Here is a 68375-nt window from a genome sequence, read left to right as displayed (position 1 = left end):
TAAATGTCTCTATAATTTTTCTGGTTAAAGCACTATATGATTCTTCTAAATTTTCTAAGAACAACATGTCTGAATATCTTCTCTTTTCATGAACAAGTTTTTCAAAAACATCACCAGCAAGGTTTTTTACACCTATCACAAAAAGTGTTCTTACTTCAACAGGCGGATTTTTTGCCCAAGTTTCTCTTATCACATTTCTAACATGTTCATGACTTGGGGCTGAAATTACCACAACTAAGAGATTCGTTGAAAACAGAACACTTTCCTTCCGTTCTTGTATAATATTCACTCCTATATCATCATCACTTGGATGTTGCAGGTTACAGCCCTCTTGTTTAGTTGGGCATAATGTCATCACAATCAACATTATGGCGCAAATTGCAAGTCCTGTTATCAAGACATGTGTCAACCTTCTTCTTAATCTTAACAGCATTGCAGAAAGGAGGAAACTTCAGGTCCAGGTTATCTTCAAAGATCATACCATCATCTGAAAAGATATAATTAAAATCTGTAGATATCAAATAAACTCCTACTTATTTAAAAGCATATCAAATAATAAGCCAATGTACTTTCTAAGTATGAAACAGGTACATGTTCACAAAATGTTATTGTATAAAGATTTTGTTTGTTAGTGATACAAAACATTTATATCTTTGAGAACATTCTGTTCATTGGTCATGGTGTCCCTCAAATAGTCTGAACTCTATATACTTGAACTTTCCCATAGTACCCTTGTAAAAAGGCACCTGTACTCACGCTCAAAATAGTAAAACTGATCAAATAATAGTAAACTAGAGCTGTCACAGGAGTGACGAATACCCCCAAATGCCGCCTGGACACAGGAATGGCAAACCATTCCTTTGAAAAGAGGCCATAACTCCAAGGTTACTGCACACTGCATCTTCTTTTATCATGCATGTATTGTTTTATTTAAATCTGTTGGGGAATTTAGAAGTTACACTGCTGAGAAGAAAAACTAGCCCTTCATGAGTTATCGTCCAGAAACCGTTTTTCTATTTTTAGTAACAGTGACCTTGACCTTGGCCCCACCAGCCCCAATATTGAACTTGACCTGTATCTTCTGATGTTACACCTGTGTCCCAAAAATTGTTCAAATCTGTCTAGCCTTTCATGAGTTATCGTCCGTAAACCGTTTTTCTATTTTTAGTAACAGTGACCTTGACCTTGGCCCCACCAGCCCCAATATCGAACTTGCCCTGTATCTTCTGATGTTACACCTGTGTACCAAAAATTGTTCAAATCTGTCAAGCCTTTCATGATTTATCGTCTGGAAACCTTTTTTCTATTTTTAGTAACAGTGACCTTGACTTTGGCCCCACCAGCCCCAATATCGAACTTGACCTGTATCTTCTGATGTTACACCTGTGTACCAAAAAATTTTCAAATCTGTCTAGCCTTTCATGAGTTATCGTCCAGAAACCGTTTTTCTATTTTTAGTAACAGTGACCTTGACCTTAGCCCCACCAGCCCCAATATCGAACTTGACCTGTTTCTTCTGATGTTACCCTTGTGTACCAAAAAGTGTTCAAATCTGTCTAGCCTTTCATGAGTTATCGTCCAGAAACCGTTTTTCTATTTTTAGTTACAGTGACCTTGACCTTGGCCCCACCAGCACCAATATTGAACTTGACCTGTATCTTCTGATGTTACACCTGTGTACCAAAATTTTTTCAAATCTGTCTAGCCTTTCACGAGTTATCGCCTGGAAACCGTTTTTCTATTTTTAGTAATAGTGGCCTTGACCTTGGCCCCACCAGCCCCAATATCGAACTTGACCTGTATCTTCTGATGTTACACCTGTGTACAAAAAATTGTCCAAATCTGTCAAGCCTTTCATGAGTTATCGTCCGGAAACTGTTTTTCTATTTTTAGTAACAGTGACCTTGACCTTGGCCCCACCAGCCCCAATATTGAACTTGACCTGTATCTTCTGATGTTACACCTGTGTACCAAAACTTTTTCAAATCTGTCAAGCCTTTCATGAGTTATCGTCCGGAAACCGTTTTTCTATTTTTAGTAACAGTGACCTTGACCTTGGCCCAACCAGCCCCAATATCGAACTTGACCTGTATCTTCTGATGTTACACCTGTGTACCAAAAAATTTTCAAATCTGTCTAGCCTTTCATGAGTTATCGTCCGGAAACCATGAAAACCGACAGACCGACAGACCGACCGACCGACCGACCGACAAGCTCACTCCTATATACCCCCTCAAACTTTGTTTGTGGGAGTATAATAAGCAAATAAAAACAATCATCTAATTGATCTTGGTCTCAGGCATGCCGTTGCCAGAATGAGCTTGCCTGAAGACACTATAACTACCCTAAAAACATAAATAACTTGACAACTATTCCCCCATTTTATTTGTGACTAGATCTGATTTCAGTATGCATTGTTGTAGTGTCCAGCCTGTCAAACATTTGATAGAAACAATAATTTAATTAATTATAGTAGTGCAAAAAAATGTTAAATTCCACCAAAAATGTCCAATAAGGCAACTACACATTAATTACTATATATATATTATCATCTCTGCCCACCCCCTCTTTTTCTGCTGCCCCTTAAATTTTAGAAAATATTGAACTAGGATCTGTGTTTGTGTATCAATACAGTACTGTCCTGGAATGAAGTTAATTCATATTCATACCTATGGTGTTGATGTGTTAGGATAGTGTTCGTGGTTTGTCTAAAACACATGTATATAGTCCCTTATGCAATAAGAAAGATCACTCCCACATATTTAACAGTGAAAATTAAATCTAAGAAAAACAATCAATCCCACATTAAAAATTGCATGTAAATCTAGCAATTAATTTATATTGGACTAAGTTGTGGACATTGCTCAGGGAAGTTACATATAACTTAATTATCATTTAAATCCTTTGTTCATTTACCAAAAAGTCTCTTATAAAACCACATGCCACGGAGATAACATAGATTATGAATTATAAATAAAACATGATAATGATTGAACATTTAATTATGTTATAACTTCTCATAAGCAACGCTCTTGATAATGGGAATATTGTGTACAAAAATGCATTCAAATTGTTTCTTTACACCTCATCTCTAGGTACAACCCTTATTGATAGTGTTACATGTTTCCGATGAATAATGATTGATTTGTAACTGCCAAATACATAAATTTACATACATAAATAACTTCTGTGCCTAAAGAAAATTAACCAAAAACATTGGCTCACTAGATAACATATTAACATAAATCCATACTCTAAATCAAAAGCGTAAGATGGTATGGTCACCAGTCTGCTTTCAGTACCAATTATTGCTCTTTTCAACTTTAGGTATTAGACAGGATACATTTTATGTGTCTTAAAGCTGCACTCTCACATATTTACCATTTTTACCTTTTCTTTACCTTTTAACTTTTTTTTTTTTTGTCTTGGAAAGATCAAATTTTTGCGTAAATATCTGCAAACCAATGATAAAAGATTGCTGGCAAAAAATCAGATCGTAGATTTTCATATTTCTGTTCGAAAATTAAAGTTTTATGGTTAACTACTAACGGTTTAAGAAAAATGCATAAAACATCAATTTTTGAACTTAAATATAAAATTCTGCGATCTAATTTTTTGTCAGCAGTCTTATATAATTGGTTTCCATGAGTTTTCCCAAAATTGGCTCGTTCCAAGACAAAAAATAAAAAAGTTGTCAAAACGTTCAATCTGTGAGAGTGCAGCTTTAAATGGGAATTTTATCATTTTGGGGACATTTTATGCAACAAACAAAAAACGCAAAAATGCTTATGAATTATTCTAATTATAAAAAGATTGATGGATCCACAATAAGTCCAGATAAAGGACAGTGATTTATTTTTGGAAATATATGTCTTGCAATTTGCGAAAAAAGTCCACATTGGGAAAAAATACAAAATCAGATCAAAATAGTGAATATAATGGCCAAATTACATGTTTACACCTCCTTATGCATACGTTATGCTGTGAAAGAGTTAGTCTTGTCAAGATTGTGTTTACTTTTCAGGTAATTCATTGCTTTTTTATTCACTAACATAATCTGCATTTATCAAATTGGGAAAAAAATATGAATTACTGGGAAGAATGGACATTTTTTGCAAGGGGAAACAGCCTTTAGAAGGCAGTAAATTGCACACAAAAAATCACTGAAGGGTTACATGTATACCTGTACCAGAACTCAAACAATTTTTGAAATAAGTATATTTAAAAAAGAAAAGAAACTGTACACATTTGTTCATTTCTTATTTATAGCAATGCAAGGAGTTGGGTTGAAAAGGCCTAGTACATGAAGAAATACCCAGTCAAAAAAGGCCCACTTTGAAATAAAAGAAAACACCTATATTATTTTGGAATGGAGTGGGTTGGACTTAGATAGAATTAGTATAAATAAAATACTTCTGGATGAAGAAAGTGGCAAAATGATGCTTGTGCAGTAGCAATTAATGTTGATTTATCAAAATCCCTTATGTATAGGGAAAGTTGAAAGTCTAATGTCAAAATACCCTGGAATTCTGAAAAAAAGTTAAAATCCCCTGGAATACTCTCAAGAAACATAAATTGTACAGTGGTCAAAATTAACACAAGGCAGCAAGCCCTGCAATGGTAAAATCTCTTCCGGGCTTGCTCAAATTCTGACTTTTATATAGCAGGGCTTGTTCTAAAATTTGAGTCCAAGCAAAAGTATAAGAATTTGGGCTTGTTCATCCAAATGTCTATTTTTGATGACCGATTTATGTTAAATAATTCTTCAAACTGAGTGAAGTGTATTATAGCATACCAGTAGGCATGTGGTTCTTGCACGGCAGTTGTTTTCAGACATTCAAGATATTTACCTTATTCAAAGTTACATATTTGCTTAGTAATTATCAATTATGTGCTGGCAATGTCTCAGCATGTATTGACACTTTTCATCAGGTAAGGAATATAAAAAGTTAAATTCCAAAAATTTACACATCACAGGAGTGAAGTTCAGGATAGGATTCCAAGTTTACCTCATTCTGAGCCTATTAAAAAGGATAAAAGTTACTTAATTTCACTTTATTTTGCATTATTTCATCAGAAGAAGAGCTGAAGTTTATGAAATAAATAAATTATTCTGTTATTTCAAGTACAGTCGAAACTCGTTATGTCAACTTTGTCGGGACCTAGAGAAAAAAGTCGAGATAACGAACATTCGACACAAACGAATAACAAAAAAATCACCAATACCAACACATTTGAGTTTGAATTATGTTCGACATCCGACTTCTGCTATTGAACGGTCTTGTTACCGTCGTTAAAATAGTAAACGTTTTATTCGAAAATGAAGTGAAAAATATGAATTATTTGTGTCACATTAATTTAATTCACTTTTATGGATTACACCAAACAGATATAAAACCACAATTAAATACACTTGTACAGTGTAAGAAAACATTATAGCACATACGACAACAACTTAAAATAGTCGTTATGCCCGTTTGATTTCTACATGCAGTATAGAGAAATTTCTTTGTCACTAACTCTCAGTGTTGTCGAATTTTCTGATTATGTCATCGGCTTTTCCTTGTGCGTTTCAATGAATATATAGCTTGAGCAATAAATGTCTCTTTAATCAGACAAAGATACAAACAACTTTAAGTATTCACACTTTAAAACCAATTATGACAGTTTGTTATTTTGACGCGCACAGTAATTTAGCGACATGCCGTAAACCATCATGAATATATTCACACCTACATCTCGATTATACAGTTCGACATAAGAAACAAGGAAAATGTGTGAAATTTGACCACCGGGACTTAAAAAGGATGCCGACATAGCGAAAAAATCGAGATAGAAAAATCAACTCAAGCAGATTTATATTATATAGAATAAGAAGGAATAAATTAGGAACCGGAGAAAAAAGTTGAGACAACCGGAAAGTCGAGGTATCCTACGCTGACATAGCGAGTTTGGACTATATCATCAAAAATCATGGGATACAGAACACTCAACAAGTTAGACCCACTTCCCTCGATCACTCCGAGAGATTATATCGATGATCGCAGATTTCCTCTGGCGGTTAAACTGTTTCCCTCGCTAAAATCCCCCCTGAATTCCTCCGAGTTGCTGGTTTACTACGGAGTCGTATATGAACTGTAGCGATGGAAATCATCCAATTTTATGACCCCGGGGTGAAACTCGTGTCTAATCAGATAAGCAAGAAATAATTCTTCCTTGTTCAGGAGTTATTTGTTTGTACGCTTGTGTATATTGTTAATTGTAAAAGTTTCTTACCAGCTTTTAAATTGAATTTGTGTCAGTAAATGCCATTTGAATATTGGCTTGACATGTAAATAATAAACATCATTGATGTGCTTCTAATTGTATTGCATTGTTAAAAAGCCGACATTTTACACGATTCTGAACCATGACCCCTGACATCACGCGCATGACCTAGTGATTTACCGACAATGTGTAATTAGTAACCTAACCTTTTTCGGGTGAAATGTGTTTATCAATGTACATGTACACTGTATTCAGTCATAAGCAAAATCATATTATAAGATTCTTGTGCAAATAATGAAATACGACTGCATTCTTGCAGTGAACTAACTCCATGCAAATTGGACAGAGGAAAAAAGAACCATAACAATTTCCTGTAGCCATCATAATCGGTTGAAACCTTCAATAAAAACAAATATCTTATCAAGTGTATGCAGAGATTCGCAAAGTTATCCCCTCCAAGGAACGCTGCATTCATAATTCTTTGGTCGACTGGTTGAGTGTACTGTCATCTCCAATAAACCTCAAAAACAGTCTGTTAACTACTCTTCTAATGGTAATAGTGTTTAACTAAAATGTAATGGAAGGGCGGCCCGCCCTGTCCTTTTTTGACCCCGCCCCGTTGCCCCTTTTTACACGCCGTCATATTTTTCCTGCCCCCTTGCGCCCTCTGGCCATTCAGATCATTGTTTATCACAAAGTTACGCCCTAAAAGTATTTCATTGGTCAATGTCGCCGTTTCCTAATCTGTCACAGATCAGTGCGTGCTACGGCACACGACCGTCATCACCGCGGGTCGGATTAACGGTAATTCACACTTATAATCAGGGTGCTAATTGCTGTTCATTATGACACATTATTCCTTGTCTGAGACATCAAAGTTGTACCTCTAAATGTCGATCTTTGATGCCAATGTTGTTACAAATTTTATTAATTTAGCCATTTATAATCGGCAATCTCCTAATCACATAATTGGGTCGTCTTTCATCCAATTATCGAAACGTCCCATGTTAACCAATCAGAGAAGACACTGGTCAAATTATTAAAAGTTTGTTAAATTGCGATAGAAAAAGCGAAGAATTGATGAAAAATGTTGTCAAGTATTAGTAAACAATTGATACTTGCAGTGTAAAAACAAGGCACACTTTTTAGAACATTGTTTCGTTTGAAGCAGACAGTCATTGAAAAACAGACGGTGGCGCTAAGAAAATCAAATACTCAAAACTTCATGACCAATATTTGATAGTTTTTGTGTTGAATGTTCATAATGAAAATTTGTTTTGTAATCCCAAAACTTTTTTATTTGCTTTATATAGCGTTTACTTACAGTATTTTCCTCATTTGTACGATGTTTAAAAGTAGAAGATTCGGCGAGTCACCGCCATTTTGTCATAACATTTTTCGGAGTTTATTTCTCGATTTTCTAGTTCTATTATTAAGTGTTAGTGAGTTTTTCATGAAGGATAGAGATTTTAAATGTCATTTTGTTTTAAAATGTCAGCATATTGAAATTCATTTAACCAAAAAGAAGTAAACAACAACAAAGCTGAATGTGACATTCGTACCTAGTTCTGGCTTCCATAACTTTAATGTTGATATTTATTTTTTTGATGTTTACAACGCATTAAAGTTATGGCGTAACCCCCATAGTAAAGTCAACCAGAATCAATTGAGTGTGATGATGCAATGCAATCACATGACCATGATGACGTCGATGGATTCTATTTATAGCATCGGATTCACATTGTTCATTTAGTTGAATCCAATTGCAGTAAGGCTGTAAATACCTTTTGATAAGTAAAAACAATTTATTTATTCCAAATTTGTTATTAGTTATTTATTAATTATTTGAAATAGAAAAAATAACAGCAAAATAAACACTAGGTCACATGGGTATTTTCTGAAAATCTTGGTGTCACGTGATTAAATTTGAACACAACTATGACCTAGATAAGGAATGCTTGTAATAGGATTTATTAAAAAGCTAAATCAACTATCTTTAAAGCGTTTTTTTGGTTTTGAAAATGAGTTTGTGAATTACATTTTACTTCATTAACCTAAGGATACAGCTATTTTGTCTGTACAATGCATACAAGTGAAATAACAGGGTGACATAAAAATGTCACGAATTCTTGTAGGGTTTGGATACGGCGTTCTCTTCAGCGAACACATCCAAAAAGGTAATATATAACGTGTTCGCTGAAGTTCTTTAGCTAATTTGTACCCTATCCTGATCGTACCAAAACAAGATTCGCCCCCTGCACTTAAATGTTTTTAACAACTCATATAAAACAAAAAGGCCATTCTGATTGTTTCAAATGGTATTTTTTTAAATGTCTTTGTTTTTATTTTAGACGTTTTTGGAGGTAAATTATACATTGCAAAAAGGAGACTCTAGACAAGTACACTTTTGAAAGGCCAAAAAAGAACACTTTTATTTAAACATTCCATCTAGTAAAAGCAATCAAAGTAAATGTGAATTTAAAGTTTTGTGGCATGGCACAATATTTATCTCAGGTTTTACGATAAGTATCTCTTCTCCTTAAAGTCTCCCCATCTCTCCCTAATTTGACTGGTGGGAGAAGTGACTTCTCCCCAAAAAATCAGCATTGTGAGAGCCCTGGTGACAACAAACCAAGATGTTAAAGAAAGTGTCTGAAGTGAAAATGAAAAAGAAAGAAGAATTAAGAGTATTCTGTAGGGATACTACAATGTGTGCATGAACATGCATGTACTTTGATAAGGTACATGGTCATTTTACAACAATACAAAGCTAATAATGTGCGCATTGTTTTCCCATTTAAGAAAGCACCATGCCCCTATTTTGGCCCACCCTGCCCTTTTTTTTGGCCCACCCTGCCCTTTTTAATTCCTGGCTAAAACACTAGGTAAATAATTTGTATTCTTAAAAATCAAGTCTATGGGTTAAACTTCTTATTTAAAATAACTTCGCAATCTGCATGCAGCAGTGTTAAATTTTAAGAATTCTGACAATGCAAACCGTCCATTAACATCCGATTTTGTTTTCGATAAAACAGGACGGGCAAAACAAATTGGGCAATATACAAGTTAATTTAAGTTGTATCCGAAAAACATTGTCCGAAATAATATCATTTCAATCAATGCTGTTTTTCATTTTGAAAATAGCACAACAGTAGTCAATATTTTTGCTTACTGTAGATATGGTCTATTTACCTGTAATGGTACTTTGTCCATTAGATATCCACGTAAAATAGTCCAAAACACGGATTGTTTTTCAATACGGCAGTATAAAGTAGCAGACAACAGGTATCACAATAAGGTGGCAGACTACAGGTTTCACACAGTATTGATCCAAACTTTAACGCAGTGATCTCCCATGTTGCTTACACCGCGTAGATGTTCGGCCCAATTCAACTGCATACTTCATTTGTTTTCATAACAAGCTTTATTTACAGTCACTAAAGTGAACGCAGTTGTTCTTAACGGTCATGTGTAACACTTGTTTACGTCGCACTTTCACAAGAACCTAAATGTCACTATGCTGTCTTATTTTGGCTTTGATAAGGTTCTAGATGACACATTCTCCCTGAACTGTGTCAGGGAGAGCTCGAGTGTTGATTTATAAGGCACTTTTAATGCCGTGTCTGTTTGAGTTTAGAGGATAAACTAAATGGTGATGTGTGACGCCATGTATTGAAATTTGATGTATAGAATCGTTGATTAATGGTGATGATTTTAAGGTTTTTACCATGGAATTTACGATTCAGGGGGTATTTAACCCTTTTGACTTTAAAGTGTTCCCATGTGAGTAAATGAGTATGGCACACACCGTATCTGTACAGGTCAATATAATCTGAGTCTTTAACCTCCTATCAATAATATTGCTGTTACATAAAGTCAAGGGAGTGCCCATTTGTAACAATGTACCGAGATAGATATGCATTAAGAGTCTTAAAACTTAAACCACTCAAGTAATTTTTTTCCTATTTTCAGCAAGAACAGAATGGTACGTCATCGCATGAGCAGGCCACATACGAAGATCTATCATAATAAACGCGTTTGTTATTTTTAATCTGAATAAGATTATAATTAGAAGTTATTTACCGACTTTCTTTTATTTATTTGGAAACAACGACCTTGTCCATACATAATTCAAATGCAAGTCCAGGTGTCACCATTAGTATACGCCATTCCTAACGGAAGTTTATCCGACTAACGCTGTTGTTAGCGCACACGCTTCCCACCTATACGACCCAGGTTTAATTCCCGGCCTGGGCGCATGTAAGTTTGGTTTGCGGTCATCAAGCCGGAAAAGTGGGTTAGATGTACCTCCGGGTTCTCCGATTTCTCCCACAACACAATACCACATTCTCGTGTAACATTGTGCCAACGATAGTGATTAATATAATGTTGTAATAACATGTTTCGCACTAGTTAAATACATAACTTTAAACAAGATGCCCATAATTAACCTGACACTTTTATTCAAAATTAATACAAACACGTGTTTAACAAATTTAAATTTTGAATGATTAACTTTTAATTACTTATAAATTTTGCATTTATTGAAAATATCAATTAATGATAACCAGATTGTAACCGTGTGTGCAATATCTGAAAACGCAAAAATATAAATGATTGATGAGTGCTACATGATTTACTGCGATCAGTTATCGTCGCATAAGGTAGAAATGCCGTGTTTTATGCACCTTTCTTTCAAATCAAACTCGGTATCCTTCATAAGAACCATTGTTTTTGACATTTATTCATCCTTTTAATATATCAAAACAATTGTATAAATTGTGGTAAGTCTTATTTGGGAGTAAGAGTGCATCTTTAAGGATTTGACGGTCATAATCGGCTCGAGGAAGATACTCGCATAACAGCGAGCTGCAGCCAATCGTTTAGGCTTTCTGTGACTCCTTTTCATTCATGTTGAGCTATTTTATGTTAACTTTGTTAACTTTGTTTTTATTACAATTACTTATAATTTTTATATCAGCCCGATCAATAAAATACCTTTTGATCCCCGAACATACGCAATGATTTTGTTTAGTGGTCACTGACAATTCAAACCATAGATGCCTATAGGGGAGGCGATGGGTGGTATCCATCGCAAAAGGTCAAATTGCAAACTAACATACATCAGATTGTCAGCCGAGCCGCTTATGCAAATTTGGAGGTTTGTCCAACAGACTTTCGAATACAACCTAACAAAACGTTAATTTGTAGCAAAATGGTGGTGTTTCAACTTTATAATCAGTATTGTATGTTTTCAGAGATGTTTTCAGTGTACGCCTTATAGACATAATTTTACACTTACCAGTTCAAAACTGTGACATTCTAACATTTGACTACTATCTTTAACCGTTTTAAATACAAATGCGCAAATGAAGTCCAGGAGGTAGATGCTGTGCGGATAGCCGTGACCGACTCTACTGACTTATGGTCTAGGTGGTATATGTTGGGTCGATTGCCGGGACCGACTCTCTAGACTTGAGGTCTAGATGGTAGATGCTGCGTTGAATGCCGGGACCGACTCTCTAGACTTGTAGTCTAGCTGGTAAATGCTGCGTCGAGTGCCGGGACCGGCTCTCTAGACTTGAAGTCTAGGTGGTAGATGCTGTGTTGAGTGCCGGGACCGGCTCTCTAGACTTGTAGTTTAGGTGGTAAATGCTGCGTGGAGTGCCGGGACCGACTCTCCAGATTTGAAGTCTAGGTTGTAGATGCTGTGTGGAGTGCCGGGACCGGCTCTCTAAACTTGAAGTCTAGGTGGTTGATGCTGCGTGGAGTGCCGAGACCGATTCTCTAGACTTGTAGTCTAGGTGGTAGATGCTGCGTGGAGTGCCGAGACCGACTCTCTAGACTTGAAGTATAGCTGGTAAATGCTGCGTCAAGTGCCGGGACCGGCTCTCTAGACTTGAAGTCTAGGTGGTAGATGCTGTGTGGAGTGCCGGGACTGGCTCTCTAGACTTGTAGTTTAGGTGGTAAATGCTGCGTGGAGTGCCGGGACCGACTCTCTAGACATGAAGTCTAGGTTGTAGATGCTGTGTGGAGTGCCGGGACCGGCTCTCTAGACTTGAAGTCTAGGTGGTAGATGCTGCGTGGAGTGCCGAGACCGATTCTCTAGACTTGAAGTCTAGGTGGTAAATGCTGCGTCGAGTGCCAGGATAAACTCTCTAGACTTGTAGTCTAGGTGGTGAAAGCTGTTTGGAGTGCCGGGACCGGCTCTCTAGACTTGTAGTCTAGGTGGTAAATGCTGCGTCGAGTGCCGTGACCGGCTCTCTAGACTTGAAGTCTAGGTGGTAAATGCTGTGTCGAGTGCCGGGACCGGCTCTCTAGACTTGAAGTCTAGGTAGTGGATGCTGCGTGGAGTACATGGATCGACTTTCTAGACTTGTAGTCTAGGTGGTAAATGCTGCGTCGAGTGCCGGGACCGGCTCTCTAGACTTGAAGTCTAGGTGGTAAATGCTGTGTCGAGTGCCGGGACCGGCTCTCTAGACTTGAAGTCTAGGTAGTGGATGCTGCGTGGAGTACATGGATCGACTTTCTAGACTTGTAGTCTAGGTGGTAAATGCTGCGTCGAGTGCCGGGACCGGCTCTCTAGACTTGAAGTCTAGGTGGTAAATACTGTATGGAGTCCCGGAACTGACTCTCTAGACTTGAAGTCTAGGTAGTAGATGCTGCGTGGAGTGCCGAGACCGACTCTCTAGACTTGATGTCTAGGTGGTAAATGCTGCGTCGAGTGCCAGGATAAACTCTCTAGACTTGTAGTCTAGGTGGTGAAAGCTGTTTGGAGTGGCGGGACCGGCTCTCTAGACTTGTAGTCTAGGTGGTAAATGCTGCGTCGAGTGCCGGGACCGGCTCTCTAGACTTGAAGTCTAGGTGGTAAATGCTGTGTCGAGTGCCGGGACCGGCTCTCTAGACTTGAAGTCTAGGTAGTGGATGCTGCGTGGAGTACATGGATCGACTTTCTAGACTTGTAGTCTAGGTGGTAAATGCTTCGTCGAGTGCCGGGACCGGCTCTCTAGACTTGAAGTCTAGGTGGTAAATGCTGTGTCGAGTGCCGGGACCGGCTCTCTAGACTTGAAGTCTAGGTAGTGGATGCTGCGTGGAGTACATGGATCGACTTTCTAGACTTGTAGTCTAGGTGGTAAATGCTGCGTCGAGTGCCGGGACCGGCTCTCTTGACTTGAAGTCTAGGTGGTAAATACTGTATGGAGTCCCGGAACTGACTCTCTAGACTTGAAGTCTAGGTAGTAGATGCTGCGTGGAGTGCCGAGACCGACTCTAAAGACTTGAAGTCTAGGTGGTAGATGCTGTGTGGAGTACAGGGATCGACTTTCTAGACTTGAGTTCTTGGTGGTATTTGATGTGTGTAGTACCGTTACCAACTCTCTAGACTTAGAGTCTAGGTGGTAGATACTATATGTAGTGCCAGGACCGACCCTAGACTTGGAGTTTAGGTGGTAGATGCTATGTGTAGTGCCAGGACCGACCCTAGACTTGGAATTTAGGTGGTAGATGCTATGTGTAGTGCCAGGACCGACCCTAGACTTGGAGTTTAGGTGGTAGATGCTATGTGTAGTGCCAGGACCGACCCTAGACTTGGAGTTTAGGTGGTAGATGCTATGTGTAGTGCCAGGACCGACCCTAGACTTGGAGTTTAGGTGGTAGATGCTATGTGTAGTGCCTGGACCGACTCTATAGACTTCTGGACTTCTTGTAGCACATTTGCTGACTTCTTTGAATATTCCATAGCTAAAGGCAAAGAGAAGTTATGTCCCTGATATTATTTTCTCGACTTTTAGAACATCTGGAGTTGATTTAATTGGATAGTGTTTATTCGGGTATAACTTTAGATGACATATGTGTAATACTTTATTTACTTTTGTTTATTTGCATATGACATGTTAACAATGGGGCATTCCACAATCCTCTAAAACCAAGTACGATGTATCAATTATTGTACGCATTTGTATCATCAGACTATTTATGGGTTTGGAAAAAGTAAAGAGAATGCAGGGGTTCATTTGATTTTTTTTTGTAAATCATTATAACACATAGAACAGCCATATACATCAATATATGATAACTTGGTAGATGCCCATTGTTTATAACAAGGTGTATAGTAATAATAACATGTTGGTGTAAAGCAATAAATAACGATTATATTATAGTCAGCACATTGTATAAGGATATTTTAGCCCACAGTAAGAAAAGAAAGTCTAACTGGGCTAGCAATGTAGAAATGTTGCTGGACTTGTCTTTCAAATGTTTGGATTGATCCAAGCTCCGTCGATATGAAATTGTTTTATAAAAGTTTTAAAGAACGCATTATTGATCAGTTTAAACAATTGGTGCAGTGATGAATAACAGCCCCGTTCTGAGTACTTATACACTTTTAAAAACTTATTTCGAACGCTCTGAGTATCACGATGAAGTTGCTTCAAAGTATCGAATTCTTTTTGTTAAATTGAGACTTTCGTTTCATCACTAACATATTGAAACTAGGCGTTATGGTAGCAACATAATTGCTCATAATCAACGCTCGTAATATATATATATATATATATATATATATATATATATATATATATATATATATATATATATATATATATATATATATATATATATATATATATATATATATGTAATAGTGGTGATATTAAAGATGAGTTTCACTTTGTTTGTATTTGCAATGTATATGATTATTTAAGTAGAGCATTTTCAAAACACAATTCTTTGTTAGGCATGATATGATTAAATTCATTGACCTTATGCACATCACGTACCATTTCAATCCACTTAATATGTGCAAAATTATTACTAAATGATTCAAACGTCGTCATAAAATTGTTAATATTGTTTCGCAACCATTTTCACATTGTTTAGTGTTAACTTTTAAAAATAAATTATTTTTATCATATTTATCTTTCGTATGTGATAGGTCTCTGTTCGTGGAAAATATAATTAAAATAGTTTATTCAACGCTCTTTTGTCCATCCTGAATATTAATGTAAATCAATATGTAATACACATTGAATGTTTAAAAGACTTATTATTTAATAGTGATCATGTTATATTTTTCTTGTCTCACATTCAACCCGAGTGTGTTATCGTTGTATTTATGTATATTTGTAGTAATCTTTCGATACTGTAACGAGGAACACGCTTATGCACTGAATAACTGTGTTAATTGTTCAATCATGCATTGACGAATATCATATCATAACCTGAAAATATGTCATTAACGATTTTGAAAACACCCACCTGAAATGATGAGATCCAATTTGGTCCAAACAAAACAAGTGTGAAAAGGCACTGTTTCTGACTCTGGGGAATATATATATATATAGTATCTATCTAGTGAAATTATTGCTCAGTATTGTAATTTCTAGTACAGAATATCAACACATTAGTGATTAGTGTTTATTGACGTGTTGACCAGAAAAATAATATCGAGTTCCGGTGTATTTTGTGTATGTTTTTAGCCATAATTCGAATATGAAATGCACGTGAATGAAACGTACCAAATATGCCATTTATCACGACATAAAGTCTTGATCTTGATCAGCAATGATGATAACATATGTCAATATAAGTGCATATAACATATATTGTATAGGTACATTGTCTTGTGTGTTTTTTTTCGAAAGTTGATACAAATACATAGAAACTACATATATACTTTATTAATGAAAACATACACCAGATTATTAATTGATTTTGTAAAGTGTTTCCAAAAAGCAATGCACTCGTACAGGCATACACAACGTGTTCATGAAACATCGATTTCAGTTCTCTAGTGCTCTATTGGGTGAAATGCGATACACATAGGCGGCCAACTTCTTCACCGACCACTGACATCTAGAAGCGCTGCCTTCGCCGAGTACTTCCCATATTGAAGGCAAAAGAAAGGAAGTGGTGGGGCAAACAAATGACACGGTTGGACAACATAAATAAAGCGCTGGGACAAAAAGAACAAAACGGTTGGACAACATGAATAAAGCGGTTTAGAAAAAAAGAATGAAACGGTTCGACAACATGAATAAAGCGGTTGGACAAAATAAATGAAACGGTTGGACAACATGAATAAAGCGGTTTAGTCAAAACGAATGAAATGGTTCGACAACATGAATAAAGCGGTTTAGTCAAAACGAATGAAATGGTTCGACAACTTGAATAAAGCGGTTTAGACAAAATAAATGAAACGGTTGGACATCATAAATAAAGCGGTTGGACAAGTGATATAAAACGGAGGGATAAAACAAATGAAACGTTGAGACAAAATGAATATAACCTATGGTCAGATTAATGAAACTATGGGACAAGACGGTGACTTGGTACTCATTCAACGAGTACCTGGATGGAGCAAACATGTAGTGACAGTGTGGATTTCTCTTGCATTTATTCTTGGTGTACCCGGAAATGCAATTGTTATACATATCCATCGCATGTTACAGGAGAGGACGACTGTCGACTGGATGATATTTTACTTGACATTTTGTGATATGTGTTCTTTATTTGTCTGCGCGCCGATTTTTATTACTCATATATGGGATATATACATGCCTTCAATATTTTGTCCCATACACTTTTTGTTTTTGAATACATGTTATCTAGCCTCTAGTAATATTATGGCCATCGTTACTGTCGAGCGATATAGAAAGATGTCAGGAAAACGAGACATAACATTGGCCCATCAGGCAAAATTCCTTGGAGGAGGAGTAATTGTTATAAGTCTAGCATTAGCTAGTCCTTCATTTGTCGCAAATGCAAACAGCTCGGATGGGTATTGCCGTTTTAAAGAGAGTACCAAGATAGTTCAATTTGTAGCTTACATAGTTCATGTATGTAATGTTATGTCGTGTAGCATTGTAACATGTGTGTGCTACGGAAAAGTAGCTTTGATATTGAGAAAGAACAGAAAAGAATTATCATCTCTTTCAAACAAATGCAGGGATACAGCGTTTCAAACCAATGAATTAAATTATTATTAACCAATGTAGTGACTGACTATAGGGGTTGTCCATGTAGCTTTCATTGTTTTACTGGTACGCGTGGCATACAAAACAGGAACACGTCTGCCAAAGTAGGAAATGGGAAATGTCCTTGAATCATTATGTTTTCGTTATGAGGACAGCAGGTTATATATTACTTTATTGTGAAGTATTTGTATCGTGCATATAAGGCCTTCATTTCCTTATATGTTTTGTAAAATATAAATCGGTTGTTTTGTATAGTTTGTGTTTTACTTTTATATTCAATACGTTTAATAACATTCTTGCTTGTACTGTCACAATTTTCATATACACAAGCCCAACTTATATTTGTAACGGTAATTTGATGTTCTCTGTACATGCATTCTGTGTTGTATTTTTTCCTTGAGCCGTTAGAATAGTTCATTGTTAAATTTAACTTATGCGTTTGTCATGTGCATATATATATATATATATATATATATATATATATATATATATATATATATATATATATATATATATGTGTGTGTGTGTGTGTGTGTGTATTGTTAAAAAAAATTAAGCGTCAAGCTGATATGGAGGACACGAGTAAAACATGCGCTCGAGTCACACATGTTTGGTTGGGTAACCAAAGTGGTAAGCGCACACGCTTCTCTTCAAGGCGAACCAGGTTTTATTCCTGGGCGCCTGTAGTTTGGTTGGTGGTCACCACGCCAGACAAAGTTGGTTTACTCCTGGCTCTCCGGTTCCCCCAACAACACAAGACTCATGCGCAATATCGTAGTATAAGTAATATTACTTTCTTCACAATCGTTGAAAATCAATAAAGTTTAAACTAAGCCAAGTTGATAGTTGGTTTATGTAACATTATAAAGGTCTAATGTTCAGAACTTTGTTAAAAGTTAAATACAGTTTATAACAGCATTGTTATTAAATTTTATAGATGAACTGTTTTTATTTACTCATATATTTGAATAAAAATTATGTAATTATTTATATAATTATTTTTGGTATAAAATTTTAATTTTTGTTGCTTGTTTTCACATTTTTTCAACCACTTCACTTTGACGAATCTTGTCAAATTAAAAGGTTTAAGGTGGACCGTTTAGGACACTTGAGTATATATGAGATCCTTGCCTACAATCTCTGGCCAGTTACCCTAAAACCTAGTTGGCTAGTTTTCCATAAATATTGAACCTTGTGTCTTTAGGATGCCAAGGGAGGTAAGGACGAAAAAGAGGAAAAACATGATAAAACCAAGGGCAAAAAGGACAAGGAAGAGAAACCAGCAGCAAAGAAAGGTAGTTTTCTCCCTTTGTTTGAAATTTACCATTGATTTTTGACTTGCAAATTCCAATGTTCCAGTAAGTTAGATTGATTTTAAAGACATTCTGAGACTTGATATTTTGGTTTCAATGGCAATAAACTTCATTTTTAGAAGTGTCTGAAAGCAAAATAAATAGTTTTACAAAATTACGAATGGAACCCTTTTAAAACTTATCAGAAGTATTAAATCAAGTCATATCAATGGCTACCATCTTTAACAATGGAACTTGCATGTTATTGAAAAAATGCACTTGATTTGGTTCAGTAGATCTAGTATATTGTGAGCTATTTTTGCAGTGATTGAATTTTGCATGCATGGTTATTGCAATCATAGTTTCTGTATTGTAAGCATTGAGTTTTAAAAGTTGCTCTGATTTTTTTCTTGTTATTGCATTTAAAAACTTATTTTATCAAAGTTGAACAACATATATTATTTTATTTTGCTACTTTTATTGATATTAAAGCTCCACCAGGTAATAACTAGCTGTTTACTTGCAAATTCTGGAGTGAAAAGCTTTAGTTTTGACTTGTATTGTTTTTTAGTTATTGTTAAATAATTATGTTATTTGAAGCTGTAATTTCAACATGATTTTGAATCTGTTGTTTTGATATTTGGTTGTCTTTATCACATTTTGTTATTGTCAACTTCATTTGCCTCATCATGATCATTACAGTCATCATTATCATCATCATCAATCATCGTAATCATCATCACCACCATCATCATCATCATTGTCTACACCATCATCATCATCATCATCATTGTCATTGTCTTTGTCATCGCTACCACCACCACCATCATATTCATCAACATCAGCATCAGTATTAAGGACATCATCGATGTTGATGAATAACATTTTTCTTACAATTTTATGGTGAATATTCTAGACATCAATATAATTATTTTTCCGTTTTACTAATGGAATGTTTTTGTTTTCACTAGAAAGCAAAGGAAAAGGTTAATATTATTAATCAAAATAGTATAAAGCTTCCATAGTGATGGTCTTTATATTAATCCACTTAACTATCAAAGTAATCAGCCAGCCTGTGTAGTTCAGGCCATCCCTAAAAAATTGCATTTGTTTACAGTAGCCTCAGTAGAAGGGGAATTTTAGGCTTGTCTGTGTTTTTTATGAAGAAAACAAATTGGGCTGTGATAACATTGATGTCTTTGGTTGCGATGTTGACGTGAAAAACATTAATCTGGGTCATATCTAAAAGCTATAAAAGATATTGAAATGAAACTTGGTACAAATGTTGCTGGAGGCAATATGAAGATCCATAGCAAGGCATATTAACAATCATTGAGTTATGTCCCTTACTTGACTGATGAATGCTGGGAATTCGTTCAACAGCACTATTTTTTATTTTTACGTCACAGCAATTACGTTATATCAAGCAAAACAGCAACTTGATGCAGGAAAACGATTTGTCTTTGTAAAAAATAATTGGGCATTTTATTTAGTCCCTCGTGCCACTCAAAACAAACAATTTTTTTGTGGATGGCCTTGCTGAATTCATAGCATCTAGTTTGCATATGTTTCAGAAGTGGCTTTGTAGATTTAAAGATTAAGTTTAATTATATAATAAAATGCTCTTTTGTGATAGATGTGTAAAAGAGCTATTATATGTAGTTATTTTTGTTAAAAAACAACAAACAGAAACTTTTTTATTTTGAGGAATATTGTTACAGAAGGAAAATGTGTAAAAATAATTAAATACCCAAAATGTCTTGCAGCCTCTCCATGAGCATTTTTCTGATGTTGTGAGTAACTTGTTGCATGGTTAGAAACAAAAAGTTCATGTGAAGCCAATTATAATGACATAAAGTATAAATATACTTTACTTCACTTTAAGAAACACACAATCAAAGTAGGATGCTTTTATTGCTTATACTTTTACACATGCTTATGATAACCAGTCTACTTACACTAAAAATAACTGCAGAGTTTGAAAACAAAATTATACTTTCATGCCATCGTTGATATTCTCATTTTCTATGTAATCTCTATCTTGCAACATATATCACTTACATAATTCATTATGCACCAGTCAATTGTAACCACGCCCCCCCCCCCCCCCAGATCCGGGGAATAGCTGGGACTTTGACTTTTGGTCCAGCCAACCCCGGGTAGAATCCCCGCCCTGCGGGGACGAACTGATGGTTAAACCCCGGCCAAATGCCCCCGCACCCCAGAGACTCTATATAATATCTCCGCTAAATTTGGCGCTATGACATAACCACCGCGGTCCCCCGGCCCTGCGGGGGCACCTGGGAAGTAAAATAACGGCCCTTTTCCCCGGCTATCCCCGGTATACCCCCAGACCTGGGTGGGCCGTGGTTACAATTGACTGGTGCATTACTATTTAGGAAAATCTACAATCATGCTCAAAAATCAATAATGCTTATACATGTATCTTCATTCAATAATATACCATCACTGTTAATGCATTCGACTACACTATATTTCAATTGTATTTGATATTCATCACCTTATGCTCTATCAAAACATCATTGTAAGTAATACCATGGACCTATAAACCATGGATTGGCAACTCTCATCTGTGTTAATGCGATAATCTCAAATTCACGCGTGCAGCGGGATTTCATTCCGAGATCTTACCGTGTGGTCATTTTCGAGACGTCCAACATCTGCCGAATATATACATGTAGGAAAACATTAATTAAAATTTACTCAAATGCGCGGTACTTTCATTTGAGTTGATAATAGTCCAATTGAATCTCATTAAAATCACAGTTATTAATTATAATTAAATCTATAACGAACAATGCATTATAAGCACAGTTGGCGGAAATAACCGAAGATTGCCGTTAATCACCGATCGGAGATTCGGCGGAATTTTCCTATATTTGCCGAGCGCGCGCTAAGGATTGTGGGTAAATTATTATTTCTTATCGTTTCACTGACAGTTGCAAGTCCATGGTTTATAGGTCCGCGGTAATACTTAGCATTTATTTTTGGTCTGCAATACAATTAAGACAACAGGTTGTCACCATTCTTGAGCCTGGCACGGACTTATAAATGTTAAGAAGGCAAAAAATAAATGCTAAATTTTAAGTGTTGAGCACAAAATGCCTCTAAACAAGCAAGCTTCTAAATAACCCACTTAATTAAACTAATTAATGACAAAATTTTAGCAGTTTGGTAACAATATATTATAAAATTTAGAGCAATTAAGAAAAACAACCAAAATGTACTAAAATACTGTTATTTCATGTTGCATTAGCATTTAATCATTTAGGCATAATGTTTGCTAGAAGTACTAGATCACATTAAATAGGGTTAATACCATATGGTTCCAAAATAGCAACATCAAATTATAATGGCTTTGGTACCTTCTACAAAAACGGTTTATTCAGGAAAAAGCTGCACTCTCTCAGAATTTTTTAACCTTTTGACATTTTTTATTTTTTATCTTTGAATAAGCCAAATTTTGCATAGATATCTGATATAACACATCTGATTAAAGATCAGATCGCAGTGTTTAATATTTACATTCAAAAATTGATGTTTCATGGTTAAAAGTCTTTCTTACGCTTACAGAAAATCTTAATTTACGTCAGTTTTCAAAACAATTTAAATCACTGCTCTATTGTGAGATATCTTTAAGCTATAAGAATTGATCAATGCTAAAACAAGCGTATTCTGAGACAAAATTTAAAAATGTTACCAAATCAGTCACTGTAGGAGTGCAGCATTAACACTATAAATATTATTTAATGTTGTAAGTATTTATGTAGTCAGCATTGTTTGCTATCGTAGATCATAAATTGTGGGGTTACACAATGCCAGAGGCCGGGGCAGATCCAGAATTTGACGCTAGAGGGGACGTTACTTAGGGGCGTAACCTTTTGACTTGCGCCCTTCCCACAAAACCGAAATTTATTTGGTTTAAAATGTTGGCAGGCGGGTTCTAGTCTAAAATGGTGATTTTAGTGGAGGCGTGCACTGGATGCCTCCCTCTTAATCCCCTAGTTAACTCTAGACATGTTATGTTTATGCACCAGTCAATTGTAACCATGGCCCCCCTTGGTCAGGGGAATAGTGGGGATTTTGACTTTTGGTCCAGCCTGAACCCCTGTTAAAATCTCCGCTGTGCGGAGATAAATTGCTGGTAAAATTCCAGCCAAAAGCTCCCGCACCCCTGAGGTGCATCCTAGCTAATTGGCCTATTCCCCAGTATTTTTGGCGCGAAAACAAAACCACCGCAGTCACTTGGCACTGCGGGGCCACCTGGACGCTAAAAACAAGACCAATTTCCCCTGCTATCCCTGATATACCCCCAGACCTGAGGGGCTGTGATTACAATAGACTTAAGGTGCATTATGTTGTATGACTATTTGTAGTCATTGTTTGGTGTCTTAGATCATTTAAAGGTCAGCCAAGGTCACTCACATGGTCAGGTAGTCCAAAACATGACCATAGTAAGTTTTGCATGTTAAAAAATACAAGTCTGAATATAGATTATACTTACTGTATATAATGCATGAAATATAGTCACCTTAACCTGATGCATAAACAAATATTGTTTGGTTCTGGTTTCCAAAAGTTGTTTATGCCCTGACCCGAAAACTTTTTTATTGCCATGAGAAATATTTTATCATTTTTTTAGAAAGAAATAAAAATAAAACATTTATACCAGTGATGCTTAAAGTGATTGTTCTGATGTTCTTAAAAAAATAAAGCATATAATTTTATTTTTTTGGTAACAGAAAAATCTCAAGAAACAATTTTTGCCTGATAAAAAAAATGACCTTCCTACTCTACTTTTGGGCTAGAAACCAGAAACAATCATGTTATTTTTATGCCTTATCATATAGTTAGATAAATTTAATGAATTTTGATTTGCTAATGTTTTTTCTAGGATCATATATAAATAATTGGAAATTCATACTCCCTTTTGCTATTTTCTTCAGCAAATAATTTCATGTTTTGGCAAATGGAAACTGGAGCTTTCAATATGTTTTGGCAAATGGAAACTGGAGCTTTCAATATGTTTTGGCAAATGGATATTGGAGCTCTCAATATGTTTTGGCAAATGGATATTGGAGTTCTCAATATGTTTTGGCAAATGGATATTGGAGTTCTCAATATGTTTTGGCAAATAGTTATTGGAGTTCTCAATATGTTTTGGCAAATGGATATTGGAGTTCTCAATATGTTTTGGCAAATGGATATTGGAGTTCTCAATATGTTTTGGCAAATGGTTATTGGAGTTCTCAATATGTTTTGGCAAATGGATATTGGAGATTTTAATACATTTTGGCAAATAGGTATTGTTTTTTGGCAAAACTCTTTGCAAAATATCTTTCGCAGGTAACCCAACCAATTTTGGCATATGTATTGATATTTCAATTTGGCAATACTTTTTGGCCAACACAATTCAATAGTAGGATTTGCATTATATTTTGACAAATGTAGAGAGCAGATTAACAATATGTATGACAAATTTCAGCTATCCAATGCAATTTGCTAAATAGATATTCCAGTAGTAATGCAGTTCGCCAAAAACGTATTGCTTATAATGTTGCAAAGAAAAAAAGTCGAGGTATTGTCATAGCCTTAGGTCGATTTTGTTTGAGTCCTCATGCATCTAGTTATAATAGTGTAAATACTTTCAAATTGGCCATAACTCTTGTTCAAGATATTCAACTGAAACTTGGTACACTTGTTGCAAGAGACACACATGTAATAAGCATGGGGCATAAGTTATGCCCCTTTTATGAATGAAAGAACAGACAGGTATTGTCGTTCAAGATATTCAAATAAAACTTGGTACACATGTTTCAAGAGACAGTTTGCACATGTAAAGCATGGTGCATAAGTTATCCCCATTTTATGACTGATAGAACAGACAGGTGTTGTTGCTTGCTCTGTGGTGCTTTCTTTCCTGTTATGGTTTAAATTAATGCTTCTAGTGACTAGATAGGCCAAAAAATGGTTTAGTTAGGATTACATCCATTTCAAAAACAGGGTAGGTACATTAATGTTTCATTTTTTTATGCTTTATGTAAGAATGTTCTTATCATCATTTGGAAATGGCATTTAAGTTATTTATTTTTATTCATTTTTCTTTTTTTACCAATGGACTACCAAAACAGTAGAATCGGCGCCTATTTTCATAGGTACATGTAGTGTCAGGTAACTTGAACCAAACTTTTTTTAGGCCTTATAAGGAGGTACAAGACTTGGGATATAATTTTGTTAGCTCCTGGACCAGTTAAAGAACCATCACAGCATGCATTTTGTACCACAATCAGATGGCATATAATCAAACAGTGAACACTTATATATATCCCATCTCTGCTGCAAACAATTTCAGGATCTTTTGCAAAGCCAGGCGAACCTCATATGTGTTAGTATAACTCATGAGCAATTTCATTGGTTTGTAAAATAACCCCTACCCTCATTCTTACATGCAGTTTTGTGGGTCAAACCAGAATGTGCTACAAACAGTTTTTTATGCCTAAATACATTTATTCTGAAAACTATCATTATTATGTTGCTGTTTATTAACCCTTTCCTTCATTGCGGAGGCCCTTGCCACCTCAGCTGCTTCTAATTGTTAAATACTCCCGTTGTTATATAATTTGAAAGTAAAAAGCGAATCAATGAGGTCAAGGATTGAAGAGTAAAAATGCATATTTATGAGTCTATGGATAGAGATATCTATGAGGTGATGGATAGAGAAGTGAAAAGGCACATCTATGAGGCTATGAACAGGGGTATCTATGAGGTAATGGATAGAGAAGTGAAAAGGCACATCTATGAGGCTATGAACAGGGGTATCTATGAGGTAATGGATAGATAAGTGAAAAGGTGTATCTATGAGGCTATGGTTAGAGGAGTAAAAGACATATCTATGAGGCTTTATGATGGAAAGAGTTGAAAAGGCATATCTATAAGGCTATGGTTAGAGTAGTAAAAGGCGTGTCTGTGAGGCTATGGAAAGAGTGGGAAAAGCATATCTTTGAAGCTATGATTAGAGGAGCAAAAGGTGTATCTATTAGGCTATGGAAAGAGTGTCAAAGGCATATCTATGAGGCTATGAAAAGAGTTTAAAGATATATCTATGAGGCTATGATTAAAGAGTAAAAGGCATATCTATGAAGCTATGGTTAGAGGAGTAAAGGCATATCTATCCAGGGTCTATGATTAGAGGAGTAAAAGGTGTATCTATGCAGTGTCGCGTAATGCCAACGCTCACTTAACTTTCGTGATAGTTCGTTCAGTAACCAACCATTAACTGTTCAAGTGTTCTAAGTCTTTATTGTTCCACGTTCTTTCTAAGTAGAATAATCAGTATATAATACAGCATGACATTTAAGGTAATCCCACATCCTAACTGCCGTCCATTAAGGACCCAAGGCCGGTCTCCTTGCCGTGCCTAACCTCACTCCAACTCTCTCTACATTAAAACATGCGTTCATATATACTGCTGATTTCGTCTAGTTTGTGACAGGTGTGCATATCTAATTTCTTGTTATATACAAAAAGATGTATTCTACAGTCATGAACTGTCACGCTAATTGGTCTAATAGCCAGCGGCTATCACGAACTGTCAGCATCTAAGTAAATCTACATTTGATCACCATGATGAAGTATTTGCTTTTTTGTTACAAATAAACTTTGAATTCTACTATTGATTTTAGTTATTACTTTAAAGTGTTTCATACGTAAGTTTTATGTTACGTGACACTTTAAAGTGTTTATACTACGTTACGCGACAGCAGCTATGAAAAGAGTGTAAAAGGCGTATACATGAGGCTATGAAAATAGTGTCAAAGCGTATCTATGAGGCTATGAAAAGAGTGTAAAAGGCGTATCTATGTAGCGATGGAAAGAGTGTAAAAGGCTTATCTATGTGGCGATGGAAAGAGTGGAAAAGGCGTATCTATGTGGCTATGGAAAGAGTGGAAAAGGCGTATCTATGTAGCGATGGAAAGAGTGGAAAAGGCGTATCTGTGTAGCGATGGAAAGAGTGGAAAAGGTGTATCTATGTAGCGATGGAAAGAGTGGAAAAGGCGTATCTATGTAGCGATGGAAAGAGTGGAAAAGGTTTATCTATGTAGCGATGGAAAGAGTGTAAAAGGCTTATCTATGTGGCTATGGAAAGAGTGTAAAAGGCTTATCTATGTGGCGATGGAAAGAGTGGAAAAGGTGTATCTATGTAGTGATGGAAAGAGTGGAAAAGGTGTATCTATGTAGCGATGGAAAGAGTGGAAAAGGCGTATCTATGTAGCGATGGAAAGAGTGTAAAAGGTTTATCTATGTAGCGATAGAAAGAGTGGAAAAAGCGTATCTATGTAGCGATGGAAAGAGTGGAAAAGGTGTATCTATGTAGCGATGGAAAGAGTGGAAAAGGTGTATCTATGTAGCGATGGAAAGAGTGTAAAAGGTGTGTCTATTTAGCGATGGAAAGAGTGTAAAAGGCGTATCTATGTAGCGATGAAAGAGTGTAAAAGGTGTGTCTATTTAGCGATGGAAAGAGTGTAAAAGGCGTATCTATGTAGCGATGAAAGAGTGTAAAAGGTGTATCTATGTAGCGATGGAAAGAGTGGAAAAGCTGTATCTATGTAGCGATGGAAAGAGTGAAAAAGGTTTATCTATGTAGCGATGGAAAGAGTGAAAAAGGCGTATCTATGTAGCGATGGAAAGAGTGTAAAAGGCGTATCTATGCAGCGATGGAAAGAGTGGAAAAGGCTTATCTATGTAGCGATGGAAAGAGTGGAAAAGGCTTATCTATGTAGCGATGGAAAGAATGGAAAAGGCTTATCTATGTGGCGATGGAAAGAGTGTAAAAGGCGTATACATGAGGCTATGAAAATAGTGTCAAAGCGTATCTATGAGGCTATGAAAAGAGTGTAAAAGGCGTATCTATGTAGCGATGGAAAGAGTGTAAAAGGTGTATCTATGTAGCGATGGAAAGAGTTGAAAAGGTGTATCTATGCAGCGAGTGAAAGAGTGTAAAAGGCGTATCTATGTAGCGATGGAAAGAGTGGAAAAGGTGTATCTATGTAGCGAGTGAAAGAGTGTAAAAGGCGTATCTATGTAGTGATGGAAAGAGTGGAAAAGGTGTATCTATGTAGCGATGGAAAGAGTGTAAAAGGCGTATCTATGTAGTGATGGAAAGAGTAGAAAAGGCGTATCTATGTAGCGATGGAAAGAGTGTAAAAGGCGTATCTATGTAGTGATGGAAAGAGTGTAAAAGGCGTATCTATGTAGTGATGGAAAGAGTGGAAAAGGCGTATCTATGTAGCGATGGAAAGAGTGTAAAAGGCGTATCTATGTAGTGATGGAAAGAGTGGAAAAGGAGTATCTATGTAGCGATTGAAAGAGTGTAAAAGGCGTATCTATGTAGTGATGGAAAGAGTGGAAAAGGCGTATCTATGTAGCGATGGAAAGAGTGGAAAAGGTGTATCTATGTAGCGATGGAAAGAGTGGAAAAGGTGTATCTATGTAGTGATGGAAAGAGTGGAAAAGGTCTATCTATGTAGCGATGGAAAGTGTGGAAAGAGTGTAAAAGGCGTATCTATGTAGCGATGGAAAGAGTGGAAAAGGTGTATCTATGAGGCAATGGTTAGAGGAGTAAAAGGAAAGGATAAAATAAAACAGAAGTGTCTCAGTGAATGTGTGTTTGACATTCAAGGTAATTTTTATAATGGACATAGTCATTCAAATTTAGAGAAACTTTATAGATACCAATTCCTTTCGATTTGAAAAAAAGTCAAATCTTAATTTCAAAAAAGGCTTGAAAGGTTTCAAGAATTTGTGATCTAACCTTTATGTGTATGGATAATTATATAAAGTTTAATTTTTTTACCATGTATTACATTCTGGTTTAGCACATACAAGCCCCTGAGAGACCACACGGACCCTGATTACAAACCATCAAGTATGCCTTGAAAATGAAACAAGAAATTAATATTCACTGTTTTTATAGCATGGGTAGGCATGATGCAAATAGCAGGAATGTTAACAGGTAGGGAAAACACATGTTTAATATCAAAACAACAAAATGTAATATCCACGCACGCTTTTAAAAAATCCCTTTGACTCCCATAATGCCCCCTGACCTTTGAAAGCCAAGACGTCCAGTTTGTATTTTACTGCAATCCATTTCATTCATATATCAATGTTTTGGAACTGATATGACATTGCATTCCTTCATCTTTCATGTCTGTCAGAGAGTAAAATGACACCAACTGTTTATACATTAAACATTGTTGTGTTTGCGTCACGTCTATAACCTTGCCCAAATGCTCAATCGCTAAAAAACGAAACTGTTCATCTTACCATTGTTATTGTCTGGGTTTTTTAATCTGTTACCGTATTTTTTTTATATCCATTGAATGTGTTTCCTTTTGTTAAAGACAAAATTCTGTGTGATGTGGTTTCCTTCTGGATCTTATGAAAACAGTGCATGACCCAGTAAAAATATTCTTGGATTTCCAGTGGTATACCATAACATTCCAGTGGTAAACATAAATCATTGGTAATCCAGTGGAATACCACATGATACCAGTGGAATACCAGTGCATTTCAGTGGTAAACATAAATAAATTGGTATTCTAGTGAATTACTAACCACGTAATACAAGTGGAATACCACTGCATTTCAGTGGTAAACATGAATACACAGGTATTCCAATGAAATATCACATAATAAAAGTGGAATACCACTGCATTTCAGTGGTAAACATGAATACACTGGTATTCCAATGAAATATCACATAATAAAAGTGGAATACCACTGCATTTCAGTGATAAACATGAATACACTGGTATTCCAATGAAATATCACATAATAAAAGTGGAATACCACTGCATTTCAGTGGTAAACATGCATACACTGGTATTCCAATGAAATACTACATAATACCAGTGGAATACCACTGCATTTCAGTAGTAAAACACAATTACACTGGTAATCCAGTGAAAAACCTATGGTAACCAATAATCAAAAGTGGTATATTCCACTGGTCATATTTATACAAGTGGTATACCACTGGATTTCCAGTGAACATAGTGACGATAGAGATTGGAATAAGGCCGATTCGAAGTACACTGAATTTTAGCCAATGGCATACCTTTTTGAAAAAAGGTTCCATCAAAATTGATTTGATGATATTTGTTATGTGTGAATCATAGGTTTTTTATATTTGAGGTTAGATAATGAATTTCTAGGGCATGCATTAAGTTTTCAATGTTAGATGCAAAAGGACTCCACGGAGATAATTGCGGGGAAACTTTGTGACGCCCTAATTAAACATATTTGTATATTTACTTTACCTTTTGTCACGATGAAAACAGTTTAAACAAACCAAAGACTAGCTTAATCGTTAAATGTCCATAGTGATTTTAATTTTAAACAGGGGGTAGTCAATTTGTCTTGAATAGATTTGTCTTGAATAGAATTTGTATATTTTCAATTTCAATCTTTTGAAGATTGGTATTATGATTGGACAAGATGTGACTTCAACAGAATCTGTTCCTGCTAGTTAATTTTAAATCATTATGGACATGAAGCACTGTTAAGTTACCCATTAACATTATTTTGTTTCTCCCATTTTCGTATTTCTTTTTCATTCTTTTCATTATTGTACTATAATACTATAAATTAAAAAAAATTTTTTTTCTAAATTTCATAATTATTTTTGTTTGACCAAAAAACATGTTTATATTTTAGTGATTTTGTAATGATATATAACGTAATAATACTCATTCCGTAAGAGCTGAGTTTTTCGCCATACATCTTATCATGCAATTTCATGAAGAAACCATCCATTCTGTGTCTTAAAAATACCCTTGCTAATTGTTGTTTTATTTGCTAATTAGCGTTTGCTAAACTGTTGTTTACGTTAACTCTGGTTGACACCGTTTTACCAATAAAAAGTAATATTTCGTTTCTATGGCACATTTTTTGGAACGGCTGTGGAGTACACTACTCTCATAATCGCATTTAAAAAAACTCATCACATATTATGTATACCACTGACACTTGTTTAGAAGATGAAAAATAAACGCTAAATTTCTTAGTGCTCAGTGCAAAATGCCTATCAAATGCCCCTATACTCAGTCTCAGCGCATGCCCCAGCTCCTGTATAACTCACTCCATGAAATAAATAATGACTAAATGAGAAATTGGCAGTTGTTTACATACTTTATGAAAATTTGCCAGTTGTAATCTGCAAAATGGATTTCTAGCTGTCAGAACTCTTCAAAATGATTAAATATGAATCGGTCCAGTGATCTCGTTGGTAGAGGCATGAGTCTGAACACTGTTTCCTTCTAGGACAATATTTTGTGGTATTTAACTCTGGAAAAAAGTTTATTTTGGGAATGACTGCAATAAAATGGGATCTAAAAAAAGAATTAAATGTAGCGGTGCCTGAGAATCAAAATATTATTTTTCCTTGGCCTAAGTGTGCTGTGCTATTCACCAATGGCTTGTTGTTTTATTTTTGTCCCGTCGTGTCTAGGCGGTGGAGCAAACGTAGGTGGTAGAAGCTCGGGAGGTAAGTTGTCTTGTTACAAGCATGTAATCAGAGTTTATTATATGTTTTTATGTGCTTTATATTTATCATATATTCATTCTTTTTTATATATATGAGAGGGTTTTTTTTTATAATTATTGTTTATTTTATACCTGTTGAATTTCCATTTATATTATTCAGGTGTTCTTAAGTTCAGGACTTCAATCCTGAAAACAGGATTAACAGCATTTAACTTCAGAGTATTGTTTAGTTTTAAATCTGTCATTTGCATTAAAAACAGTATAAAGAAATTTTGAAAATTACTTTTGACTTTTGAAACAATTTCACAAGAGATGTATAAGCCTTAACGCTGCTTTGGTCATGAATAACTCTACTGTAAAAAGACTCCAGGCTATAAGTGAGGGTTGAGATCTTTTTAGCTGCTAAAACCCTTGACTATTGTAAGATTAAAACATAAATTATAGAAACCAGAAAGAACCTGTATATCACGCTGTGTTTTATGGTTCCGTATCACACAGTTATTGATAAGTTTTGTGAGTGTACGCCAATCAATTTCCGCTTTATTTTAATGGGAAAGAAAAACGACGGTCTGTTATCAAAATTTTAAGGCTTTTGTAAACCAATCCATGCATCTTCATTATTATAATGAAAAATACTTAAAAGGTATGAAATTAAAGAAATGCTTTGTTTGCTGTTGATCTGTCGGATTGTATCACTTCACGTTGATAGCGTAAATACGCATTGTACTCAATGCCCTTTGGTCTCATGCAATATGGTCTTTGCCCAAGCAGCCCAAAGTGATACATTCCCACAGATTATCCAACTATCATGATATGCCTTATTTATTGCCTTAATTGTTTCTGAACAGAAGTTTTTAAAGGGACTTGACACTTGGCAGATTTCGTTATGCTGACCATCTTGGGTTTTTTTGTCCTGAAGTCTGTGTTATGAATTTATTTTCTAGAATAAGGAACAGGTTTGATAAAACATATTTTTAACCAGGTTTTCGCAAAGTGAAGCCTTGTTATTAGAATGACGTATGTCGTTGTTCAGACTTGATGGCTTGCAGCTGGCAAGCTGAGTTTAGCGTCTTTAACTCACCTATGGTTTGGAAAAACTTATGTCAAGGTTGACTTATTGTGAGCAAATTTGGTATGTTGGAAGGGTTTATGGAAACCATTCATAGGATTAGATTTGAGGCCCTTTATATAATGCCTAGGTCAATAATAGAAAAATGGTTTAAAATCAATATCTTGATTCTTCAGTTATGGTTGTCTTTTATCATCACCAAACTTGGTATGTAGGAAGAGTTTATGGAGACCTTTCATGGGATCGAGTTAACAAGCAAAAAATCAGCTTACCGGTACTTATATCATTCTCAAAACACAGGCTGAAGTTTTTCTGTCTATAATTAAAGCCTGATTATGACTCGCATTGCGGCGGTTCTTGTTAATAATTCAAGTGTAAATTCTGCCATGTTTGTGAATATTTTATCTTTTAACAATTGGTACATGCTTTATCATTGTACATGTTTTAGTTTTATATTTAATTTACACTCTTGATAAAAATTTTGCTTTCTAGATCTCTGTCCAATAAAATGAGAGAATTAAGTCCCTTTAAAAAACACTGTTTTCTGAAATAATAGCATGTCATATTGATAGTTTTATTTCTTTTGATTTTTAATTTCATACCAAAATATTTGAGATATTGATATCATTTTCTTTTAGCAGCATAAAAGTGCTTTGTTAGTCTAAGTTTGCTTTTATTTAATTTTTTGGCAACATTTTATCTGCTTGTAGGAAATATTTTTGCATCCCAATTTTATCTGCACAAATCTTTACCTTTTATTTTATGCTGAATAGGTCATTTATGAAGATTTATCAGTGAAATGAAAAATTATATTTCACTGTATCATTTAGCAGTGAAATAACAATTTGATATTTTTCACTCTTTTTTTTCCGGCACTTCCAAATCAAATTTATTAATACCAGCGTGCACATTGGCAAGGACACAATTTTAATGATGTCATATCCTGAATAACAATTATATTCACATACCCTTTGGTGCGTTTTTCTGAAAAACTACAATTAACTGTCTTTTTATATCCTTTTAAGGCATATAATTAAAAGAAAATTGATTTGTTTCCATGTAAGATTGCAATATATTTCACATTGTTAACACTAAGCCAGCGCAACGTATTTACGCATGTGGGTTACATTAATTTGAAAAATTATGGCCAAAAATGCCATCAAAGTCGAGGTCTTAACTTAGCTAAAAAATGATATCAGAATAAAAGAAAGAGCAGCTAAAGTAAGCATAATGCTTCTCTGTGCTAGATAGGTTACTGAGTCTAAATAGGTTACCGAGTCTAAATCAATCACTTGATAACTACAAAGTCGGCAGCCTCGAATCTATAAATCCCTCCAAATACACCTCAGACCTCAACATCATGGTAGTTCCATTTTCCTATTTTTTCCTGGGGAGGCCCCCAAACTCCTAAGCGGCTACAGGGATATTCCCGCTCCCACACCCGCCCCCTTTTGTGCAATAAAGCCTGGCTACGCCCTGATAAGTAAATAATTCACTTATGTCTTATAATAAACCAATGGTGAAATATAGAATGTGGTGCTCACTTCGTGAAATATATTGTGATCTCATATACTGTACTGAAACAAACCAATAATCCTGTATACCATAAATGCACTAAAAATTCAAGTATATTTTGAACCCATACTTGGTGTTGATAATATTGCTCATTTTCATCCTGGCTCATTTCTGTTTACATGTTTGTGTTCTGTTTTTTGTTCTTTTATCATCCAATTATTTGTTTGGGAAAAAATATCATTTTACACAACAGGGCTGAAGTGGAAATTTTAATTATTTTCTGAAGTGTTTGGCTTGTTTTAAAAAAAGAAATTCAGACGTTGACAGACTGCCAAAGGCCTCCAATTCTGCACTCAAATTGGGCCCGTTTCAATAAGATATTATAGCCAAAACCTTATTCCGCTTAAGAGTGCTCAGGTACAACTGTGCAGTGCTCCGCTTGTGCTCAGGTACAACTATGCTCTGTCCGATACACCCGCACAGTTACAGGCAGAATCTATACGATAAATGTCCTTAAAGCTGCACTCTCACAGATTGACGTTCTCACAGACTGTTGTCTTAACTTTTGTCTCAAAATCAGCTGATATTGGCATCGATAAAATATGAATTTTCCAACTTAAATATGACAAACTGTGATTTGATCTTCTCTCAGCTGCCTTTTATCACTGGTTTCCAGACATTTCGAATGCCAAAATAGGCTCAGTCCAAGATGAAAAATTAAAAATTTGTCAATACAGTCAATCTTTGAGACTTAAAGCTATCTTTATTGAAACGCAGTTAGTCTGTTTACCCCAAATTCAATGCAACACCTGGAATTTTACGATCTTAAGCCTCGCGATCTCTATTGAAACGGGACCCAGTTCTTAATGGTTTAGAATATTTTTCTTGTTTTTTTCACTGTAACATTATCTTCACTAGGTCATGTAATTGGAGTACTAATTCGAACAGGTTTGAAATGACTTAATGCTAATCCCTATACAGTGATAATTTTATCATGTATTGCTGTACAGATTCCTTACTAAGTGTGCCTAATGGTGGCTCGGGTGGTCGAAGGGGTATGTGTAATCTCCAATGGAAAGAGAGTTAATTCCTTTTAGAATTTAACTTCTTCATGAATTACCTCCCTTTGAAGACAGTTTTTCTCCCCTTGCTTGGGCTGACATGATGTACTCTTACCTTCTACATTAAACAACTTTCTTCTCTTAGATAAAGATATTCTTAGACAAAAATGTTATACTTGTATGTATATATAAACATTTTTTACATTCTCTATAAACTTATCCTACCCACTCGATCAAATGTTTGAAAATTAAAATAGAATTATGAAAAAGATAAAAAGAAGTTATTGAATGTTAGTAATTGAATGGTATTTTGAAACCCTTGCAGCAGCATGTTCCCAAAGAGTAGTGTTTGCTGTAGCTTTTAGAATGAAGACAATTACAAAGGAATGTTTTACAAATTAAAATGAGTTTATATTTATTGCATGAGATCATGTTTTCCATTTCAGTTCGTAATAAATCAAGAGGTTAAACAAATCAAATATACATGTACATCTATACATTCAAATATTGAACTATTTGTATATGATATAAATTTCATTAACTTACAATTTACTGACTCGTTTTTAAGCTTTTATTGTTACTTACAATTGTCAAAAGAATTAGGTAGCCAAAACATTAAAGAATTGTAATAATGAACAACTAATTTGTGTTTCGATTTCTTCAACAAATCACTATATTTTGGCTTTTCTATAAGTTCAAACTTCAAGTAACAACGAAATGTATCAACTAATGTTTTATATTGTTAATACGTTCTATCTCAATTACCATGATTATCAAAATTACTACATGTTTTACAACTGATGCTTACTTATTATATGTTGGGCCGATCGTTAGGAACTTTGTTAAAATTAACAATGTGATTTACGAGATCGTTGTTAACTTTTGAACATGAACTACTTGCTCACATATTTAAATATAAACAAGTACATCAGTCTCAAATTTTGTTAGAAATACAGCAGATCACAAGTGTAACCATAAAGCTCCCAGAGCAGTTACGATTTAAAAGTTAACAACGACGGCGTTAACTTTGTTGTTAACTTTAACAAAGTTCTCAATTATTGGGCCATAGTATCTTTTCCTTAACTGCTGAGTTTGCAGATATACATGTATCAATAAACAGTTTAACATTCTTATTGGCCTAAACTATATATTAAATTCAAAGACACATGAATGTTTTTTTCTGAAAAATTATTTTTAAGACCCATGTAGATAACATATATACTTTAAAATTTTCATCATATTGTTTATTACTATCTATTCCAATCTCATTAGTGACAGAAATAATAGTAAATGTGCAAATTAATTTTGACATAAATAATTTTTAATTGTAATATAACTTTGAAGTTGAATAATGGATGTTAAATTACAAATGTTATATTTACACAGCTTCAATAGCGGCAGACTCGAAAAAGAAGGGTGGTAAACCAGCCAAGGGCCAGGGTAAACCAGCTACCCAGGAAACAGAGGTATGTTACATAACTATCCATATATGGTGGTTTTAGTTATCCATAAGCAGCCAATGCCAATGGTTTGAAACTTGGTTAAGTTGTTCACAGCTAGGTTATCTTTTGCTCAGTTTGCACATTAATTAAAATGATTTCATTGGTTAATATGATTTTTGGATAAATGTATTGACCAATCAATAAACTTTTTGGCTAACTTTGATTAAAACCAAGGAATTAACCACTTTTATCAATTGGGCTGAAGATATTTAATTATACTTATATTTTCAAAAAGCAGAATGGCTAAAATATTCACTGTTCAACCAAATCACAGAAGCGCTTCACAGTGCTGCGCGTCGTTTGCCGGTCAGTAAGTTTAACAAGAGGGCTAAACCCTACTGGTGCAAGGAGGTTAAGGTCGCACATACCATCGCGAGGCGCCTGCGTAGAATGTGGATGGCGGCAGGGCGCCCAAGGGGGAATGACCATGTGTCATACCGACAGTACAAACAGGCCAAAGCAAACTTTCGAAACATACAAAAGAAAAAGCAACATGAGAGCGAAACTAATTACTTTGATGAGCTTAACAAAACCGCTGAACTTGACTACAAGTTATTTTGGAAAACACTAAAGCGTAAAAGTGGGAAGCGTCCTGATATTTGCAGTGATTTAATTATTGATGGCACCAAGTACAGTGACGATAAAGTGGTAGACGGCTTCCAGGATTACTTCAAAAGTGTATTTGATCAGGAATACCCGCTTTCATCAAACGATATTGAAACACTAAACTGCGTAAATATTTTTGCCGCAAATGATAATTTAAACAACCCAAACTTGTTAGCAAACATTGAAATCAAGGAAATAGACCACGTTATACATACTCTTAAGAAACAGAAATCGCCAGGAATAGACAATGTTCTCAACGAACACATTATACATGGTGGCGTGATTATTCGAAATGCGCTTATCAAGCTTTTTAACTCTGTGTTACGTAACGAGAAAGTCCCAGATATATGGAAATCTAGCATAATTATTCCCATATACAAAGGAAAGGGTAAAACTAAAAGCGACCCTAACAGCTATAGACCTGTCTCGTTACTTCCGTGTACCTATAAAATATTTGAACGGATACTGCTGACAAGAATTAACAACCATGTGACCACCTCTAATTTACCATTCCCGTCGGCACAGCAACAAGGTTTCCAGAAAGGACTTAGCTGCATTACAACTGCATTCAACCTCCAGGAAACAGTTTATACACAGATTGAGAGTGGCAGTAATGCATACACCGCTTGTCTCGACCAGAAAGCTGCGTTCGATTCGGTGTGGCACGGTGGTCTATTTTACAAACTTGGACAGTTGGGAATATGTGGAAAACTTTTGCGCTTAATAATACAATCATACAGCAGTCTTAAAAAATGCGTAGTTCGCACAAACGGGAGTACATCAAAGGCCATTAACGTTAAACGCTCAGTTCGGCAGGGAGGAGTTTTGTCAACTTTTTTCTATTTAGTATACATCAATGAACTACTCGTCACACTCGAGAACAGTAACTACGGAAGCAGTGTCATGTCAGTCAAGGCAGGTAACCCATCATTCGCAGACGATATAGCACTGATTGCAGTTACCCCCCTTTACCTCCAGAAGTTAATAGACATTGTGTACTTTTATTGCAAAGACTGGAAAATGGATATAAGCGTAGCCAAATCAAGCGTTGTGGCCTTTACAAGTAAAAGGACGATACCAGTTGTAGGAATCCTTTATGGAGATATATGTATAGATCAAGCAGTCAATGTAAACCACTTAGGAATTAGACAGGATTCCAATTTAAAGTTTTCGTTAAGAATTCAGGAAAGACTGCAAAAGGCTAAAAATGCATTTTTTTCTATGGCTGCACAGGGTGTCCACCCTTTCGGAGTGAACCCTTTGGTAAGCGCCGATCTTTACAAGAAAATAATCAAGCCTATAGCTCTTTATGGTTGTGAATTATGGTGTAACCTTACTGCGCATAACATGTATACTATTGACAAATTTCAGCATTTCATTGTTAAAAAAATACAGGGTTTTCATAATTCGACAAGATCAGATATGTGTGAAGCAATGGTTGGACTGCAAAAGCTTACCTGCGATGTGATTATTAGGAAACTTGTGTTTTTACACAAGATATTAAGCCTTGATTGTAAAAGTACATGTCGAAATATTTTTATACGCAGATATTTGTCATTCATATCTTGTAACACTATCATAGAGTATGGTTTTATTCCAGATATTTGTAACACACTCTGTAAATACGATCTTTATTCTGTTATTAACAATGTTTTAGTAGATCCGACAACATTGCCGAGTAAGTATGTATGGAAAATAACTGTCAAGCAATTAATGTATAGATACGAGACTGAAATGTGGAGATACAGAATTATGACAGACTCTGACTTTGCTCGCTTCAGAATTTTACAACCAACTATCTCTCCGTCAATTGTGTAAAGGACGTGTTGTCGTGCTGCTCAGAGAAACATTATGCACGAGGTTGCAAAACAATGGTGTCGCAGCTGTCGACTTGACTCTCTAACACTTTGTCAAATCTGTAATGTCCAAACCACGGACAAAATTGTTCACCTAGTCAGCGAATGTGCAGCAACAACTGAATTGCGAACTAAATATGTGTGCGCTATTTCATGTTTCGGCATTGAGTTTGTATCAGAAATACTTCAATTGGACGAATCCATGTTTACTATGAAACTGATGGGTGCACCTTTTGCGCCACTGCTTGACAATAATGACAATAAGGACTTTCTTCTGATATCGTTCCAATTTATTAGTGACTGTCTGTCATGTGTGTAAATTGTTACGAACATATTGTATTGCTGTATGATGACGATGCCCACTAATTGGGATTATGTATGGTCACACGTTATTTGTAATAGTTATTATTATTATTTATTTGTTATTACACATTGCTGATATGTTTCTTTGAAATGCTTTAGAAATTAGATATATATATTTGTACATATCTATGCATATCTCCTTTTAGGAGGAAATAAAGATTTTGATTTGATTTGAGGCACTGTTCTTGAATGTTTCATCCGACTGGGTAACAAAAGTGTAGCTTTGATTTGCTCGAGAATCGGCAAATTAAGTGATACTCTTTTATCCACTATAATGTTGAACTTATGAATTAATATTTTATTATCTTCCACTATAACGAAGTGTTTACACTGTTTCAGACGTCTGACAGTCCCGAGTTTATAAACCCACTTCTAGAAGGAGGTGACTTGATTGATGGGCAGTTGTGGGTGGCAGGAAACAGGGTGCTCATTAACCTAAACCTTACCCGTAAGTCTATATTTAGAAACTCGGATACACTACTGCGCTAAGCTTCGTTATAATGTACCCTAGGCGATTTGGGTAGGAAAATCTCATAATCATGAATTATTACTGAGGCAGTTTCATTGGTCCCACAAGGAAACCTCTCTGGAAATCTACATATGCACAGACACTCGTAGTAATGTTTTCCTGTAGAAATGTGCTCTGGCTAAAGCTTTAATTGAACTCAGTTCGCCGGATTTCTACAAATTTTAAATCAGCTACTTAAACCACTCGCCTGCGGGGACCAAAGACAGTAAAGGGCTATTGAAGAGTATTTATTTATGACATGCTGTTTCATTGGAAGAAGAGTTGTCACCCCTGCCTCATTCATATTCATGTAAACAAGATTTTGTCAAGTTAACTTTCTCTGGGTATGTTATAATGAAGTGTAACAGAAGAAAGTACCGTGGTTACCGATGATTATTTTTAGTATGTTTGATTATCAATGATAATAATAGTTGGGGTAAGTTTGATATAGATAGTTTAAATATGGAGTCATGAATGATAGGAATAGATTTGGTAGGTTTTAAATATATATTATATTGAATATGGAGACTTGATTGACAGAAAGCTAGAGTGCCAGGAAACATGTCAATTATTAACCTGAAATTCACACATAAGTTTTTACTTTACTATTTTCAATGATATTCCATATTTAACTGGAGGGATAAGATTGAAATATTTTGTATGAAAACTTATGTTGCCCTACTTTCTCCAGGTAATCCAATTGGGGAGAGTGGCCTTGAAGCTCTTCTAAAGGCCATGCAATACCAGGCGACCTTGACATTGGACAGCCACGGAGGCACTGGACTCATGAGACTACTTGTTGGTGTGAGTAAATTTAACTTCCGCTTAAAGTCCTTGAGACTACTTGTTGGTGTGAGTAAATTTAACTTCCGCTTAAAGTCCATGAGACTACCGTACTTGTTGGTGTGAGTAAATTTAACTTCCGCTTAAAGTCCATGAGACTACTTGTTGGTGTGAGTAAATTTAACTTCCGCTTAAAGTCCATGAGACTACTTATTGAAGTGAGAAAATATCAACTTTAAATTTATGAGACTACTTATTGGTAATAGAAAATATCAACTTAAAGTTCATGAGACTACTTATTCAATAGAGAAAATGTCACCTTAAAATTAATGAAATAGCTTATTGGAGTGAGAAAAATCAACTTAAAGTTCATAAGACTAATTGTTTTTGTTAGTAATATCCATTTTAATCTATTTTATTTTGAACATTTAAAGGGACTATACACGTGATTGGCACCCAAAAAAATAATTTTTCAGTAACAAATCTCAGGACAATTATTTAATAAAATGTTTTACTCTTTGGTATCATAATTGTAAAAAAAATACCAAAAAGTAAACAAAAAATCGAGTCGGAGAACAGGTTTGAACTGAGGTCGCCAAAATTGCAGTCCAGTGTTGTATCCATTGTTCTACCAAGGTTTACGATATATATTAGGAATATTTAAGATATATACCTAACTTGATAATATCACGTGATAAATCGACTAGCCAATCACGCATAAGAATGAATTCTACTAGGTAATCTTTTTTAATGGAAAAATACGAAAAGACTGCGAAAAATAAATTAATTGTTAACTACGTGGTACTTCAGTTAGTAAGTTTCAATGCATTAATTGTACACATTGATACCAAGTTTATAACAGTTTTCGACAATTTTCTCTTTTTTTCGCTAGTTCATCATAGAATGTATAGCCCCTTGAAAGAGATAATTAATTGTCATATATTGTAAATGTAAAGAAATGTAATTGTTATTACAATACATCTTACTCAGGCATTGGAGAAAAAATGACAACTATTTTTTGCAGAGAAGCCGCAGATCAGAGCACTCCTTCAGTCGAATGACCCTCCAACGTGAACATGACGTGATGCAGAAAATCAACGACCTGATGACCCCTAAAGACCCATTCTACAAGCCCCCTCCACAGACCCCGGATGTTGAATCTTAAACTCTTCTTTTTTTAAAGTGTATTTTTAAAACGAGCTTTTAAAGCTTGTTGAACATAATGGTACTGGCCAAAAAATATTTAAGGTTTAAAATCTGCTTGTTGAAACTGTTGCCGGCAAAATCGTTCAAACAGATCTGTTTTAATTATTTAAACAATTCCTGATATTAATGAGTCCGTCCATAAATGTTTTTTCTTCATGCTTTATAGACAAACTTAAGCAAATTATTTTAATTATGTGCTAGCTGAATAATTTCTGAGAAGTAAAGTTATTTATGCAGTCTGTGATAAACTTGTTTACCTTGTGTTTTGTACGTTGTTGTATTTTCTATGAAATAAATTTGGAAATTTACAATGATGTTAGGAATTATATGTTGTGGGGATACATATTGTTTTTGCCCTGTCCGTCTGTCAGTCAGTCTGTATGTCACACTTCATTTCCGCTCAATTACTGTAGAACGCTTGGACCCAGGAACTTAATAGATGGACCAAGAAACTTCAAACTTGGTATGCAGGTTGGTCATGACTAATAGATCATTTTCCCTATGTTGGGTCTGCTCCAGTTAACGCATCTAAACAATGATAAATTATAGCAATATTCTTAAAATTATTAAGACATATTTGATGACACCAAAGAATCTGAATTAAGTAACTTAACGGTGAAGAAAGTATGGGCATTTTTTTACAACAGCCATATAGTACTTTAGTAATGCTTAGAGATTGCAAGTATGTTGAGTGGTCCATATTATATTTTGTAAACTACCAAGTTATTGGGGCAGCCACTGTTTATATCTACCGCCTCACCTGATTACTAACAACAACAGCTGACTGAATAATTGTATTAGAAAACTTGAGAAATACCTTCTCATTGGACACAATATATAGTTGACCACTTAAAACAGTAAATGGTATAAACATAAGTCATGGAAAAACAGAAACACTGTTAAATGTTCGTAATATTTATTTATATAAAATAAAGATGTTTCTGTACTATAAAAGAGATTCTGGAATAGCTATATAATTGGGATTGCAATGAAAATAGGAATGTAAAATTGTAAAAATAAAAATGAATATTAAAATATCGTAAAATTAAAACATCTCTATAAATGTTGTGTATAAAGTTTTATTAAGTTATATTTTAGACAAATATCATTTTCATATGACGATATCAGATGCAGAACATACTAAATGAACACAAAATACATCGAATAAATTCTCACGAAATATTTGATTTTCTAAGATTGCTGGTTTATAATAATAATAACTTTACTTACTAGTTAAAGATAACTCATTCATCTATTTGACAAAACTTGTTTAAACATATTTATTAGTTATTAATTTGTTTACTATATGACCTTCATAAAAAACTGCATTGCAAACAAAATAACAAAACACACACGCATGCTGCACGCATGTCACAATTTATTATTGTACGATTAAATGAAAACGAAACAAATTGCAATTGCTGTGAAAATGATAATAAATAAAACTATGAAGTTGAGCACGTTTCTGAATGCCTGGGGAAGCAGCAATGGACTTGATTTTTAGATCACTACTTTTCTTCAAATATTTAGCTCTACTGTGCATATAATCATAATGTATGATAATGTCGGCATGAGATTTTGATTTGTTTCCAAAAATATTTTCATGGTACTAGGTGGTCCTTTTTTTACAATACATCCAATCACATGTCCTTGAACTTTGACAACAGTCCCTTAAAACAATGTGAGCTGGACGCAATGTCATAAGTAGAAACATAAGACCTGGGGTCAATACTGATCTTATTTGGATTTAAGAGCGATGTAGCTAATCGGATTGCTCGATATAAATAACGGACCATAACAGTGAATGGATTTAGTAACGTTCATGTATGACCATAAGTTGCACATTAAATATCACCATCATAAATAAATAGAAAATGAATGAATAGATGGAACAAATCATAAACACATTCATGATGCATTTAACTCATGAACACAAAACTAATGCAAGTTTCTGTTTCCCCTGATTTCCAAGCACACAACAGCTGCAAAGAAAGTACCTACACAAAAAGCGATAACGACATAAAAGTTTCTTGCGATGACGTCAGCACTACCTGGGAAGTTCTTGTCAAGAAAAATGTCACCGCTTTCCAAGCATGGCTGTAGCACTGTAAAAGATGACGTGTGTTTCATAAAACAGTTTTTCAGAAATGTACAAGACTAATTTTGATGCAAAGTATCAAAGACGTCGCGAATGTTTTTGAAACATGACTACTGATAAAAGGAAGAAGATAAATCAGGATACCAAGTTTGAGGTTCGTGGAGATAAGCATTCTTCAGTTATTGGACGAAATCGGATTTTAGCTTAAGGTCACCAGGACCTTGACCTTTGACCAACTGACATGACAATAGTTACGTACTGGTCATGTTTGACGGATCTCTACCAAGTTCGAGGTCTCTAAGCCTAAGCGTTTTTCATATAATGATCGGAAACCAATTTTCAGCTGAAGGTTATCTTATGGTTACCACGACGTTGACCATGATGGTCCATATGTTGACCATATTTCACTATCCGGGAGTGGGCCCACACCATATTGATATGAAATAATTTAAACTGTTTAATTTCACTGGTTTTAAGAATGTTCTGTTAAGTCTATATTCTGCAATTAAAATATGGAAACGTATGTTTTTAAAAATGAATACTCCATGTTAAAGAAATCGTTGTTTTATTTCAAGAAATACAACAATTCCAAATTGTACACTTAAGTTGATATATGTTAAGATGCTTCTGTAATACGGACCTAGAGAATATAACTGTTTTGATTGAAATGTTAAAGAAATTGGCCAGGTATATGTGTAATTAATAATTATCATATGTTTACGAAGTAAATTGAGTACAGACCGTGATAATACAGTTAACGATTAAAAATCAAGATTTTAAAATCTAAACAATTAATATGTATACGCTTAACTTAGGTTACACACCACCATTGTCATTTCCTCTATAATTCAATGTGAAATGATTATTTTTAGACAACATTTAAAGGCATTTCGAGCGAATGCAGACTATGATAAACATATATATTCTTAAAACACAAGCTTTAAATTACCTTTTAAGCCAATAAAAAAGGGGGGGGGGTCAAGTTATTCCTAAGAAAAATCTCTCCACTTGAAAAACAAACTCTAAAAATTGCACATTCCGCCAAGACAGTTCTTCCAAAATGACCTTTCAACTATAGGGCAGCAGTTTATGCTTAAATCTCTATTCTAAATGATAAATCAAGAAATAATAGATACTCAAGGTATAAAAGTTTCAGGAATAATGATATTTTTGATTTACAGTGTATTGAGCATGTGAAAACATGTCTATCAGTCATAAAAACATTATTTTTTTATTGAGAACTTTCCACACAACGGAAGTACATATGACGCAATGGTGACGTCATACCTAACTTAGAAATAAGCTCCATTATACGTGACGTTTAAGTTAGAAGTAACGTTAGAAAGTTGAATCTCAGGGCAGTCGAACCGCAGACCATGGAACTCGTTAGCAGCCAGAAGTTCGGCGAAGTATTTTTGGATAAGACCTTTGCTGACCCACTGCAAGGGTTTCATAAGGGAGTTCAAAGTCCTGAAACAATAGATAATGTGTCTGTTTTCACTATGATATGGTCAACGGGAACTGAATTATTTAGGTATATGTATAATAGAAATATATACACACAACGTGCATACTTTTAACTGTTGGCAAAAAATATGTTATCAAAGTATTTGTTTGTGTTAGTTTGTTTATTATTGAAACAGTTTTAGACTGGTGTGTATAAACAGCTAAATCGTTCTTATAAATGCCCATGGAAATACCATTGCGAGAGGCGGAGGGGGAGGGGGTATGGCGATCATCACTCCGATATTTTTCGGACATCGACGTGCGCCCAATTCCGCTACTCTCCATTCATCGGTCGATGGGTCAGTCATGATAATCTGTATCTGTATCTGTTCTGTTACGTATAATCCGACGATGCATCTAACTTAAACACCTTACAGCTTACAAAGCGTCTCACAAACCTTGAAAAAAAGCTTACTTTAAAAATCCAGTGGCCACCAAAGAGTAGCTTGAAAGACAGAGTCCAGTGACGGCCTGGGCCAAGTTGGCGGACAGGAAGATGCCATGGAAGGCTGCAGTGTGCAGCTCCGACCAGAGACAGTTTAGGAACACCACGGCGGTAAACCGGATGAACTGGAGTTGGCCTGGATGAAGCCCCGTGCTCCTGTAAGTCACATCGGAAGCATTGGTATAACAGTTATTACATGTGCATTGTATATCAAAAATGTCAAACAATAACTCCTCAACTGAGAAAGACACCCGTATATAATTTGTAGATTGACCGTTTTAATTTTGAATGGTTGTTGTTGTTGTTGTTGTTGCTGTTGTTGTTGTTGTTGTGGTTCAGTTTATAAAGGCCTGTCATTGCCCTATAATGACTGCATTATGGATTGACCCCGTCACATCCCAAAGTGTGACTTCAACACAAATTAATTTAAGCTAAATGAGGAATTTTATCCAGACCGGTTGATGGGATATTAGCAAGAAGAGCAATTTTATTGTTGTTTCAACGTTTAAACCGCAACGTTGTTTCAACGTTGAAATCACAACGGCAATACAACTTTCAAATACAACCATAGTTCAACCTTTTCTCAACGTTGAAGGATAACCGTTGTTTCAACGTTGCTTCAACGTTGTTGTGCTTGCTGGGTACGTACCGCCCCACTAGAGACAGGCTATAGAACAGGCCAAATTAAACCGTGTTGAGGATGATCCTGGTGCAGTTCCTATACTTATATATGATTGTTGTATAAGTCTTAATAAAAAATGTCCGATCTGTTCTGTTATATTAAATACTTCGTTGTGGTTTTATAGAAATGAGCTTCGTCATTCGGAATACTTCGGCCATTTTCAATCGAAAACAACCTCGGATGTATATGGACGGTTTTCAGTGTAAGAATTATTTTAATTTTAACTACGCTGCAAGTAGATCGCGTAGTAATTTGAATATAGCAGATTAACTTTATGGCTTTACTCTTGAGAATCTTTCTTAATTATACGACAATACACTTCCCTGACAATCAATTTAATCTTAGGTAAAATAAATACACGTTAAACACCATCATTAATAAATGCTATTATATAATTTTTTACGAACTACTTCTAATGATGTACATCCGGGGTTGTTTTCAATGGGAAATGGCCGATGAGTTCCGAATGGATCGTCGTATGTGATCGCTTGCAATCCACTTACCAGTAAACTATGGCACTGAAGAGGACGGAAGACACGACATGGCACGGTAATACATGGACGGTATAAGCCAACAGGAGGGTCAGGGCGCCATACAACCCGTCTCGTCGCTCCCGGAAATACTGGTCTCGGATGCTAGGAACTAAATTTAGGAAAATTTGTTTAAATTAATTCTCTGAAGTTTGTAAATAATTGACTAGTTCACCTTATAATTCTTGATGCTTATCGAAAGTAAGGAAGTGGAAAAAAAGCAATAAAATGGGGTGAAATCAAGAAACATCTGAATATTCAGTTGTTGTGATAACTAACAGACAGTGTGTTTTTTGCAATGTCTGCAATGACGTTGCGGCGCGAAGAATTGCAGGACTTTATCTGAGAGGAATTTCTTAATATCGTTGAGGGACGCGCGGCGTGGGGTTGCATATTTATCCTCCGCAGACAATTTGCACCACGGTGGTCCGCGATTTACTGCAAACCGCGTGCTTTAAGTACTGTATTTATAGAAAACATAGGTTGAAAAGTTCACAATGTTGGAAAACACTAGGCATTAAGTATTTAATTTAGGAAGATTTTGTCTCCTTTACAATAAAAAAGATTACTTCATAGCTTTGTGAAAGAAGTCAAATTTATATCGAGAAGAATGTTATTATTTCTTGGACAATCATCGAATTTCGAAATGCAAATGCTTTTTCTTTGAAAATCTGATAGAATGATATTTTGTAAAATTTGCTCAACTCCTACACCTAAACATGTTGCAATGGATATATGTATTATGCTTGCTAAATATTGAACCCGAAAACTAGATAAAAAAGATATGTTTTTATATTTTGTTATTTGGTCCTTTTGAACGACTTTTAAACTGCGGACGGCCTTTAATTCCGCTAATTTTGCCCAGTTCTAATGTTCTTTTTACATGCGACATGGTATTGATATTATTGGTATTATAGGTTGTAATGTTGCCATTCCATATATTAACTTAATCAAATTGGTAAAAATTGTGAGTTTTTGTTACACCAAAGGCAAATATTTGATACTAAATAAGGCACATTTCAGTGTCAAAAACAAACAATTTTTAACAATGATTTAAGACGACTGCTTTAAAATAAGTTATTGGTAAAGGCTCATCTGAAATCATTGTTTAAAATGTATTGTACAGTATATTTTAAAGGCAACTATTCAAAAAGACAGAAAAAATATACAACAAATGTAATACAGATATGGTATAATACAACTAGACGTGTTTTGACTTCAAAGTTTGAAAATGACGTATTTCAAAAAGGAATCGAATGGAAACTCGGGATAACTCGAAACATCGGATAACTCGAGGTTCTGGTTCGCGTCCTCGAGTTATCGCAGTTTTACCTTAATATATGATTCCATATTACTCACATAAGGCTGAAGCGTTGAGTATGGACACATACGGGGCGAACGCGCATGTCAAATACAGCATCCCCATCCGGTTCTGAACGCTGCTCGGCTCCGTACCAATGCGGCCCATGAATGCGATAATCATTATACAGAAAGCCGGGAGGAAGAAGAACCGTAGCATATAGTCTGCACGGTCACGGAATAGGTTCCGATACATCCGCCTGTAGGATGAAAAGGAGCTTGGAATAAAACAAGAAATAATTACTGCCCCCACAAACCGCGTTATTGAATTTATGCACAGGGGCAGAGTACGTTGTTATAACACCACCCTATGACCACGTCCCTCCCTCGATTTTTTTAAATCCCAGGCTGATGGGGGAAATGTTACTAGTGATACATTAAAAAATATACAAAGTTTATAAAAAAAATATTAAAAGTTATCACTAGTTTCATTTCCCCCATCATTATTAACATTAATAAGACTCGGATTTGTTTTTTTTCTCTAAAAAACAAATGGGGAGGGGGAGGGGCGTGGTCATGGGGGGTCGTCATAAAAACGAACCCTGCCCCTGTGTAGCGCTTCAGCCAGAATGTACCATTTCAATTTCAATCACGCAGGTGTGTGTCACGTGACTGTTTTGTATCATGTTGTCAATGACAATTTTAATAACAAGGGTTTGGTATAAGATATAAATAAATACCCGTATGTTAGAATAAATTAGAATAGTTTATATATACATATTTAAGTGAAAATCATGGCTAGTTTTACCTAATAACAGTGACTAACACCCGAGCGGAGCCCGGGCGCTCTACCGCTTCCCTATTTCCGGCACGCGGTCCTCGCCGGAAGTCGTCAGAGATCCTCCGGAATGTCCCAAGCTGTAGCCGAGAAGTTTTCAATATTTTAACCAACCGTTCCACTCGAATAAGGCTCTGAATTTCTGAATCTTTGTCCCGGCGGTCCATACTCGCCACATCAACTAAAATGGAATTTCATTGGCTCGGTAATGTTCGGAGGAATTCGGAAAATTTACGGATTATTTATAGTAAGACGAACGACTGAAGTAACCGAGCTTGCACAGAAACCTATTATCCAGTTGGTCTATGTTTGTAACTTTAACTGCAATATGGTTAATTAAGGTTAATTTTAATTGTTACTTATACTCGGCAATGTTCGACAAAATTCGTGACTTTGACTCGGTTAGCTTCGGGAGTTTTCGATATCGAGTTGAATGTCCGAGTCGTTGTTCAACCATCCGATACTTTCAACGTCGACTAGAATCTTTTAAATAAATTTATTAGGGAGTATAAGTATCTTCCATGGCCGAGGGTGTTAGATAGGTTTATTTCGACCCGAGCGTAGGGTGTTTTGCGAAAAGAGGTTTACGAAAAACACCCTGCGCGAAGGTCGGGATGAACCTATCTTACACGAGCGGCTATGGTAGATGCTTTATCTTCCAACTCAATTAAACAAAATTAAGTAAAATTGTGTTTCTTTGCTGGAACTCTTTTATGCTTACTGAAAATAATTGCGTGGATATGCGATAATTCGTGGTTGTCATGGATATGCGCGCAGTGATTCAGATTATGTTAATAGTCAAATCGGTCCTTAAATAGTTCTAAGGAGAGTGAAGCATTATTTCTTGAAAGGTACGTGCAAACTTTTTTATGGTGACATTTGAAGCGAGAAATAATTAATTAGCGTTCTAAATATTGCCACAAGACAAAGTTTCCATGATGCTACAGACGACAGTTTTCAACAAGGGAGGTATAAGTACAATGTGGCGACCCAGGAGTTCCATACGTGAATTTTATCTTCGCCCGTGGGCAAGAAAAGAATTTCTAGCATGGTTAAATTATTGGATCTTCTTATCTGAGGTGGGAGAATATAAGTATCTTCCATGGCCGAGAGTGCAAGATAGGTTCATCCCGACCCGAGCGTAGGTAAACCTCGTTTCCGCAAAACACCCTCCGAGAGGTTTGTGATGAACCTTTCTTACACGGGGGGGGGGGGGGGGGGGGGGGGGGGGGGGGGGCTATGGTAGATGCTTTTTCTCCCACCTCAGTTTAACAAAATGAAGTAAAAATGTATTTTTGCTGGAACTCTTTTGTTCGTAGTGAAAATAAATGCATATGGATATGTGATAACACGTGGTTGTCATGGATATGCGCGCAGTGATTCAGATTATTTTAATAGTCAAATCGGTCTTTAAATAGTTCTGAGAAGAGTGAAGCATAATTTCTTGAAAGGTGCGTGAAAAAAATGTTATGGTGACATTTGAAGCGAGAAATAATTAAAAATGATTCTAAATATTGCCACAAACAAGGTTTCTAATATGCTACAGACGACAGTCTTTAACAAGGGAGGTAATTACAATGTGATGACCACTAAAAAGGAGTTCCATACGGGTACTTGTTTTATCTTTGCCCGTGGGCAAATTTTCTAGCATGGTTAAATTTTTGGATCTACTTATCTGAGGTGTGAGAAAAGTATGGTAATGTTCGACACAATTGGTGCCTTTGGCATTGCTAACATTTCGCTAGTATCGGGTTGTAACGATCATTTTCATGATTTCAAAATACACTGCGTATTTTAGTAAAACCCCATGGGGAGGTCTCCAGAAGTATGGAATGTATGGTGTGGTGTCCCGGCGTGCCCTTTGTGAGGTTTACGACAATTTCTTACAACGTAAGTTTTAATAACCCGTTTTACTCCAGTAGCTAACCTGGCAGTGCTCTTTGGCAGATGTGTCGAATGTCCTTTATCTTTTAACCCATCTTATATCAGTAACATATTTAAACGACTTGCTCGCCCGTTTGACTCGTGTAGCTAACGCAATGGACTCGACTTGCTCGCCCGGTCGACTCGTGAAGCTAACGCAATGGACTCGACTTGCTCGCCCGTTTGACTCGTGTAGCTAACGCAATGGACTCGACTTGCTCGCCCGGTCGACTCGTGTAGCTAACGCAATGGACTCGACTTGCTCGCCCGGTTGACTCGTGTAGCTAACGCAATGGACTCGACTTGCTCGCCCGTTTGACTCGTGTAGCTAACGCAATGGACTCGACTTGCTCGCCCGGTTGACTCGTGAAGCTAACGCAATGGACTCGACTTGCTCGCCCGGTTGACTCGTGTAGCTGACGCAATGGACTCGACTTGCTCGCCCGGTCGACTCGTGTAGCTAACGCAATGGACTCGACTTGCTCGCCCGGTTGACTCGTGTAGCTAACGCAATGGACTCGACTTGCTCGCCCGGTTGACTCGTGAAGCTAACGCAATGGACTCGACTTGCTCGCCCGGTTGACTCGTGAAGCTAACGCAATGGACTCGACTTGCTCGCCCGGTTGACTCGTGTAGCTAACGCGATAATTCTCTTTGGCAGGTGAATCGATGGTCCAAAATCGATTAACCCATCTTATATCAGCAATGGATTAACTCGACTTGCTCCACCGTTTTCCACGAGTAGTTAATCCAACAGTGCCCTTTGGCAGATGAATCGATTGACAAATATCGATTAACCCATCTTTTTGTTAGCAATGCAGGGGCGGATCCAGTATTTTGCTTTAGATGGGACGTAGAATGTCCACTCGGTTCCCCCAAAAAAGAACAATTCATGGTTTTAACGGGTTGATAGGGGCATAAAGCCGTCCCCAGGAAATATTTAGAAATATTGCATTCCAGGTTATAAAAAAGTAAACTTTTAACCATTTTAGAGGGTGTGTGCGGCGGATGCGCCCCCGTCTTAAGCCGCTAGTGCAATGGATTTACTCGACTTGCTAGCCAGTTTTGCTCTCTTTTTTTATTTCATACGTACCGATGGTCCAACACCGATTAACCCATCTTTTATTAACACTCTTTACGGGCAAATCCAATTTAGTCACAAACCTAGGTTATCCTTAATGTGCGCATAAAACTCGGTAAATACCACAATAGCTATTAGTATCTATTACTTGTTAAATACTAGTTCTCGATTTAATCATTGAAACTGAAGACATGGTATTGCATTTATTTCACAGTATTTGATTTTACCATCATCGCCATTTACTCTGAGGTTACTGCAACTACGACATATATTCCTATATCGTCGATGTTTCAAAATACTTTCTAAAATTAAGCCATTTAAAGGTGCACTCTCACAGATTGAGCGTTTTGACAATTTATTTTTTATTTTGTTTTGTCTTGGAATGAGCGTAATGTTTCGTTTTTGTCTGGAAACCAGTGATATAAGACTGCTGACAAAAAATCAGATCGCATTTTTTTTCATTTTTAGGGTCGAAAATTGATGTTTTATGTATTAGAAACAATGAGGAGTTTATCGGCATAAAACATCAATCTTCAATCATAAACAAGAACAAACTGCGATCTGTTCTTTGTTGTCGTCATCAGTATAATATCACTGGTTTCCAAACATTTACGAAACGATTGGCTTATTCAAAGACAAAACTTTGAAATAAAAGTTGTTAAAACGGTCAATCTGTGAGAGTGCAGCTTTGATAAGAGTATATCATTTACATAAAAGCGCAAATAGCATACACTGATGACGTGATTATGCAGTTTTAAAGTGCTGTCGACTTGTCCACTAATTAACTAGATACGCCGACGTAACCATTGAGACATTTCGTGTTATAGCTAGCAAGTCGACATGACTGCATGGTCACATAATCTTAAATCTGATGTACGATAAACGTTTAATGACTACAGGCCCAGGACTACCACAGTCATTTAAATGGAGTGAACTAATGCTTTGGTGGCATATGACCTGAACATTCGGAACTCCTCGGCTATTTATATCGTTGATAAAAATGGCAGAGGAGCTCCGAATGATGACCTGAACAACATTTAGTGACATTTAACCTACACATGTCAGTAAATGTATTTCAGGTCATATGACACCAAAGCAGGAGTTCGTTCCTATCAAATGACTGTGAAAACAGTGCTACCTTGTATGACCACCACACAACTCACCATATCTATCCAGCGGGTTTGTATATTTATCACATGGGTACCCTACTTCTGTAAAATATTGCACCATCCCTTTCGCACAGCCGAAATAAACGAATTCTCCCTTTGACATAATTCCTATTCTGTCCAGCAGCGAATAAATGTCCGAACTCGGTTGATGGAGAGAAAGCATGACTATTTTCCCGCGTCTCGCGAGATCTCGCAGGTTGGAAACAAGATGGCGGGCGGTATAGCTATCGAGGCCAGATGTCGGTTCGTCTAGAAGTATGATATCTAAAATAAAACAAATGTTTGACCCAAAACATAAGTTACATAGTATAGTATTTTTCAGTCATATTTAAAGTCGATAAGCCAATCGTTCATGGGTATTATTTTAGAGAAAATAATTACGATTACAACTGATGAAGAAGAAGAAGATATTAACAACAACAACAGCAAAAACAACTACGAAAAAGAAGAAAGAACCTGGGTCTTTAAGGAGTTGTATCGCTATGGTAACACGCCGCCGTTCACCGCCGGAAATACCTCGTATGATGCTTCCGCCAATGCGAGTGTCTGCGACGTCTTTTAGACCCATTGCCAATACCACGTCAGTGACCTTAAATAGTAAAAACATAATTATCTATGTTATCTATGTTTATGTTCTGATATCATTTTTGCATTGCACTGTGAATTTTTACAATAGTTGAATAGATATTTTTCGCTTGATGGTGCTTAAATATCTGATTGAATTTGACAAACCGCCTCGAGCCCAAAATCATATTATTACGTATAATAAATTTACCCTCTTTTCTATTTCTTCTGACGTCGAGCATCCTGGCAGCCTGAGTTTGGCGCTGTATATTAACGTTTCTCGGACGGTAAGATTTGGCAGGAAACGGTCAGCTTGCATCACGTAGGTGGCGTGATTCTGAATGACGTTATTTGTGCATCGTGTACCATTGTAAATGACGTCTCCAGTCACTTTGCCGGAAGCGCGGCATGTTATGACGTCTAGCAGGGACGTCTTTCCAGACTTTAGAACGAAACACCAAGCCAATTGTACAAAGGACGCAGGAAAATGCTATACCAGGTATAGACTAATTATGTTATATATTCATCAAGCAGTATGTAAGGTTTAAGCAAATATAATCTATAGTTTCTAAGGAAGGAGTGTGTATTTGAATTATATTTGTCCTTTTTTAATATTTTTTTCACTAAAGCTTGTTAATTATTAAAAACCGATTAAACGTCATGAGAAACTGGCTTCGAAAGCTGCGGGGCATGACACACTAAACATCATTTCTAGTTGGCCTTAGATATATGGATGTAATGAAAATGTGTCTGACTTAATGCTTCGTGGTTTAAACCCCGATGTTATTCTGCAGATATTAATTTTTACGAAGCTAATTATGCTAGTTACGTAACTGTTGCTCAAACTAACAAGAATGCATTTACATTTTCTGGAAAGGCTATGAATTACATATTTCTGTTAAGGCAATCGAATGCCTCTTTTTTAGTTAGCCTAGGGAATTCTGCCCGTAAATAAGGTAATTCTCTGTTAACTCCATTAACCTTAATGGTAAATGTTGATGCCTGTGCTGGTATTCAATATTGGTCTTACATGTATTTGGATCTAAGAACGATGTAGCGTATCGGATCGCGTGATATAAATAACGAACATATATAGGGAATGAAGTTCCTGAAGCATGACAATAAGTGTGACTTGCATATTGAATACCACCCAAGATGACTTCATACTTTTTTGGTATCTTTTCTAAGGTATTTGCTTAGGTAACCGTCTCCGTGGCCTAGTGGTTAAGCGTCCGCCTACGGAGCGGGAGGTCGTGGGTTCGATCCCTGGCCGCGTCATACCAAAAGACGTTAAAAATTGGTACAAGTAGCTCCCTTGCCTGGCGCTCGGCATTTAAAGGGTAGTGCTTGGAAAAGTGGTGTACTCAGTACTGGTTTAACCCAGGAAAGTTGTACCCCGTGTATCGGTGCTTTACACCGAGCACGTAAAAGAAATAGGTAAGAAATATAGGTACGAAAGTACTTCTTGCATTAAGTGATTACATGGTGTATATTTGCCCTTTATGGCAGCTGAAATCGGACGTATATGACACATTTTACAATCGTTGAGGGCCAAACAAACTTGGTATAATATTCAGGCGAGTAGCTAGGGCATATTTGGAATTACACAGATCGATGCCGGACAGCATATTAACCCCTTCATCCCTATATTTCAAATTCGGGATTTTTGGTATGACAAAAACTTGGACCTGTCAAAATTTCATTACGTAACTGCGTATTTGCGTACAGTCAGCTATTCGCCCGAGATTTTCGGTAAAGATTTAAATTACATTTTCCTTTTATTCACACAAAACTGTTTGAAATGATGCCAAAATAATATGGGACCACTAAGCATTTAAAATTCAAATATTCGTGGGCCGGAAATTAGACTCTCTCAATGATATTACGCGCTCTTTTACCACCAAATCCTACAAAAGGTATCATTTGACAATATGTTGTTTTCCATTCATCCGGTCATACCTGAGTTTCCGAGAATGCCAGTAATTTCCCCTGACATGAGTCGCAACGTGACGTCATTGATGATGCATTTATGACGTAACTTCCGGAAGCAGGCGCCCTTCCACCACGGCCCCACCCAGTCTCGTACCACATACTTCAAGTTGAGCACATCCAGGTGATTTGTGGCATCTGTAAATATAAATATATTCTGTAATGTAGCAGGGGCGTAACTAGACCGTGTTTGTGTAAATATATTCTGTAATGCAGCAGGGGCGTAACTAGACCGTGTTTGTGTAAATATATTCTGTAATGCAGCAGGGGCGTAACTAGACCGTGTTTGTGTAAATATATTCTGTAATGCAGCAGGGGCGTAACTAGACCGTGTTTGTGTAAATATATTCTGTAATGCAGCAGGGGCGTAACTAGACCGTGTTTGTGTAAATATATTCTGTAATGCAGCAGGGGCGTAACTAGACCGTGTTTGTGAAAATATATTCTGTAATGCAGCAGGGGCGTAACTAGACCGTGTTTGTGTAAATATATTCTGTAATGCAGCAGGGGCGTAACTAGACCGTGTTTGTGTAAATATATTCTGTTATGCAGCAGGGGCGTTACTAGACCGTGTTTGTGAAAATATATTCTGTAATGCAGAAGGGGCGTAACTAGACCGTGTTTGTGTAAATATATTCTGTAATGCAGAAGGGGCGTAACTAGACCGTGTTTGTGTAAATATATTCTGTAATGCAGCAGGGGCGTAACTAGACCGTGTTTGTGTTAATATGCCGTCCGGCAAATTAATGGTACCTATATAATATTATATGGTAAGGTTTCTATACCCTTTGATACGTTAACAAAATTCCACAATTGACACTCTGACTGACCAGACCCGTTTAGGGGTATTTCCCACACTTAAATCACTAGCGGATCGGGGGTGGGGGCGCCTCTAGCACCCCCTTCAAATTTTCTTTAAAATTCGATATATGAGAAAAAAGAAATTGTTAAAAATATATTGGTGGAGTATGCCAATCCCCCCTTCGGTTCCGTGAAGGAGGGACGCAGGACAAAAGGTTACGCCCCTATGTATCGCCCCTCTTACGTCAAATCATGGATCCGCCCCTGGGATTTGTTAATCAAATCATTAATTCACCAATATATTGCATAACTACATTGGTCTAAACTACGTACACAATTTGTAACAGGTGATGGAAAAACAAGAAAATTGCACAGACGACTAATCTATTCATGATAAATGAATTCATGTGCAGAATGCTTTGAATATCTGATATAAACATAAACATAACTGTTCGTTAAGATTGCCCAAGCGTCCATGTTAAACATTATTTCCATTTGCTGGATGAAACGACTAGCTCATTTGTACATCGTGTAGCGCAAATACTTCATGTGCATATTAAACTTGCATTTTTTATTCCAAATGTAAATAAGGACGGATTCATTACAAGTTTGCATACTATCGTTAAAGGGACTTGTTCAGAGATTTCAATATATCGGTAAATATATCTAAAATGTAAGATTTGTTGAAAGTCAGTTCTTATACGTTCACAAGTGCCCATGGAATATTCTTATACTTTTTACCAACGACTAGAATGTGTAAACGTTGGTGAATAAGTCCTCGCATAGTCTTTCCTTAATATGCGTGTATTTTGATTTGGGTTTTAACGATCAGCACCAATTACAGTCAAATTTTGTTCACCACCTCCCTTTAATATATTATATTATACTAGTAGAGTCATTATGCAGTTATTCAAAAATACAATCCATGCAAAATTTATATAATGGTTAATCAAAATAGTTTTAAGTTTTATGTATATTAAGCCAGAAGGTCGCAGACCCATGAGGCATAACGTGCACAACATTAAAGAAATGATATCGATGTTAATATCTGAAATGCACTGACACATCTTTGCACCGTAATGAATGATGGCATACCTTATTTTTAACACATGAAATAAAAGCGTTTAGCGCAGTCGAACAGTCGTAAAACAAGATATTAAGTGCCAAACGGAGAGTGTTTTAATTTTCAAATACAATAGCAAAATTCAACTATAAACTACGATTAACCATATCACCAACGAACGATGTTTATTCTTTTGAAAATGTTTGACACGTCTTATAGTATGTACCTATAATGGTTTAAATCTTTTTAACCAATGGGATGACAGTATTTTTCAAATAATTCGACGTATAATTTTCATATAGACCGACGTTATGCACCAGTCAATTATAACCACGGCCCCCAAGTCCGGGGAATAGTGGGGACTTTAACTTTTGGTCAAGCCAAGCCCGGGTAAAATCCCCGCCCTGCGGGAACAAACTGTTGGTAAAATCTCCGTCAAATGTCCCTACACCTCAGGGACCTTAGGTAAGGCCTTTTCTCCGCTATTTTTGACGCGAAGACAAAACCACCGCATTCACCCGGCACTGCGGGGCCACCTGGAAGGTAAAAACACGGCCCATTTCCATGGCTATCCCCGGTATACTCCCGGGCCTGGGTGGGGGGAAGGGGGCGTGGTTACAATTGACTGCTGCATTAGATTCGCCGTATTAATAGGCTGAATCTCTTACATATACGGTCTGACCGGGGTGATACTCGATTTTTTTTACACCCATTTCTTAAGTATGCACTCTTATAACTCACACACTGAGTGACAATGCATGTTTTAAGGTATATTAATTATGTCATGTATATATGTTGTATTGATGAGACTTTTAATAAACTATCCAATTTTAAAGACGTTAAAATACATTATCTATGTGTAAGAATTCTCGAGTTGGCCTGACCTTTTGAAGTTATGTGCATGTATACACATAAATATATACACATCATTAAAATGAATACTATTTATATTTTCAAAAAAAATATCCATAAAATCAGGTATATAGAGACAAATATTACCTTCTATTTTTCCTGATATTCCGTTCACAGCCATAGGCGCTAATAACCGCACATCTGCACCTGAAGCTGAACACTCCTATTATGTCCAATATTGTTACAATCTCAATAATATAAGCAAGCTTCTCGTTCAACTGTTTAAACAATTGTAAGATGACTTTGAATACATACAAGGTCATTATTATATACCACGCTTAGGAAAGTTATGTATTACATCCTTATATCAAGTTGATATATCCGTGTCCTTGGCAAAAGCGATAGCGTTTAAAAACATTTGATCTATTGTCTTGATAAAAAGAAAACAGTTTAAGCTGCACTCTCCAAGAGTCTCACAGATATACCGTTTTTACAACTTTTTTTCTCTTGGAAAAAGCAAATTTTGCGTAAATATCTGTAAACCAATGATAAAAGATTGCTGACAAAAGATCAGAGCGCAGATTTGCATATTTCCGTTCGAAAATTAATGTTTTAACTAACGGTTTAGGAAAATGCATAAAACATAAAAAAAATTAACTTAAGTACAAAAACCTGCGATCTATTTTTGTCAGCAGTCTAATATCACTGGTTTCCATGGATTTTCGCAAAACTTGGCTCGTTCCAAGACAAAAAAATAAAAAAAGTTGTCAAAACGTTCAATCTGTGAGAATGCAGCTTTAACTTCTTTAACGAATTTAACAGAAAGAAAATATACCATGCACAAGTTATTTTATATCACGAATCAGCTATTAGCAATTACAGCGCTCGTATATGCTTGAAAAACTCAAATAATTAGATACGATGCTTTGATTGTGGATGCTAGTATTCAATGACAATCCAAATATGATGATCATAAAAAATAGAGCTAGTGTCAAATGAAAGTGAAAAAGCTGATGAAGCAGAATTCCATTTCGATCATTATAAGACGGATATTTATTTATTCAAATCATTTTCTGAAATTTTGAATAATCAAGAAATGTCCGTCAATGAGATAGTGAGGAGGTTTCGACCACAGCGTAACTTTTTTCAATCGCTTCACACGGAATTGTCACAATGGGGTAGATGCTACGCATTATTTACAAATTAAATAGAATATCTGATATTGATGTTCTTATTCTTTGGCCTTGCTATTTGCGATGTCATTCATTTGTAAACACGAGTGTTTGAAACTTGTATTCCAAATGAAATTAAGGCATTCGATCCACAAACAAGCTAGTCATTTATCAAGCCATTGTTAATAACTCAGAGTCGATTGTTCAAAACTTCGATAAAGTTAACAACGTTTCTGACGCCATCGTTTTTAACTTTCATATATTTACTGCTCAGAAAGTTAATTGGATACGCTTGAATCTGCAATGTTTCTAACAAGATTTGAGAAAATGATTTCAGATATACTTGTATAATTAAAATATATATAAACAGCATCAAATAGTTCAAAAGTTAACAACGATTTCGTTAATCGCGTTGTTATTTTTAACTGAACAGTTCTGAACAATAAGGCCCAGTGGTTTCTGATACCTTCTCTGTAAAATTAGTTACCAAAAATACATTATTGTACGTAAGGTTATAGCTGTTTGTATTGTTGTTCTTAATTTGAACTGAAATAAGACGTGTAGTTTTCTTATTTAGTCATATTTAAAAGCCAACAAAATATGTTTGTAATATATTGGAAGATGTTTTAAAATGTCGCTCTGTACCATAACATATTTGGCCACAAGAAATCCAAAATTCACATACATGTACTAAATTCCGTATCTGATATTTAAATTAAAACCAATTTTAATGGTCAATTAATTAGTTCTCTAATTTGATTTTAAAAAGTGTTTGTTTCTTTCTTCTTAAAACGTTGTTTCATGATCCCCTGAAAATATAAACTTAATCTATAACTTTATACATTTTTTTCGTTTCTGTTAATGTTCTGTAGTGAACGTGACAATATCAAATTAGGTCTTTTAAAAGTAATTCAATAATAGTAATTGTTTCTGTCATAGCACCAGAAAGTTAAAAAAAAATTGTACAGAACATAACAGACTCTTTACTTGAAGCGGCACTATCACACTTTTTATAGTTTTTGTCTCAGAATCAGCTGATTTTGGTTGCATTGCCTCCATTTCAGAAAATATAAGATAACTCACAATAAAACAGATCTCTTTTGTTTGGGAAACTGCCGAAAATTCCATTCCGGCCATAAAACATCAATTTTCGAACATACATATGATTAACTGTGATCTCATGTTTTGTCACCAGTCTTGTCCCACTGGTTTCCAGGCATTCACGCAAAAAATGGTTCATTCCAAGGCAAAAAAAATGACAAAACGGTCAATCTGTGAGAGTGTTACTTCAACTTAAGGATACACAGCTCATCATTATCAGCACAAAATACATAATAGTGTAAACAGAAAACTTTGATTTATGTGATGCGATTAGTCTACATGTAAAGCATTCACGACGTTTCGGCATCGGATTTTCAAACTGAAATTAGTTTGTTTATAAAAATGAAGAAAAAATGGTAAAATTCCAAACTAAAAAATACGATGCCAAAAGCGTGCAAATGAATCGAAAAATAGTATTCTTCCATAAATTATGCACTTTGTACTCAGTGTGTGTATACCACGTGATAAATTGCGTCATAAATGCTACGTCGGAAGGCACTATTTTGCTTCGATTGAAGACTTAAAACAATGATAACTTTTCATTTTCCATACCATTTTAAATGAAACATAGCGCAGTCTATGCAACTAACGGAGCCCCGCATTCGGTCTTTTACCAAATTTTGATTGAGAGTTTAGTTTCTTATAACACTTCGACAAACCTTTTCACGATACGGCCGTCTGACGGAGCACTGTCAAAATATTGTTTGGAAAACAGGTTTGTCGAAGTGTTTGATGAAATTAATCACCTTATCAAACTCCGGTTATAGGAATGACGTCACCATTACGTCATATGTACTTCCGTTGTGTGGAAAATTCTCAACAAAAAAAAGTGTTCTTATGCTTGATAGACATGTTTTCACATGCTCAATACACTGTAAATCAAAACTATCATTATTCCTGAAACTTTTATACCTTAAGTATCTATTCTTGCTTGATTTATCATTTAGAGTAGAGATTGAAGCATAAACCGCTGCCCTATAGTTGAAAGGTCATTTTGGAAGATCTGTCATGGCGGACGGTGCAATTTTTAGAGTTTGTTTTTCAAGTGGAGTGATTTTTCTTAGGAATAACTTGACCCCCCTTTTTTATTGGCTTAAAAGGTAATTTAAAGCTTGTACTTTAAGAATATATGTGGTTATCATAGCCTGCATTCGCTCGAAATGCCTTTATATGTTGTCTAAAAATTATAATTTTACATTGAATTATATAGGGAATAACAATGGTGGCGTGTAACCTAAAAAACAGAGGTGGTGTTCTTTTAGCTGCATAGACTGGCCTTTGTTTCATTTAAAATGGTGAAGTAAGCGAAAAGTTATCTTTGATTTAAGTCTTTATTTTAAGCAAAATATTGCCTTCCGACGTAGCATATATGACGTAATTTATCACGTGGTATACAAACACTGTGTACTGTCAATATAAGATTATGCTCACATTATAGACAGTAAGTATAATCCGGTGCCAGTGAGGCAAACTAAGCACTTCAAAAACGGTTATGTATATTATATTAATGACTATTGGCAGGGGCGTAGCTAGCCCTTTATTAATGTGGATCATGCCCCCTCGGAACATTTTGAAAACCATGGTGCAATCTGGTGCATTCTGGGCGTTCTGATATGCTTTATTTAGTACTGTAAAATGGACAGTTTTAGGATCATAAAGTCAAGTGTGAATACTGCACTTTTGGCTGTGTTTTTTTTTTAATTTATTTATTTATCAAAATCATGTGGATTCAGCCGCGTACTCGCGTATAAGCAGCTATGCGCCTGATTGGTCTTCAAATCCAAATCTGGGCATACAATATAATTCAAGAAACAGGAAGCCCTTTTGCAAACAGAAGAACAACAAACAAGAAGCATTTCTCATTAATAGTAATAATGTATCATTTGCTTTAATTAGTGGAAATATGAATATGCATTAATTATATATGATCGCAGATACCCTTGATCTTAATAAATATGAATATGCATGAATTATAGTTGATCGTTTTCTTGAACAGCTTGGGAGTAGGATTTGGTCCAAGATAGTTATGAATATGACTAAATAATAAATGAGATAAGTACTCTGGGAGTCGTTATCTTTATCCTAAATGTTGTAGCCGGATCTCAAATAATGCACCAGTCAATTGTAACCGCCCCCCCCCCCCCAGATCCGGGGACTTTCACTTTCGGCCCAGCCAACCCCGGGTAAAATCCCCGTCCTGCAGGGACAAACTGCTGGTAAAATCCACGCCAAATGCCCCCGCACCGCAGGGACTCTCGGTAAGGCCCATTCTCCGCTAGTTGTGGTGCGAAGACAAAACCACCTCATTTACCCGGCACTGCGTGGCCACCTTGAAGGTAAAAACACGGCCCATTTCTCCGGTATACCCCCGGACCTGGGGGAGGGGGGTGCGTGGCTACAATTGACCGGTGCATAATGATTTCGAGTTATTTAAACAAGTTGATTTATATGCAAGCAAATTATCCTCCAGTGTTTTACGAGTAGCAGTATATTTTAAGAAAATGACCTTTTCGTGACCCACAAAGCATAAAAAGCCAGTATATTAAACGAGATCATGTAGGTCGTGGCCACCAAGCTCGACAAGTGGGGTTTCTCCTGGTACTCAAAATTTCACCACAACGAAAGACCCATCGTCGGCAACCACCGGGTACTTTCTCCCGTTACACTTCATACACATAGAAGCATAGCGTAGTGTGTATCGGGGTATCCGGCGATGCAAAATACCGTACGCTCGAGTAATTAAAGTCGTGTTAGCGAGAGAGATTAAGATAATGTTCTTATACCTTGTTTCGCAAACGTTGCCAAAAAATAAGTTTAAACTAGACAAACGTGCACATTGTACATTATCAGTAAGACAACGGACAAACTACAGTCGAAACTCGTTATGTCGAACTCTGGTATCTCGATGTTTTGGTTATGACGAACATTTTTCGATCATTTTGGTTTAGTGATACATGTTTTATATTGATAATATGAAAAGTTTAAATTAACAAGCTCAAGTTATATCGCGGATGCGTAAAGGCATGAATTGTTTATAATAGTCAAAAAGCGTTAAAAAGAATTCACCTATGTCTCCCTGAACGCACTGCCATCCCTTTTTAAATCGCTGCCTTTCCCGTAGCCACCCTCAATTTAGCCGCCACTTCCTGACCATTTTCTTTCAGCTTGAAAATACAGCGTCCATCCAATGGTTATCCTTCCTTACAAAATCGATTTCAGTTCTCACGATAATTTCCTATTTTCTGTTTCACCTTTGCCGATAAACATGTTAGTTTCCTTGCATTAATTTATTATGCCTGGTAATCCATGTAATCACAATCAATAATTCAACGGTGCTTCTTAGAATGCAGTTTTGTACATCACGAGCGGAAGAAAATTATTTAGCAGTGTTTTTGTATTAAAAATAAATCGTTTTCCGTATCTTTAAGTTCCCACTAAATGTTTTCAAGGTAAATGTAAACAATCACCCTCCAATATCATTCATTAAACAAATCCATCAATATATTGATGTCTTCAAGAGCTAAGATTACATCCAGTTTCTGGTGTAAAAACGGAATTGATTACTGGAAATGTGAGCAGTCATGTATATGCCAAAGGTTGATATCAAAGCATTTTTTTAAAATCCAAATACTTTTTTAGTTTTTGATCACTTAAATCTAAGTAAGTTAAATATTTAAAATCAATTTTAACAGCTCAAAAATCAAAGCAATTATCGTGATTTGCTACTAGTTTTACAGTTAAAAGTCAAATCAAAACTTCAAAGCTTATTTATTGCAAAAAAAAATGTCGTACATTTGTACAGTGATTGTAATCATTGATCGATTTAAAGGCTTTGTAGTCTATTCCGCGTCATTCATTGACAAATATGCTCTAAATTACCTTTCTGCTATTAACGATACATTGTTTACCTATTAGTATAAGGGTACGCTTAATAGGCGTTAAAATGTTTGTTTTCACTAACTCGACCGAACCTATGTTTTCCTCCCGACCAGTCACCATACAATTTTTTTACCAAGTGTGAGTTTTTTATAATATTTTCTTTTAAAAAAAATGCATTAATTTGAATGAACATCTTAAAATTTGACCATTTTATCTTTATTTCTTTTTACAATAGTGATATACCGTGATATAGGTCGGTTTGGTAAAGAAAACCGGTTCTCAAAAAAATATAATAAAAATTGTTTGCCTACCTACCTTCCCGGTATATTCTATGTAAGTGGAAACATAGAAAATAGATAACAGTTATGCCCACCTTCCTAAACAATTTGTTTGGAGATGTTAGTGTAATTTTTTTTTTTTTTAAATGGCCTTACCACTTTGTTCTACTTTTTGACACCACTATTAAATCATATTTTACAATGCCATTGTTTAAAGTGGCACTCTTATTCAAAATCAATACATGTTATACACGAGTAAAACACACATAACTTTTGAGTGATATACCCTCAACTACTTACTAAATAATGCATATGTGGAAAATATTAATTACTATGTACAATATTATAACTGTGTATTTGATAGCTGAAAACGCAAAAATATTAAATGTGTGGTGAATGCTAAAAGGTTGAAAAACCGTGTTTTCTGCGCATTTCTTTTAAACTAATCTCGGTATCCTTCATAAGAACCATTGTTTTCGACATTTATTCATCAATTTGGCATATTAAAACAATTGTATTAAATGTGTTAAACCTTATCTGGGAGTAATAGTGCATCTTTAAAGGGACTGTGTCACAGATTGGCACCAAAATTTTTTTTTCTGTAACGAATCACAGGAAAATTATCTAATAGAATGTGTTACGCTTTGATATCATAATTGTAAATAAAAGTACCAAAATGTATTCTATTCGTGTGACATAATTAAGCTATACAACTTCCTCGGTAATATCACATGATAACACCGACAAGCCAAATACGCACAAGGAATGAATTATACCTGGTGGACATACCCAGTAATCTTTTTTAATGGAAAAATACGAAATAACTGCTAAACTTAAATAAATTGTAAACGATGTGGTACATCAGTTAGTAAGGTTCAATGCATTGTACACATCGATGCCAGTTTTCAGTTTTCGACAATTTTTCTTTTTTTTTCGCTATTTTATCATACGTGAGAAAGCCCCTTTAAGCAAAAATCCACATATAGTGGCATAGAGGTGGCAGGTGTGATTTTTTTGTTTTATTTTATTTCGTGGTAACGACTTATTAACTCATTCCAACAACTCACTGTGTCGTTGCCACGACTTACTATCTTGTTCCCACGACTTCAATATCTCGTGGCGACGACTTGGTTTTGATGTGGCCGTGAATAAGACATAACTATTTAACTCTTAAGGCCATGAGATAAAATAACCCCACGCACGTCACTTGCATGTCACCGTTTATTGATGTCACGCTGGTCATGCAAGAACATGTTTACTATATTGGCAGGCGCGCAGCTGCCTATACGCGAGTACGCAGCTGAATCCACATAATTCTGACACTAAAAACAGCCAAAAATTGGAGTATGCGTACTTGACTACATGATCCTAAAACTGTCCATTTTCTAATATTAAATAAAGCTCCTCAGAACGCTCGGAATGCACCAGATTGCATTATTGTTTTCAAGATTTTCCGAGGGGCATGTGCACGAAACCTCCTAGCACAATTATGAATCCAAATGAATAAAGCGCTAACTACGCCCCTTGTATGAAATGGATTTACGCTTAATCAATGTCTAAAACTTAAAGTTTGCGTCACATAGCTTTGTTCTGTCTAATAACAAACGTTTCTCGTTAGATAATTCAATTCAATTCAAAACTGAATTTTCTCCAATCGTGAAAAATATTGGTTCAAAAATAAATACACAAAGCACAGCACTGATATGTAAAGAAACGTACATGTAACATATAATGGATAAATATTATTCATACTATTATTTTATTTTATACTAGCATACTACTACTAGTATAATAATGAATACCTTTACATTCGCCTTATTCCAGAAGCCCATAATGCTTTGCGACAAAGGTGACTTCCGGTATATTTCCGCATTCCTAGTTATCGATACGAGTGAAAGGAAGAGCATAATTGGCAAAATAGATTGATAGGTGAGTAAAACATGTTAGGAACATCAGTTTATACTTTTTTCTATAAATTTCTACCGTTTTTTGTAAATGTCAATAAAGTTTTTGACGTTTATACCCAACTTGAGTACACATTTAAGTGGGTGGGGTAAAATAACAAATATAATGGTAAAGACATAGTAGTTCTCAAAGACTTCAAATACATGCATTAAAGTGTGGTTTATTGAGTGCTGTATATAAACAAATAAACAGGTCTTAGAATAACAGCTTATAAATAATGTACTAGTAAATTGTAGTTATTTAAATATCTGACTGATATTAAAGCTGCACTCTCACAGATTAAACATTTTGACAACTGTTTAATTTTTTGTCTTCGAACTAGCCAAATTTATGCAAACGTGCAAGAAAACCAGTGATATAAGACTGCTGACAAAACATAGGATCACAGATTTTCATATTTAAGTAAAACAATCTGTGAGAGTGCAGCTTTAACAGACTCTTTAGAGTCTTTTATATTTTTATTTTTCTGGCTAACTTGGATGATGATAAAACTATTTTATTTAATTTAAGAGATGTCCATTCTGGATGTTTGGGTCCGCCAAGTTGATACTTAACAGGAGAAGGCAGTTGATACCATTGATCTGATAGCACCTGCTATATCAGTTGTTTTACAAGATATTTTTGTGCAAAACACGAGAGACTGGATTCGGTTCATGAACAGAGATAAAATAAATGAAGTGTGTGAATGAAAACTTTCTTTGACTGCCAAGGACTAAAGAAATGCACACAAGTGACATAGATTTAAATGTTTGGTACAAAAAGTAGACGTTTAGAACTTAAAATTATGACACAGGATGTGAAACAACACTTCATAGCCAATAACAGTCGAACAAGAGATTTTTAAAAAAGAAGCAACTCTCGAACTCGTTCTTTTCTCTATCCCGGAGCGAGGGAATTATTAACAATACTGAACGGAGCCACCCCTGTAGAATATTTTTTCTATTTTCATTTTCTACTTTTAAACCCCACACATTTACAGGGAGAAGGGCTTCGTGCAGTTTGTTTCTATGTTGTTTTAATAACCAGCCGTTGCATATTATCTATTTATTGTTCCTCCTGGGTGAGAATCCAATTTTTTATGTCAATAATGTTTATATCATTTTAAAATATAAATTAAAATTTTAACAGTGGCCTTAAAAAGGATTGTGTTCAATCTAATAATCAGTATAGTCTTTGTTTATGCCAACATTTAATTACCAACCGGAAACGGTTTTAATGTATCTTTTAAATTCCTCCTGGAGGAACAAACAATTCCTATTTTTTTATTTCTTTTCAAGTTAAAAAAATCCTTGGCAAGCCCAACTCATATTGTAACACCACAGGATGAAATCTGATGCTGGGACTGGTTACATTCTCCATCCTGGTTTGCCTGGTCACACAGCGACATTAACTTTATTGTTAGTAAAATATTAATTTGTCATTTACCATCATGCCGTTCAATAAACCTGGGGCGGCCCCTGTGGTTGGTTTACACGAGGACTCTTAGATTCACTGTACTACATATCGGCACCCTATAAATACCCAAATTCCATTAAGCCCCTGTGTGCCAGCCCCATGGGTAGCCCCAGGTTT

The 68375-nt window shown here is 35.8% G+C and overlaps 3 protein-coding genes across 4 annotated transcripts in view; 1 reads left to right on the top strand and 2 right to left on the bottom strand.

Annotated features, from left to right (window-relative positions):
• The window catches only part of LOC128203128 (beta-1,3-galactosyltransferase 6-like), a 10454-nt gene extending 907 nt beyond the window's left edge, over positions 1-9547 (bottom strand). Inside the window, exons 1-2 of the mRNA XM_052904411.1 lie at positions 9460-9547; positions 1-487 (exon numbers count right to left, since the gene is read on the bottom strand). The exon at positions 1-487 is cut by the window's left edge and continues 907 nt beyond it. Of these exons, the coding sequence (XP_052760371.1) occupies positions 1-433 (433 nt within the window). The 5' untranslated portion in view covers positions 434-487; positions 9460-9547. The remainder of the gene's footprint in view (positions 488-9459) is intronic.
• An 18480-nt stretch (positions 9548-28027) lies between these two features.
• Positions 28028-41862, top strand: LOC128203057 (leucine-rich repeat-containing protein 71-like). 2 transcript variants are annotated; one of them, XM_052904312.1, is made up of 7 exons: positions 28028-28232; positions 31065-31100; positions 34694-34738; positions 36131-36210; positions 39411-39519; positions 40271-40383; positions 41387-41862. In XM_052904312.1, exons 1-7 carry the CDS (start codon positions 28160-28162, stop codon positions 41525-41527), a joined length of 597 nt encoding a protein of 198 aa, XP_052760272.1. In that variant the 5' UTR covers positions 28028-28159; the 3' UTR covers positions 41528-41862. The 2 variants fall into 2 exon arrangements, with proteins under 2 accessions (XP_052760272.1, XP_052760273.1); XM_052904313.1 differs by lacking the exon at positions 34694-34738 and having other exon boundaries at positions 28031-28232.
• A 610-nt stretch (positions 41863-42472) lies between these two features.
• LOC128246402 (ATP-binding cassette sub-family G member 5-like) lies at positions 42473-64390 on the bottom strand. Its single transcript, XM_052964588.1, has 12 exons — positions 63748-64390; positions 58556-58621; positions 55663-55830; positions 53915-54145; positions 53596-53728; positions 53134-53403; positions 48937-49147; positions 48189-48388; positions 46803-46941; positions 45588-45773; positions 44954-45136; positions 42473-43673 (listed from the first exon to the last, which is right to left on the bottom strand). The coding sequence occupies exons 3-11, from the start codon at positions 55792-55794 to the stop codon at positions 44959-44961; spliced, it is 1680 nt and encodes a 559-aa protein (XP_052820548.1). The 5' UTR covers positions 55795-55830; positions 58556-58621; positions 63748-64390; the 3' UTR covers positions 42473-43673; positions 44954-44958.
• Positions 64391-68375: the final 3985 nt, after the last annotated feature.

Source organism: Mya arenaria, chromosome 9, assembly GCF_026914265.1.
Source record: "Mya arenaria isolate MELC-2E11 chromosome 9, ASM2691426v1".
Classification (NCBI taxonomy): domain Eukaryota; kingdom Metazoa; phylum Mollusca; class Bivalvia; order Myida; family Myidae; genus Mya; species Mya arenaria.
The sequence above is the reverse complement of the archived record's forward strand: the minus strand, read 5'-3'. Positions and strand labels throughout refer to the sequence as shown.

Bases quoted from the DNA above. Each gene is read 5' to 3' on its own strand.
- LOC128203057 (XM_052904312.1), top strand. From the start codon at position 28,160: ATGGTTAGAGGAGTAAAAGGAAAGGATAAAATAAAACAGAAGTGTCTC. The intron at 31,101-34,693 runs GTAAGTTGTCTT...ATTGCTGTACAG, and splicing joins AGGTGGTAGAAGCTCGGGAG to ATTCCTTACTAAGTGTGCCT. The intron at 34,739-36,130 runs GTATGTGTAATC...ATATTTACACAG, and splicing joins TGGCTCGGGTGGTCGAAGGG to CTTCAATAGCGGCAGACTCG.
- LOC128246402 (XM_052964588.1), bottom strand. From the start codon at position 55,794: ATGTGGTACGAGACTGGGTGGGGCCGTGGTGGAAGGGCGCCTGCTTCC. The intron at 53,404-53,595 runs GTTCTTTCTTCT...GTTTTATTTTAG, and splicing joins ACAACTCCTTAAAGACCCAG to ATATCATACTTCTAGACGAA. The intron at 45,137-45,587 runs GTAAGCTTTTTT...CTATTGTTTCAG, and splicing joins GTGGCCACTGGATTTTTAAA to GACTTTGAACTCCCTTATGA.